Genomic DNA, 57,538 nt, shown 5'->3' with positions numbered 1-57,538 from the left:
GATTTATGGGTTCAGGGTGTTCAGAGAGCATGTGTTGTGTTTGGATTTAGACCATTCATATGTCTTAATATGAAAAATACATTTATCTTAGCTGAGCACAAAGCGGGAAAAGCAACAAACCTGACCGTGTATGAAGTAAAAAAAATGAGGAAAATTTACTAATTTGTATTCCAACTTCTGTTTGTGTATGATATTGTATTAATACATGGAGCAAAAAATATAAATGCAGCATGTAAATAGTCTTCTTCTCTCACTTAGGCACCAAGTTAAAAATCTAATTTCTCTGTTGTGGTTAGAAATTAACCAAATTAGCCAAATGTGCACAAAAAGTTTTTCAGCTGATCAACTGGCGATAAATTTCTGATCACTGATTTAACCCACAAGTTCATCAGGTGTAGCTTTAAAGGTCAAACATCACACATAGACGCTCATTTAACACTCCTGTTGTCCTCATTTATGGGCACCAAAATATATTGTTTCCTTGTCTGAAAAAAAATCCAAAAATTCCACAAAAAATTCCCCAAATATCTGAAAATTTGCAAAAAATTCAGGAAGACAATTCCAAAATTTCTTTAAAAGTTTGCCTTAAAAATTTATTCAAAAAAATATAAAAAAAAAATCTCCCAAATTTGGCAAGAAAATTCTTGGAAATATTTTTTAAAAAATGTGTAAAAATCTTCCAAAAATCCTGAAAATATCTAAATGGATTACATATGTATCAGTAGAACTTCTAATATTTTCTTTAAGAACATTCAGAAAAAATCAACCAAAATCCAGCGAAATTCATTGGATTTTGGTTGATTTTTTGGTGAATTTTCTTAAATCTTTTTTTTTTTAAACATGTCTTTTTTTCCACCAAAAAAATTTCAAAAATTCCCCAAAATGTTGAAAATGTGGAAATTTTCACTGTGAAAATATGTTTTTTTTCCACATTTTCACACTTCAAAATGGGTCAGTTTGACCCGCAGGACAACACGAGGGTTTAATCGTGACTTTAAAAGACCATCTTAAAATGCATCTTTGCATAAATGACATGACGCCACAGAAGACCAAAGACAAGAACGAGCTGTTGGTATGCTGGATGTTGGCGTGTCCACCATTTGTCTTTTCAGACAGCATCGTATGACAATCTGCCACATGACCGCTAACCACGTGTCACCACCTGAGCCCGGGATCTTCACATCCGGTTCGTTCATCTGTGAAATTGTGCGATCGGCTACAGCAGCTTCTGATGGAATTGTTGGTGTGAACAACCAGATATTATCTATTAAAACTGTGAGGAATCGCCAGAAGGAAGGTGGCTCATTACCCACACCAAGGCTTTAATCTGATAGTGGCGGGTGTCCACTCATGTTTGTTGGACTCTAGCAAGATGGAAGATGATTCTTTCCACTGATGAATTGCATTTCAGTCAGCTTTAGTATTGGACAAGTGTGGCTGTCAGGGTCTTAGTGGCCTGTGGATGGTGTTGGCAGGGATAAGCTGTGGACGAAGAACACTTCAATGGATTTCAGCGCCCATTTAGCCTAGCCACGCTATACCCATGTTTCTGACGGCACAAGGGTCTAGGGAAGCTCGACAGGGAGGGAGGCGGCCTAAAAGGTTGTCTATCAAATCCCTCTGCAGCAATTGGGTAGGTATACAACCAATCAACGCAACAAATAGGCTGACGTAGTTCCGAGAGCACCGGCGGATTGTGGCTAAGTCCCATTAGCTTCCCAACCAGCGGAGCCGCGGAGCCAACTGGAAAATTAAGGATTTGCCATATCCCGTCGGCATAAGTCCAAATACGTCTTTCTTCTCAATGAAACACTTAAGTGCCGTCCTTTGTTTATCTTTCAATTTAAATTTTAGCTTCAAATCTTTAAGGGCTGTGGTCAAAGCCGAGTCGAAAGATAACTGTTTATTGTGCGCCAGTTGTTTCTGTCAGAATCGTCACGCCTCTGTTGTCACTTCGTTACGCCCGCCTTCTGACTCTACACTTCATGGTGATTGGTCCGGCCAGTTTTAGGAGAATCCAGCCTCGAGCCTTATGGAGGGTAACTAGACCCACCCTGGCAGAGAATTAAATTCGTTGCCGTGGGTTGTCTAGCGCGGCTAGGCTAGCGCCCAACGATATCAAGGTGAAAACCTCACACCAGTGGCTAATCATTTGTTTCAACAAAACGTGTCCTGAAGATCTTCCAGTTCTACAAAATCTTCCGTAGTCTCAAAAAGGTCACTCATCAAGCATGTGGAGGATTTTCTGGATGTACGTATCCGACACCGTGATGCAGTCCTCCAAAAATGTCCTTCAACTTCAGCGAGCCCTTCAGGAAGAGTGGGACAACATTTCACAAGCAACATCGACAACCTCATTTGCTCTATGTGTCGTAGACGTGTGGCTCTACATGATGCAAATGTTGGACACACTCATAAAGTTGTGTTTTCTTGTCTATGGCCACATTATCGATCAACCTGCTGCCATTTCCAATATAGCTGACAATAATGCATAGAATTTAAGAAAATAATACGATTTGTGTTTATATTTTTGTTCAGTCTAGTTTTGATTTTTTTTTTTTTTTTTTTTTACAAAACTTTGCAGCTGTTTCCTACTCCTTGGGGTTTGATGCTAAAATCAAGTTGACTGACTGTTCATTCAAGCTTCACAGTTTTTGTACAGATAGAAACTGAATACTACTATATCTCAAAATGACAGATTAATCTTTCAAGCATAGAATTTATGGGAGAATTTGTCACGCAGTCCATCAAAGTGGAGTATATGGTGCACCCTGCAGTATATCACTGCCCTTTTCCTTCCTGCCTCAATGTCTCTCATTGCAGCAACACTTTCTTGCATGTACTTGCCTAATTTCATTCATTCATTCATTCTATTGAACTCAGACTATACTGATGTATGGAGGCTTCATTTACAATATATCCGAGTAAGAAAAACAGAAAGATGCTGGTACAGAAATAGGAAACTTAAAATATAAATATTAAAAAGGACAAATAAGTAAAGTGATAAAACCATTTAGATATCAGCTAAATCAGTTTTGAGAAAAGTGTTAGTTTTAAGCTGATATTGCAACAACTACAAACTAAAAGCTAGCTGTTTACCTGAGCCAGCTAGCTTTCTTACCTTGACTTGTTGTCTTCCTGTTCCTTTGAAGATCCATCAAAGGGAAATTGGAAATTACGCAAACGAAAGTTTTGGTTTGGTTCGTGGGGTTTTTAGATTTTGTTTTAGGTTGTTTTTAGTTTTGATCGCACTCATCCATCGCACACACTCACTAACCTCTGTTATCCAGTTGGAGCGTGAACCAGCATCATGCAGTTGAAAGGTGACGTCCATCTCCATTAGACCATCTTCAGCGCTGAGTAACAGCAACGATAACCAAAGAGAGAAACATTAGACTGAATCTGGGACAAATTCACCTGAAGATTCCCAGTTTTCAGTCCACAAGAAATCAAACTCCAACATGTTTACACTGAGATGCTAAAATGAAAGTGGAACCATGATTTTAATGTTTTGCTGAACCGATCAGAATTGAGGCTAAATTCTGGCAGAAAAAAACCCAGCAGTCTGTCCTTGTGATGTAGTGGACTAAGATATTCATCATGTAATCACAGCGTTCCTGGTTCAAGACTCTTTGTCTTTGCCAAATCCGCTTCTTTATTTCTGCTCTCAACTTTTAAAAAAGGAAACTTTAAACCAACAGTGAGTTTGCTCTTTCCTTGGCTGAATTCCTAATAAAGCCTTCAGTCTTTAAAAACCCCTTCTCAAAACTTTTGGCTCATTTTCAGAGAAAACAGACAAATACTGAAACTTTTAAATCCATCCTCTGACCTTCATTACCACATCTCTTCAACTACTTAATCACTGAATCTAGTGAAAAAGAGATGTGACGAAAAGCTGAAGAAACAGAAATTAGACCAATAAAGAAACTTATGGGCATCATGGTTCCAACACAACATGAACTTCTTTGCACTTTTACTAAACACTGCTTGTATAGCAGCGCTCTTGGTTAAGCAACAGGTTTGAGGTATGCTAAGTGTAAGTTAAAGTCCTCTCAGTACCTCTTTTTACGTGTCGCTTGACATTTGATTGTTGAGACTCAAACAACAGTCAAGTCAAGAAACAATAAAGCTTTAGAGGCAACATGTGACAAGAGGAGTTTTTGAAGTTTAGCATCGTATAAACTGATACTTGACAGAACACATCGAACTGATGCATGCACAATGCTTTCAGAAGACAAAGACCAATTTTAAGGCTAATGAACGTGCCATGGAAGGCCAGTGGTTTCAATCTCAAACTTCCAACCATGAGGTCTCAGGTTCAAATCCAGATGTTTCTCTTTCTTCATGTCCTCCTTCAAAAGACTTGTTTGACATTTAGTAATGAACATCCTCAAATGATCCAGTGTGTGAAATTCGACTGTTTTATTTGAAATCCAAAAGTAACACAAAACCACCACACGAAGATTTAAAACTACCATAAAGTCAAACAGAAGAACCACAAAAAGATGCAAGGAGACACAAAAAAAAATGTATTTTGTTTCACTTTGATAGACAAAAACTATTGTAGATGGTTGTAACCTCCCTTTTTTCCACTGTGCACACAATTGAATAAATGTCTTTTGTCACACCTCTGTTAACTTTGCTGTATTTAGGGTTTAGGAAGATAATAACGGACAGTTACAGTAATATTTAAGCTGCATCTATGCTGCTTAGGCCTTGGAACTAGACACCAGGCTGAAATGTTTTTGAAGCCTATGCATCAGGGCTGTAAATGTCCTGAAGCTGGGCTCACATGTTCTCCACCTCCATCACCTTGCTGGCCACCTTGACAACCTGTTTCTGTTCACACCAAGGCAACCAAACCAAGACACAACATAGTAAGGTAGAAAAGAATCCTTAAAATGCTGCTTGAACTATACTTTTCTGATGAAGAACGCTGTACATTTTTACCATCAGTATCCAAATTTAACTCAGAACGCAGCTTTTTATGAATGAGTATCCAAGTATTTACTCAGGTACAACATCACTGTTTGAAAATCATTGACTGTGTCTTCAGGTTGTTGCTCAGAAAAGTGAGACAAAAAAAAACCCAAAACATGTGCCTGTTTGCATATTCTCTCCAGAAGCTGATTAGACACAAAACTCAAAGAATAGAACAAAGAAGTTTTTTTTTCCTGTGGTTTCTCTATGAGAATTTATTCATTTATTCATATTACATTCAAACTACTTCACACCAGAAGACGATGTTCAATATGCATCGACTGTGAGCCACTAGAGAACGTACTTGGGAGGCCTGAATGAGATTGTTCGGCTTGTCGTGTGATTGTGTGCGTTATTATTTGTTTTATCATATGCTCGAGCTGCATATTTAGTCGTATTTTTATAGGGGCTGACGCACACTGTGATCAAGTTGTTGCATGTTTCCAGACGATCACAGTCATTTCTGTCGACACAAGGTGAAACACCACAACACACACACACACTCAGTGGAAACGTATAGCAAATGTGATTACACACCAGAGATGTCAGCGAAGCTCTTCTGTGTTTTTTTTTTCACTTCACTCTTACACACTACTGCAAATGCAGAAACACACACATTGAAGGGCAGCGACTTAAAGAGCCTGCAGCCCTGCTAATGTAGCATGACCAGGCTGTAAGTGACTGGATGCACTGACAGATGGGCCGAGCCGAAGACACACATGATGGAAACTGTTGATCACACCGGAACACAACATAACATTTCATATTTACTCTGTGTTTTAGGGTCTGACGCTGCATGGAAGCCGCAAAATCGGTCAAATCTTAACTACAATCCAGTCGAGATCAATCAAATCTTTAAACTATCATAATATTGACATTGTAAAAAATATCAAATTTAACTAAATACATTTTTTTTAAATCATTTTAAAAATTAAATAATCAGCAGCAAGGGGCAAAAACTCTTTTAATTATTGTATAATTAGCAAAGAATGGTCATTTAACATATTTTTCACAAATTATTATAGTGAAAAACCTGCAATAAATCAGAATCAGAAATATTTTATTGATCCCTGAGAGTAAATTGCATAATATAAATATCTATTTAAAAAAAAAGCCAATATCTGACATCCCTACATATTACACAATTGTTGATTTCGAAAACGCTCTAATTTATTTAGGTAAAAATTCACAATTTCAACCAATTACTTGCAAATTATTCTACAAAGACTGCCTGAATTTAAAACTATAAATGGCTATTCTCTGTGCTACGACAAAGCTCAGCGGCTGCAACAGTGGATATCGGCACCAGAGTTTACAAAAACAAGAGTGTTAAAGTTTTTAAAAATCCACAAAAGACGAACAAAGAATCAGCAGTAATGGTTTCCAAGTAAAAAAAACAAAAACAAAACACAAAAATAAAAAAAAACGCAGAAAAAAACAGATAGTTATTTCACATATTTGTAATGAAATATTCTGGTCATCAAACACCTTTAATAAACTGATCATTCTAAAATTTCTGCTGCGAAGTGCTTTTATTTTACAGATTTGGCCTAAACTGTTACAATCCTACACCTTCGACTGAGTTGCTCAAGATTGTTAAATAAGTGTTATTTTGGAGGATAAAGTACTTCACTTTTGATTTCAAATCACTTCTATTGAATTTATGGAGGCAAAATTAAAAACATCAACCAATTATTCACAAATGTTTCTGCAAAGCCTCCCAGGAGGAACCTAAGAACTAAAAATGCCCTTTCTCTGTTGTACGATAAAGCTCAGAGGCTGTAAAATAAAGTGGAGACCGGCTTCAGATGAAACAAAAATAAGGTTTTATTTCAGTAAATAAATGCCTGAAGGAAATATCTAGGGGACAAAGTGCAAAAATATTTAAGAGGCATGAGAGCTCCAGCAGCAAGAGTGAGGTGATAATCCAAATCTCACCAGATGTGATTTTTTTTATTCACACTGTCTGAGGTGTGGACATTTCAGACAATGAATCCAAACACCATCACTGCAGGGCCTGTGGGCGGACAAACGAGCAGAACATGTCTGAAAGATTCAGCTTTGAGCGGTGCTGCTTTCCACTCTTCATACAAAATGTCTATTCATTATATATATTATATATGGACATAATGGAAACAGGTTCACTTAATTAGTATCCAGGGTTTGAATGCAAAAGAACTCATGAATATAAAATAAATGAGATTTAAAGTATGAGGAAAAACATTAAATTGACAGTTTGAGTGGAAATCTTTGCATAAAGAGCAACATGTTTAAATGCAGATAATTACTGTCCTTTTACATACATTCATATGTAATTTAGGGAAACAGAAAAAACAATTCTGTAGAGTTTTTCATGTAAAAAACGTTTAGATAAACGTAATTTAACAGTTTTAGTGTAATACTTAAAATACCTGCCAGGCTGTTAAATTACAGATAATATCTTGTCATATAAATTTACAGACTTTTCTATATTATTTTTTTTAAACATTCTGTATTATTTACTTGAGTATACTCTATGTAAAGCCAAATTTAATGTATTTAACTCAAGTATTTTCCATTAACATATACATTGATACCTTTACTTATTAATTTAAAAAATTTTTTAAAGAAATAATGCAACTTTTTAAGGTTTTACTCTGCATTTTACTCAATGTTTTTGTACACAGCAACTGATATATATTACACTATACCTCACAGTATACAGCAGAAATAGTGTCCTTACTAGTAATAATCCCATAAAGTATGATTAAATAACATAAATATAAGCACATCTCATCCTGCAGACTGATGCTTTACGCTTTGCTTCTATTACATATTTCTTATTCAGTGACATTTTCAGCCCAGGATGTGTAATCGGTTATTTTTGCACTGCAGAATTTCTGCTTTTGCATCAGTAAAAGATCTGCTTCTTTCTTATAAATGCAGAAGAATCACATCTACATCTCTGTAAATGACACTCGTGCCACTGAGGCAAACCAGAATTTTTAGCCTGAGAGAAAATTCCATTCCCCTGACGGATGGAAACAACACTCACAACCTCCACTTATGCAAATCAAGTACCGGCTTCCACCTCTGCAGGGTGCCATGGTGCTTCAGGAAGGCCTCGGGTTAAACATCATGCAGGATGTGAGCTCTCCAAACAGGCACTGATTCCACCCAGACATCAGGATGTTCCAGCTGCTGGATGGATTTGTCCCATTCACAAAGACAGCCCAGTGACCAAGTAAAATATCAGTCAGTCGCACACTGATGGACAAAAGCATCAACAGCTGCAGAACCACAATCAGAGTAAGATGATTCATTTAACCTTTAAAGTGTTTTTAATTTAAGAGAACATCAACAAAACGTGTGAGTAGATGTCCCAGTGTAGTTGCTCAATTGATTATTTGATTGAGAAAGGCTTAATCAGCTAGCCTAGCCGCGCTAGACCCATGTTTCTGAAGGCACAAGGGTCTAGGGCCACTCGACAGGGAGGGAGGCAGGCTAAAAGGTCGTCTTTCAAATCACTCTGCAGCAATTGGGTAGGTATACAACCAATCAGTGCAACGAATAGACTGACGTAGTTCCTAGAGCGCCGGCGGATTGTGGCTAAGTCCCATTAGCTTCCCAACCAGCGGAGCCAACTGGTATATTAAGGATTTGCCATATCCCGTCGGCATAAGTCCAAATACGTCTTTCTTCTCAATGAAACACTTCAGTGCCGTCCTTTGTTTATCTTTCAAGTTGAATTTTAGCTTCAAATCTTTAAGGGCTGTGGCCAAAGCCGAGTCGAAAGATAACTGTTTATTGTGCGCCGGTTGTTTCTGTCAGAATCGTCACGCCTCTGTTGTCACTTCGTTACGCCCGCCTTCTGACTCTACACTTCATGGTGATTGGTCCGGCCAGTTTTAGGAGAATCCAGCCTCGAGCCTTATGGAGGGTAACTAGACCCACCCTGGCAGAGAATTAAATTCGTTGCCGTGGGTTGTCTAGCGCGGCTAAGCTATTAATCAGCAGCAAAAGCTACCAATTAAAATAGATTTTTTAAAATATTAATCACTGGTGGCAGCTTTTAAAACTCATTGAAACTATGACAACAAGTTTTAGACTTCACCTTGACCAACTAAAATGGAATTTTAAAATCATTTTCTGACATTTATTGACTATAAAATTACTTGAGAAAATAATAGGCAGCTTAATTACTCATCATAATTCGCTGAAAACAATCCAAGGCTACTTTAGGAACCTCAAAAACAAATTTAAAGAAGGACCAATGGCTAAAAGTGTTGCAGGATTTAGCAACATTTTTATTTAGAAAAATAAATAAAAACACAAAACATTTTGTACAAAGAAAAACAAAGTAAACATGAAACCATCACTTCATAAAATCAATCACATCATTAAAGCAAAATGGAACATATTCATAATATTTATATTTGTTCTGTCATAAAGCCATATTGTTCTAAATACATGGAAGTCATACATTCATCGATGAGTACTGCAGGACGAACGGGCAACAAATGGGAACGTGGCGACCTTTGTTGTCTCGAAAACTAAGATTTTAACTTAGTTGTTCATAATTTAACAAAAAAAACGTGTCAGAATTTACTTTGAGGTGCGAAGAAAAACAGTCATTACAATCATAGTCAATGACGCAGCATTGAGGAATCTCAAAGGGAACTGCAAAAGTGGACAGAGAGTTTAGAAACGTGACGCTGAGGTGACTGATGACAATCCTGAAACCACACATTTATAAAAACATTAACCTGTCACTTGTATATAGATATTAAAGAAAAGGTATGGCGTCGAGAGGAATGCAAATTTAAAAAAAAAAAAAAAAAAACAGAGTCCAGGACACTCACTGTGTTTGTGGGTCCATGTACTGTGGAGCTGTGACACATCTGTGTCCTGATGAGTCTGATCTATGTTAGCTGATGTCACCAGGAATGGAAAAATCAATCGCAGAGAGCCAGAGGGGACAACAAGCTGACTGTATCCTCTTCTGTCCTCTCACATGGGTGTTGGTATGTGTGCCTGATTGCCCAGTTTAGAAGTAAACACCTCACATTAAAGCTGCAAGTGTTGCTAAAAGGCTATTAAAAGGCAGGGAAACCGAAACAAGAGGCCAGTTTCTATGGGTTTCCTATGTGTGCATTTTAACGTAAAATCACTCATTTGTGGTGGTAAGTCTAATTCTGAAGGGCCTCTTTCCTTATTTTTCTGCATTTTTAACAAATAAGTTTTAATTAATCTGAACTTTCAGCAGATTTACACATATATTTTTCTAGAAACGTTGTGTAAGTGCAGTTAGCTTGTGCTAAACCCGTTTGCAACAAGCTTAAAGTGGCTTCAATTTCAGATAGCTGCAAAGTGTTGAAGGTACGTGTCCACCAGAGCCAGCAATTTCACGCTTACCATTCAATGTCTATGTGAAATGCACCGCGTTGCATGCTGGTCCGGTTGCGGTGCATTTTGAGCTGTGATCCGGTGCCTTTCCCTGGAGTGAGCAGCAGCTCATTTGCATAAAGTAGACTCGACTTCTACTTTATGCAAATTCCATGCTGCGTGCAGAGGTCCAACGCATCGTGAATCTTTCATCAATGCCTGAACTAGCCGTCGGTTAGCTAAAACGAGGACAGATTCAGCTAAAGCACAGCTTATTTCTTGCCTCAAATGCATTCAGAATTACTTTTCGCTGAAGTGTTTTCGAAATAAAAGAGAAAGTTTGCAGATGGGCCACCATGTTGGTGTGATGCATCTACCGGACCGAAAGTCTGAAGGGCCATCATGTGGCCACCTAGTGGTCTGCTGGTGAACCACCCACCAAGATGCCATACGTTTACATGTGGGTTGTTTCCAACGGATCTAGAGGACATGTAGCATTAATGCTCAGAGGGATCGGTTCTTACACATAATTAGTGTTTATAGTACAGTTGGAAAAGCAAAAGAACCTATTCTAAATTACTATGAGCCAGAGACTGGTTTGGAAACATTGTTTGCGATACCAAATCATCAAGTTTTAAATCTAAAATACGGAACTACTGCGATTCTGTCTGCATTGCTGGTTGAATTATATTGTTACAAATATGGCTCATAAACACTGTGCAAAAACAACCTTAACATCTCTGATTTCTCCTATCAAACTCATAACACGGCACAATAAAATAATGTACCAAACAAGGGAAAAAAAACAGTCTTATGAATGAACAAGATAAAGAAGACGTATAATTTACTTTGAAATAATCCAAAATGCATCGTTATTTAAAGCAAAACATTTTTTTTGTTTGTTTTTTGGTTTCTTTATCTCAAATACGAAGCTGAACCGATAATCAATAAAAGTCAAACTGAGTCACAGACCTTCACATTGTGTGTTTAAGGCTAATTTGTTGCTTCCAGCTCCGAGGTAAACCATCTCCAGCCCCCATGATATGTCAGAAAACGTGTGCAAACAGATACGCCAAAGTAAATCTACTGGGCATTCACGCTCACATACGTTTACAGTACGCTGCATGCAAAACAAACTGAACAAAATGCTCTGGAGTTACCATAACTGCATGCTGGAACAGAAGAGTCCCATGAAGAGAAACACCGAAGCACACATACACGACGAGGTTACACTCTGCTTTTGCACTTTTCGCTCATGGTAACGCTGTCGTCTCCAGCCTGCCGATGTCCAGCGGCTCCTTGGTGACCGAGCTGCAGGTTTTGGTCATTTTGAGGTTGCCATGGAAACCGGGGGGCTGTGCAGTATGGACGGGCTGGATATGGAGGTGACAATGACGGACGACTTGTTCTTGCTCGCCTTCCTTGGCGTCGACTCCCTCACGGCGTTGTCCAGCTGCGTGGGCAGAGACACAGAGAGGCGTTCAGGTGCTCAGGTGAGACTTTTCCACCTTTCCACTGCGGGCATGTGGGTGGTTTGTTTGTGAATAAAGCAGGTGGAGTTTAAGGAGGGAGAGGGTGAAGTTTTGTCAACTGTTAATCTGATTCGGATCGACACGCCTCTCGTCCACTTAACCTGCCAGCGCAAGAAACAGTCACAGCCGATCAAAGGCATTGATCGGCCGGATTGATGAATGGCTTCGTCGCAGAGGATCTGATGGAGTGGGACTGTGCAGCTGAGTTGACCTTCTCAGATCAATAGTTCTGCACTTCAGGGCCTCAGTGCCGTAGCTGAACATATGGAAGATAATGTTTTGATAATGATTTTGGATGTATCTTTTCATCATTGAACAAACTAAGCTGACAAACTCCAATCAGACATTTACCATCTGAACCCCAGGCAGTTTTGACGAGCTTTTTTTCTTTACTCCTGTTAGATTTTTACTCATTTTCACCGCAATGAAAAGTCCTGCACCTCTATGGAAACAGCACAGCCATGACTCCAAGTAAAGAGAACAAGAACACTAGTTTTGTGCAGTATAACATTAAAATGCCATAAATGATAAAGAGGAATCTAAAATTGATGATTATTTAACAAAAATGGTGTCTCTTTCACCATGTCGAATGTATCTTTGAACAACTTGCTCAGTATACTGCTTTTGATCAAGTATGTTTTTTAGTGTAACAAATTATAATTTATTTTTCTCACAGTGTAGCAAAATGTCATAAAAAAGAAAACAACTAATTACTTGTTGCACAAAAATTCAAAGAAGAAAAGATTTATTCTGTAAAATATTGTTACCACCTGCACAGAGAAGACTTTAAATGTCTTTTCTATTAAAATATAGGAAATATTTGTGAAATTATAAGCCATTTCATTTCATTTCATCTTTTTACACCAGCAAAATTTACATTTGATTTAAACAAAGGGAGATTTTATGATCATTTAAAAAAAAAGCTAATTTTTAATGTTATTTTGCATTAAACGTGTGAATTCACAGTCTATTTCTGTAATTTTGAAAATATTTTCAGGTAATTACAGAATGTACAATTTTAAAAAAGTGGCTCTATGCATACTTTACTGCTTGCATTTTTATCAATTCTACAAACTCAGTCTTTGTCACACAGTTCCAGACAGATTTTTTCATGAATGCATCTTTCAACAACTTGCTGATGTGTTTTTTTTTGCCGTGCTGCATTTGTTTTACTGATCAAGTACATTTTATTTAATTCTCAATCTGTCTAATTCATTTCCAGACTTATTGCCAATCTGTTCTGTATAAGCACTGCCTGCATTTAAACCAAAAAAAATTGTGAATGTTTTTTGTTACAGGACTCTTGGTGAGTCAGTCACGGCTTTGTAGTTGTGAGGAACGCTACATTCTTTTGTTTATTTATAGAATCTGGTGCAAAATGGTTTACTATTGGCAATTTTTTTGAATAAACTAGGAGAATATATTGGTTCTGATGAAAATAATTGGTTCATGATCAGTTAAGGCCCGTTGGAAAGTTGCAAATCCAATCATTCTTTCTTTTTTTTCCCCATATATTCTGGCTCATTTAGAGATAACGTGCCTTTCCAACCTGCTGGCAGGTGTTGAGGTTCAGAGGGTTAACTGTATTACAAGTAATAACCAGCTGATTTGTACTCAAGTGGCTCCTAACACAATATTGTTTTCAGTAGATGTTGTGGAGCCACTTCACACTTTCCCACTGGGCATTCAAAGCACTTTATTAAATCACTGCGCTTTGGTGTGAAAGAATCGGCAAAGGATGACAAGTGGTGGCTTCAGAGCCTTTGATTCTCCACGAGCTTTGATTAATATCGATGTCAGAGCAGCAGGAAATGAATGAAACCGGACTGGATGGAAAACACAGTTGATTGGATCAGCCAGAATGGGCAGGAGGAGGGGGGAAAAAGGACGACAGAGATATGGCAACCATTTCACATCACTTTACAGTCACTTTTAAAACAGCTTGTTCAGCTACTCTGCTGGAACTTCAGAGCTATTTTCAGCAAGCTGGTTTAAATGTCATTGAATCATGGAGGGGCGGTGAAGAATGGGTGACATGCCCCTTTAAATAGCAATGAAACACAAATGAGTGCAAACATCTGGAAGTAAAGGTTAAAGCTTGTGCAATTGAAGATTGTTGTCATAAATAATTCCCTTGAAAATCAAACAAGGAATTAATTTTACTGACAAGAGACCTTTTTTTCACAGCAAACATTTGGCTCATCAGAGCACAACAGGTTCAAGTAGAAATGCTGACATTAATGAGGTCTCTGATTTATTAGGTAGGTCATGAATTCTCTCCAGTTAACCAACATGAGCCAAGCTTTGGTCTTAGCTCACCCAAATGGAATATAGTCATCGTTAATTTCTGCAGTGAAAACAGGTCTATTATTGTCTGTGTAGTGAACCTGATGTAGCTTTGAATTCTACAGAACTCCACTGTTTCAGGACATCACACATTGTAAAAAACAAAGCAAAGCATTGACATGTTTTGACAGAAAAATACCAAAAAACATGAAAATACCGTCGTTTTTCACAGTTAAAATCCATTTTCTAGTCTTAAATTGATGTTGGCTTTTTGTTCTGTATGTTAAAAGTTGTATGTTATCTGATGGAAGAAAGTGCTAAAAAAAACCAACAACCTGTATTTACTCATGTTAAGGATATTCTACATCGATGAAAATGCACAAATTCAACATTTTTATTGGGAAAACTGGAATAATTTTACAAAAATATTGCTTATATGTCAACATACAGAACTAATGCTTGTTTTTCTGGTAATTGTCATCATTTTTGTCTAATTTTAGAAATTTACTTTCAGCATTAAACCTGAATTTAACTGTTTTATTTCTTAAATATTTTAAATTGCCATAAATTTGTGATTGAATTTTAAGTTTTTTTTAATTTCAACAAAATGCAAATCTTCTTTAAATAACCTAATCAGAATATAACTAAATTACAAAAATATTGTTGTTTTTCATAGTTAATTAAAATAAATTTTCTAGCCTTAAATTTACATGTTGACTTTTACTGTTTATTGAAGCTTCTACATGCATAAAAACAAGGGAAAAAAGCACATTTTGACTGATTACTAACACTTATAGGTATCATATACTGATGAAAATATATTTTATTTAACATGTTTGCTGTTAAAACGTCTGTAATTAAACAAAACTTCTCTCATTCACAATTAAAATGTAAATCTCTGTACATTTACAGACCCAATACTTGTTTTTCTGGTTAATGTTGTTGTTTATGTCTTATTGTAGAAACATATTTTTAGCATTGATAATATTTGTGAAAATATTTGTGAAATTGCCATTAACTGTAAATGCATTTTAACTGTTTTTTTTATGTCAACAAAATGTAAATTCTAAGGCCATTAAAAAGCTACAGATTCCACAATAAGCATGCAAATTCACGGTCTATTTTTGTAGTGGTATTATATTTTTAGGTATTTCGAAAATATGAGGAAACTTATTTTTAAAAAGCAGTACATTTTTTTGTGAGATTGTGTGGTTTTTTTTAACAGTACACCAGGGACATACCTAAAATATGTTTATTTTCTTTGATAAGTGCTTCAGCATGCCACATGCTAAACTCCACTAAATAAAGAACGGGATTTGAAAACATTTTGAAAACTTTTCAGCTTTTTCGCCTAAAACAGAAATAGATTTAATTTGACATCGTGCATTTCTTTTTAGACTCTTATGTTCTTGTATCACCAAAGATTTTCATTATAATACAACCACGCTGACATAAAGAAGAGGCCGCTCTTGTTATAAAAACATACGGACTGATCTAATGAAAGCATTAGACGTGTGTTTTTCCTGTTGAGTGTAACTGATCTAATCTGACATTAAAAACACACAATAATTATACTCGTACTCTGAAAAAGAGTACAAAAGCAGCCCAGAGCCATAAAAGACACAAACATCCTGAGTGGAGCTTGTTCTTGATATAATAACATACCAACTCATCAAGAGACTTTGTTGTAATGAAGCACATTGCCGTTGTTCAGTAACAACCATTTTAGGGCATAAGAGGATGAAATGATATGTTGTTATGACAGGAATAAAACTGTGGTAAAAGAAAATAATTCTGTGTATAGTCATAATAAGAAAAGTATGTCATTGTAACATGAAAAATGTTATGAAATAAGAAGAAAACCAGCATTTTGGCAGCAATGCAGTGTAATAAGATGTACTCTATATAGCAATATTTACTGCTTTACGCTAAAAATACACCATGAGTGGACTTGACAACAATGAAGAGAACACTTAAAACAATATTTAAAAGTCATGAATAGTGTAACAGTTGCAATGTGACGGTAGTTTTCTGTGCTACATCAGGCTTTTCTACACAGACAATATCCATGCGTAGGATAAATTTGCTGTTTGTTTCTTTTTTTAATGATTTTTTGTGGATTTTTTTGATTAAAAAAACAGAAACAGATGCCACATCTACTGCATAGATCAAAAGGCGGACAATCGGTGGGTCCTTACAGCAGCAGGCAGATGGCTGGTCGGCTGCCGACTGATGTCCGACATGGAGATGTCTTCAGGCTCTGTCAGAGTCTGAACAGTATGCACACAAACACAGCCATTTAGTGTTAGTTACACTCAAAAGATAGATATCAGACAACTATTTGGGCCTCTAGGTCACTCGCATTAAACACAGAGCGACTTTTAATTTGAACATTTCCCAAAGAGAAGCGTCTCTGTTGTAAAGTGTGTCAAGGTTTCTCTCACAGTTTCTGGCTTATTTCTGCAAACTGTACATGCAGGAGACACACTTTCATCGACGTGGAAGTTGTCGTTGCTCTCTGTGCCGGCAGGAAAAGTGGTGACAATGTGAATATTTGTGACAGTGGAGTTATGTCAGTATTGTAGAGCACATGAGCTGTTCTCCACTTGCTTTGATGCTCCTCTGGTCTTTTTAAAAAGGATTGGTTATCTGATTAGAAGGTCAGGAGTCTGTGGGTTCACCACAAATCAATAAGCCAGTCATCAACAAGATGATGTTTCCATAATCTGCCACAACAAGCCTGTAGCCCACTTAGCAATCACATGCTAATAGCAATAACAGTGGAATTCCTTGGACTTTCTCGTGGGGAATTAAAAGATTATATAATCCAAAGCTACAGTCAGCAGCCAGTCGGTTTAGCCTGACACAAGATGTTTTACACAAAGGAAATGTGTTAATTAGTGAACTTTGGAGGTGCTAATGAACAGATTTTGCTATATTTGGACAGAACCATGCCAGGTGTCCCAGTCTTTATGCTAAGCTATGCCAAATGTATTACAGTAAGAGCCATCCTGAGCTTTTCTTCTGAGCTTATTTCAAAAAAGGTCAACTATTCCTTTAATATTCATACTTCAAAGGACCCTAGAAGTTATTAGCTGCAAGAAAAGATTAATTAAACAAAAATCTACAGTCAGTAGCTGGTCAATTTAGCCTGACACAAGATGTTTTACACAAAGGAAATGTATTAATTTATGAACTTTGGAGGTGCTAATGAGCAGATTTTGCTATATTTGGACAGAACCATGCCAGGTTTCCCAGTCTTTATATGCTAAGCTATGCCAAATGTATTACAGTAAGAGCCATCCTGAGCTTTTCTTCCAAAAGGTCAACGATTCCTTTAATATTCATACTTCAAGGGACCCTAGAAGTTATTAGCTGCAAGAAAAGATTAATTGTAGTAGTATCTGCTTTTCCACTTGTTTCCAGTCTTCATGCTAAGCTAAGCCAAGTCAGAAGGTTGTACATTCAGAATTACCACACAAATACAGTAAAAGCGACATTTAGCTTCTCTTCTAAGTGGATTTCCCAAAATGTCAAACCAACCTTCAGTATTCGGACTACATGGCTACATAGAAGTACAAAATTAAAGAATGAATCAGTAATTTTGATGCTAAAATAAGTTGCAATGAAGACAATTTGTACAAAAAAAAAGAGAAAATTGCTCAAAATAAAGGGAAACACGCCAGTTAAAGCATACTTTCTGGCTTTTAATGCTGCTCATCGAAAATTAAGCTGTTCAACGTAGGCAAACTGATATTAATGATAAGTGAAACTGCATCATCTACTATGCAGAGATGGAAGCAGATGGAGGTCAGAGGCTCCTACAGAATGAGCCGTCTTCTTCCTGCCAACAAGTGCAGCACAGGTCCCATCATGCGAGCTGTGGATTAAGTCTGAAAGTCCCAGATTACTGGATTAGTGTTTGAACCCTCTGTAATGGAGTCTTCAGTGAACCTGACCTGCATGGCAGCGCGCCTGCATGTGTGTGCTCGCATATGTGCATACATGTGGGTTACTTGTGTTTTGCTTGTCAACTAAGATGATTACAGGGAGACGGAAATGCTCCATATTTTGGATGTCCCACATCGACCCGCTGCTTTCCAAAGGCCTGACAGCACGGCGGTTGTTGAAACATAAAACAATACAGCACACAAAAATGTTTAAATAACTCCAGGACTTTTTAGGAGAAAATGACAAGTTACTAGAGACGCTCACATACTATTTAAACTATGGATAGACTGATTATCGACCGATATTTGTCATTTTCCTGATTATCGTTATTTTTGTTGACAGATTATTGATGAATTATATGTGTTGCTTCAGGTTTTATGGAGCCTCTTCTCTCTGTCTGTCATCACTCTGTGGTCTCAAAAATGTCTCGAAAGCAGCAAAAACAGAACAAGAAACACAAACTGTTGGCATAAAACTGGGAAATTAGCTCCCACTGACAGTGGCTAATGCTATGCTGACGGCTAAAATAGAAGGCAGCCACAAATTACCTTGAAAGAGAATTTGGAAAACAATAATAAACAACATTTTAAGATATGGACCTTAGTGTACAATTAAAGTGATAGAAAAGTGAATTATTAAGAAGATAGAGAAGAAAATCACACATAACTGCAAGAGACAAACTAATGAATCTCAGTGAATCCCGCATAAACAGAGGAGAGCATCCGAATTAAATTACTCCTATTTTTATTTTAAATAATCAGTTCTAATCATTAATGACAAAGCCTAGTTATGAATGACAGATTCTCTGCTTTCACACGATTTGTTCTATATCGGTTCTGATTATCAGCCATCACTATCGGCCCCAAAAAGAACCCACATCCGTCGATCCCTAATACTAACGAATTTTTAGGTAGTAATAAGTTCATACATTGTTTCTGACGAGCTCTGAAGGAACAAATAAGTGGCATGAACTGGTAACCACTCATTCATTTCTAATTTTTTACTCATTCGTGTTTTTTTTTTTAATGTTCTGTTTAGTTTTTTATTGAGGAAGAAATTATAATCATGCAGTCCTCCTAACAATCACATATGTGAACAGCAATCAGAGCGGAAATTTTGGAAATGTGCTTTTTCTTTCTTGTCATGTGCTACATGAAACAGTTAATAAATCACAAAGCTAAAATCGGCAGCTGGTCAGCTTAGCCTTGCACAAGACATTTAAAAAGGAATGACGTGTTAATTTGTGAACTCTTGAGATGCTAATCAGCTGGACCGAACCATTTGTCTTTCCACTTGTCTTCAGTTTTTATGCTAAGCTAAGTTGTGCAACTGGTTAATTATTGAGGAAGAACTCAGTGTTTTTCTTCACTTTACCTCAAGGCCAGTCACTGCTAGATAACCCTAAAGTAGTAAAAAACTACTTAAAAACCATTCCGTGTGATGTGAACCTGCCAAGTCTGTTGGGAAATCAGCAAGCATCGAGCACCTACTGTCAGAGGTCAGGCCTCCTGCTGGCCGGAAGAAAAAGGTAAGGAGTGCTGCTGACGCTACGACCCTGGAAAACACTCCCTCACCAACTGCTCCACTTTCAGGCAGCTCTCAACAGCCCAGAAGCAGAGCTGGAGCAGAGATAATAACAGGTGTTGGTGCTGTGGGCGAGTCCACCGAGCAGCCGAGTGAAGATGATCTGCAACAACAGACACTCGCTTCGTCCTCCACAGCATCAACAACTGGGCTCAAGAGAAGGCAGACAAGGTCAAGACTGAGCCCTGCAGCCAGACCGATGTCTCCCGAGGAGGTGCTGTACGTGGGCTAAAGAGTAACTGATAAATTAGATCAATTTCTGTTTACTGCATTAAAAAAGTGACTTTGCTCACCATCCCTTCATATGCAAATATGTTAAAATAGCACAAATATGGAAGCTCTGCAGGCATATGAGCCTTTAAAATCACTTCTTAAACTTTTAGTAGCCTGATTCTATTTGTTCTAGTGTGTTGTATCGGTTATTGATTTTGATGCATGTGTATTTTTTTTAATTCTTTCATCTCACATACCATATATAGCTTTGATGCTTCATACTGTGTACTAAATAAATGGGGCAAAGCCATCACCACACATGTGATCAATCGTGTTTTCAGCGTATCGAACCACAAATGGAAGAGAAAACAAAGGTGATTGTTCACGTCACCCAGCAGCCGAATCGGACACGGATTACGAAGCATGAACGAACGGTTGATGCGAAAAAGACTTTCAGCTCTGCATGAAGTAACGCAGTGTTCTCTAGAAACCCAATATCAAAAAGTCAGTGAACCTATTTTAGATTACAGACGTCCTGATCAAGCTTTTGTGTTTTTGTAATACTGAGTCTCTACTGATGCAAAGCCCAATCTGATGTTTTTATTCAAATAAATAGTGATAAAATCTCTATGTCATAACTCAAAACTATGGCTGCGTTCAACTAAACAACAAGTTTGTCATCAGTTAGTCACAGAAATAGCATTAATAAGTGATTGTTATGGCTGTTGTTGCTTTCAAAAAACACAAGACGTCCAAAACAGTCCGATTCGTCTTTTGAGGAGGAGGTTTACGACTCACTAATTTAAAAAGCACACACGGAGATCTACTATGATTCAAAAAACAAGTTTGAGATTTATTTTCGTAAACACAAGTTAGGTATTCTCCGTTGTTGACTTTCTAGAAAAACAAAAATAACATGATTTAGTGGTTGATAAACTGTCTCACTCCTCACTCCTTCAACACAAAAAGCAGAGCCCTCCAAGCGACAGCTGATCGCTCTCCCTTAATCAAGGGAGTGGGATGGCTCAACAAGTAGGAGGCAGGTGAGCAGTTAATCATAATCACAATTAGCAAAATGATCAAAATAATTCAAATAATCAACATCATCTAAATAATCATAATTTGATATACCATCAATTAATAGAAATAGGCTCCAACAGTGATAATGTGATCGACTTTTGTCTTTTTTTTTTTGGTGAAACCATCAATTAGCCAAAGCTTAAAAGGAGAAGCTACTTCATGAATGTTCAGCTCACTGCAATATTGTTTGAAAACGGAAATAACAGCACACATTTTGAAAAAAATGGTCCACTTATTCACTTAAAAAACACCAAAACTAGAGAGTATGAACATCTGATTGTCCATAGAAACACCTTATCCAGTGTTGGAAAGAGAGCATCTGCAAGCACTTTAAACTGGGTATAGCTGCTTCCAAACTAGCAGTGGTAATGTTAGGTAGATAAGTGAGAGCATTTTTGGTGCAGTTTAATCCCACCTTGACCTATTTGACTCCAATGACGTGACAACCAGGTGAACTAACCCACATGTGACCTCCAGTCCTGTCCAGACATGAACAGGTCCACAGAGGTGAAACTGAAGAAGATGTCTGGGTAGAACACATGGCTGCCTTTGACTTGATCTAGATGACTTCACCGTCCATTAAATGTCCATTAGATGCTGCAGGGAAACTAGTTTGTTGAACTCTGAACTTCTTGTAGTCGTGCATGTACACAGCTTTCCAATTAAAAATGCTATTTTACGTGGGTTTGCATTCAGTTTCACTTCTAAATTAGCATAAAAAGTGATTTTATAGCTGCTGCGATCAAATTCCACCAATAAAGGCTTTGAGTTGGGATGGTAGCGGTTTAAAAATCTCATCTTTATAAGTCATGTAAAAGTCATAGTGATCTGATCTACTTATTCTTTATGAGTGAACCTTAATTTTTATGACTTAAAATGAAAAAAATGCGCATTTAAAGGTACAGATGGGGAGTTTAAGTGATACTGAAACGCTGGAATCACAAAGTATTTACAGGGAGGACTCAGCTAATTACACGCTAAGGAATCCTGGTTATAACGGCGAGGAGCTGGGATTTTAAAAGGCTTCCAACCAACATGATCTCATCGAGGCGCATGCTATGAAACACCAAACATAAACATGACGTCTATTGACTTTAACAGGACTCCAAAACAACATGAGCTCACTTCTCAGATCTAAAGGAGGAGGATTTAGATCGGCTTTGACGCAATGACAAAACAGAAGCAAAACCTCCCAAAAAACGTCATAAAACCACAGCGAGAAATGTTGAACTGACCTTTCATAACACCTATCTGACAGGTAAAGAAATAAAGTTAAGACTGTGCGACTTCAAAATCGCATAGATCAAGTGTTTAACCATCTGAACCCCAAATCAGTTCCTGGTCTTTATTTCCTTCTGTCACATTTTTACTCCATGTGGGCTCAATTTTTCACTGCAATATAAAGTCCTCTACCTCTTTAGTAACAGCACAACCATGGCTTTGAGCAGAGAAAACTCAGAATTTTATTTGGCACAGTGTGATATAGTTAGACTTCCAGAAATTATATATATGAAAAAGAACAGGCAAAAGTTGAATTGATTATTTTTGTTACAAAAATTGGGAAAAAATGGACCCACAGGTGTTACAAATGGCTCTTTCACAATTCTGAATGTATCTTCCAACAACTTGCTGCTCTGTATACTATTTTCGAGCCATGCTGCATTTATTTTATTGATCAAGCACATTCTTTTCCTTAGTTTTTTCTGCTTCTAATCTCTCTAATCTGTTTTCATGCAAGTCTTCTTTCGTCTCTACTTGAATACAACCTGTCATTTAAATGAAAAGTAAAAGAATTCTTTTTCTTTTTCTGTTGGTCGCAGCTGAGTCAATCATAGCTTCTTAGATGTAAAACGGAGCACAGATTTTTTTTAATTTTTATTTTTTACAAAATTTAGTTAGTGTTAATTTTTGGTAAATTTCCGAAAGATGGTGATTTTGATGAAATGACAGGATTTTAAGCTTAGATTTGGATAATTACTGGAATAGTTTGTCAGAGATAATTAGTTCAGGGACCACGAGAAAGTTGGAATCGAACAGTTTTGTTTTTATATCACATTTTTAAAAATAGCATGTCTTTCAAACTTTCCGGTGGGTTTTGGGGTTCAAAGGGCTAACCCTTGTGTCGTCCTGCAGGTCAAAATTGACCCATTTTAAAGATTAAAAAAAAAAAAAATTTTTCATAGTGAAACTTCTGATGTCTACATTTTCAATTTTTATGGTGGAAAAAAAGAAATGTTAAAAATGTTTCGAACGTTCCCCCCCAAAAAATCAACTGAAATCCAGCGAATTTCACTGGATTTTGGCTGATTTTTTTGTGAATGTTCTTAAAGAAACTATCAGAAGTTTTTCTAACATATATGTACCGGTAATCATTTTAGATATTTTTAGGATTTTTTGGAAGATTTTTACTCATTTTTAAAAAATATTTACCAGAATTTTCTTGCCAAATTTTTGGATTTAAAAAAAAAAAAATCCTTTAAGGGAAACTTTGAAGGAATTATTGGAATTTTCTTCCTGAAGGTTTTGCAAATTCTCAGCAATCTGGGGATTTTTTTTTTTTTTTGCAGATTTTTGGGATTTTTTTCAGACAAGGAAACAATATTTTTTAGTGCCCGTAAATGAGGACAACAGGAGGGTTAAAAAATCAGGGTGTATTAAAGTATATAACTAACCTTATGTTTGCCAAAGTCAGGTGTTTTTACTCACGGTGATCTGAGAAAGGTGGCATAAGACCGGGTCAGTTGGGTTGTGGGCAGCGGCTCTCTCAAACTCTCCTGTGGCGTGACCTCTGACCTTTGACCTCTGGCTGGTGTGGCGCACCTGTTTGACATCATTGGACACCTGACGGCTGACGGGCGTTTGAGACGAGCAGTCGTCCTCCGTGTCCGAGAAGTGGGCCTGAGACAGAACAAAACCCCCGACACACAAGGCTAAAGTCAACAACTCGTAGTTCAAAGCTCTTTGTCGAAGGAAGCGTAAGACAGACACATACCATATTAGATATGAGGTACACTCACTGATTCGCTCTCGGACTGGGAGGAGTTGCGGGGCTTGCTGGGGCCTTTGCATTCGGACTGGCTGGTGAGGGTTGATCGGCGGGTCGACTGGAAGCTGCTGCTGCTGAAGCGATCTCTGCCGGTCATGCAGAGCAGCACTCCGAGGTAGGGAATGTACCGATTGATGGCTGACCTGAGGGATGGAAACATTCAGATCCACAATCAAATCAGGTTTACAACACGATAATGAAGTGTAGAGCCACTTGAAACACCTGGCGGTCGACCTGATGTCCGCTCTTAATTAGGATGCAACAAAGAGCACACGAATTCTAATAAAACATGCAAGTCGGTGACCTCAGCTCCGACATGACAGCTCTGTGATGCCACGAGAAAAAAAACTAAGAAAAATCCCTTCAGCCAGATGGTCAAGAGATTCAGTTCCTAGAAAGTTGGATTTAAAGGATTGGAAGGGGTTATGTCGCATCTTGCCAATGTATATGCAACAACCAGTGGTGGAAAGCAGCTAACAAGGTTTATAAAGCACCGAACGGTTTAGGCCCAAAACACTTTATGAACCATCTCGACCTCTGAGGTCATCAGGTGCTGGTCTGCTTTCAGTCCCTAGAGTTAGAACTAAACACGGAGAAGCAGCGTTTACTCATTATGCTCCACACATCTGGAACAAACTCCCTGAAAGGTGGAGGTCCGCTCCAACTCTCACTTCTTTTAAATCAAAGCTCAAGACTTTTCTGTTTGCCACTGCTTTCTTATTACAGCTTATTTGAACTTGTTTTAAATGCAAATTGTAATTTTATTTTTGAATATATTTCTAATTTTCCTTTTCTTCTTGAATGTTTTATTATATTTGTCATTTTAATTGTGCTCTTTTATGCTTGTCTGAATAGTTTGAATGCTTTTAATGTTTTAATGTAAAGCACATTGAGTTGCCCTCGTGTATGAAATGTGCTATACGAATAAAGCTGCCTCGCCTAACATTTTATTAAATACTCTGACATTTTGGGGCAGTTGTACTTTGCTTGACTAATTCCACTTTTTACTATTTTATTATCAATATTTTGTTATTAATTTACTTCTATTGTTGCCTCAATTCAGAGGCAACTGGACGAGCCCTCAGTAGAGGGCAGAACCACGCCCTCTGCTGGCGAAAACCCTGTCCTCCCTATACAACTGATGCAATATGTATCAATTTTGATCATCGTACGTATCTCCCTCCCTACTTGATCTGCTGACCTGTAACTCCACGACTGAGCAGGGGACCTTAGACTGATCTTCAGTGCCAAGTTTGATTATCCTGACTTCAGCGGTTGCAGAGATATCGGACCGGACATAGCCACATACATACATACATACATACTTACATACATACTTACCCAGCCAGATACCGCACCGAATGCAATAACCCCACCGACGTACCCATCGGGCGTGGTTAAATATTGTCTTCCTGCTTCAGTAATTTATTTAAAAATTTTAGTTTCTTGTAACTTGTAGTCAACTACTAAATTATGTTTTATCATACAGTACATAAACCCTTTAAGTCTTGTATTCAGCATGATACAGTTATAAGGCCATGAATCCTAAAAATGAAAAAATAAAAGTTGAATTTCCTTTATTTGTTTGTTTGTAAAGTGAGCTCAGTCAGTAATGGTTTATTTTATTTATTATTTATTTATTTTTACCAAATTTGTTACAAACCATTTATTTTTGGCAATAGGAAATGGGACACGCAGAATAAAATGATTTTAAAGAAATATCATGAGCTTAAGTTTAGTTTTGGTTAAATTTACTCACAGTAAGGCACATCACAGAAGAGTAGTGTAATAAAAGTTCAAAATCAGATGATTCTTTTTGTCCTTACAGCCACTGGTGATGACAAAAGGTGTCATTCTGGCAAATTTTTGACAACAATATGTCTTTCAAACTCACTTGCTGACTTTGGGGTTCAGAGGATTAAGATAAGACATGACAACCAGACTTTACTTTACTGATCCCAGAGGTCAAATTCACAAATTAATAATCCGAATGTAAAGGTATTCTAATTAGTTCCATCTTTACCAAGTTCAGCATTAAAGTGAAATTAATTAATCAATAATTATATTTCCAGTAACTGATTATTAACAATATTACAGTAAATATTAAATGGGCTATTCTGCATTATATGTAATGGTGCTTTTGGTACATTCCATTCCACTGACAGAGTATTTATAATAAGAGTCATGTTTCTTTTCACTAAATAAAAAGATCTTGGCACTTCATTCACGAGAGAACTCAGCTGATTCGCACTTCATCAAAACAATGGGATTACCCAGGAGCTGCAGAGAGCTGAGCTGAAAAAAGAACCACTAATCTGCTGTGTTTCATTACATTCATCGCTGTCATGTGGAAAAAGTACATTTCATTATAATTGTTGACTTTTTCCAACACATTTGAACAAGCAAACACCGTATCTACAGATAAAGCTTATACACTCAAACAAGTGGCACACAAAGCTGACATTTTGTTGTCATTTTCATTATTTAAATCCATAAAAAAAACTATTCGGCACATGGAAAATACAATTATCACACCTTCAAATCCATTAAATAAGAATCCGAGGTTCCAGATGAGGTGTTTCGAATCTCTTTAGGTAGTGGCAGGTGGAGTCTGTCTTATTTAAAACTCTGACATCTGTAAGGTCTGAGGTTCTGTTTACTGTTGAAGTGTGTGGCGTCATCAGGCCGAGATCTAAAGAGCTTTCCGAAGCTTTCCGAAAAAAAGGTTGTGGATTTAAAAAGATAGAGTACCTGAGAGAAATCATTCCAGTGTAAGAAAAAGCATCTACGAGTGAAGTCATTTTCAAACAGCTGTCAGTTCGTCTGAGACTGCTTGTCCCAGCACATTCAGCCCTAGAGCAGACTGTCTGATGCGAAAAAAAGTCTTCAAACATTTTATTACAGCGTCTGCAGGTAAATTGCAGCTGTTGGTATCAAGAGGTCGCACAAGTTTGATCTGCAGGGGAGGCGAGCCAGGAAAAAAGTCTCTGCGATCCAAAAAGAACATTAGAACAAAACTCCAGTTTGCCAGCGAACATATAGGCAAAGAGCTGGCTTATTGGAACAATGTGCTCTGGACAGATGAAGCAGGAAAAGTGGACATGTGTGGAGCAAATGCAGCATTTTAGTTGAAGAAGCTCACACCAACTGTTAAGCATGACGGTGTTTCCACTCCATTAGTACACTTGATATGGTTTGAGGTTTCTCTGCTGCCTTGAGGTGTTTGCAGCTCGTAGCCACTATGAAGTTTGCATCATATGAAAGAGTGCTTGAAGATAATGTGATCATCTGTCTGAAAGTTGAATCGGAGCTGGAATTTTCAGCAGGAAAATAATCCCAAGCACCCGAGCAAATCCACTGAGGAATCATGGAGTTACCAAGGGTGATCTATTCGTAAGGGTTATGGAATGGCCTAGCCAAAGCTCAGATTTGAATCTCATTGAAATGTTGTGGGGTGGCTTGAAATGGGTGGTGCATTCAAGAAAACCTTCAAGAGTGGTCAAAAATGACAGTAAAGTTATGTCAGAGGCTGGTGGACTCTTTTGCAAAACACCTACAAAAAGATATTTCTGCTTACTACCTTCTGATGCAAAGGGGGTAGTTACTTTTTCCGCAAAACAATATTGCATCTTCTAATAAATGATTGAAAAAGCCCATTTTCCTCTTGTTGCTCTAGTATCTGCTTGGTCAAGAGTGGACAGTTTCACGTGCCGGAAAGGCTCTGCTCACCATGGGTGGCTTTCTAAATTGCAAAGGGAATAAAACAAGCACCAAAAAGGGAATTATTCTCCCCTTTTACCACTTCCGAACATAGCAAAATGAATGAAAGAATATACATCAATGTAGCTACAAGGGGATTATAATTAAAGCATAGTACATCCTCATCAAGAACAATCGGCCTTAAATAGTGGGGCTATAAATGGGCAAAATCAGGCACTGAATTATCAGTCAGAATCTGTGCTATAAGTATCTACAGCAGGGCGGTGATTAACCCCATATTCTTCTGAACAGCACAAAACCTCAGTACAGTCCTCAAACAACCTGCACCCATCAAGAGTAAAAGAAAAGTACATCAGCTATTAAGCAACCTTATTTTAAAAAAAATAAATAAATCTGAATAATCTTCAGTTATCTTTAGCGCTGATCAGAAATATTGATTGGTAGATTGTTTCCTAGTAGAAAATTAACCACAGATTTAATGTTTTGGCTGGAAATTACATAAACAAGTGATGATAGATGTAAGGTTGGTAACCATCTTGATTTTTAGATGTCTTACTGAAAACACATTGTGCTGATACAAATTGTCCTGATTTCTGTCGTTTTCTAGAGTGTTGTAATACACTATAAGCTGATACATTAGGTCTCCTGTCAGTAACTGGTTAACTGCAACTCATGGCTGAAACCAAAGCTGCTGTTGGGCTCTATTAATGAGTCGAGGAAAGGCTCAATAAGCCATATCGAAGTGGTTTCAAGTGCCATTGGCCACAGTGCAAAGCATGACATAAAAGTGCAAGGATCTCAAAGGGCTGATAGGAAGATGAGGTGATCCCTGCAATGGCAAGAATGGTAATGTGTTAGCGGTTGAGACGCAGAATAGTCAAGAAGCTGGATCACCATCGAGGCCATTGGGACGAATCTGAGCGGTTCTGATACCAACATCTCAAGACAGATGCTCCAGCAGATACTAAAAGAGGCCAGTTTACATGGATGCAGACCAAAATGGACACTAGTTCTCCAAGACAACTAACAAAAGCTTACCTAGACCAAAAAGGAAGCTATTGGTCATCACTTCTGAGGTTGGATGACACGAAAATGGAGTTCTTTTGACACGTAGACATGGTATTCATTTTAACAAAGAAAGTGGAAGCATTCGACCCAAGAACACCATGAACACAGTCACGTATGGAGTTTTTCAGCTGATAGGCAACCAAATGGCATCATGAGAAAACAGGACGGAAAGATTCAAGAGGAAAACATCTGTCAGTCTGCTTGTCATTGAGAAATATTAGACTTTCCAAACAGACAATGATCTAGGACATACAACCAAAGTGGACAAGAAATGGCTCCAAGAAACAACATTTTGGAAAAGCCCAGCCAAAATCCTGAATCCCATTCAGAATCTCAGTGATGATCAGGACATTTTCCAGCCTGAATGACTTATTGTCACTAAAGAGAAATGGACCAAAATCCCAAAGGAGACATTCAGAAAGCTTGTGGTCAGTTATAAGAACCATTTCATTTCTGTGGTGACAAATAAATGTTTTCCCTTAGAAAGGTATGATTAACTTTAAATAGGGGATTTAAAGTAAATGCAAATATCATCATTAACATCTCTATCTCAGCGTCTTACAACCTTTAGTCTCTTATCTCATTTCCAGTCAGAAGAAACCTTTTGTTATAAATTAATATAATAAATAAACCAGGATGTTGCACTGGTGTGAATAATTTGGGGTTTGACAAACCTGGCAACCCACAGAGACCAAGTTTCAGTTCTGCCCCCAAACAGAGAAAGTGTAAATTTGACTCGCTCTCGGACCGAAATAGAACTCAGTGTTTACTTTGGGGAGATAACTGACATTTCCATGGAAGCAACAAAATTTGTGAGTCAGGAAAAGTAACAGAACAACACATGAAAGTTCACTGGGGAACTTCAACCACTCTCAAAACTTGAAATCCCCCCCCCCCTAATTTATTCTCACTGTTACCAACATACTTGGCTGTCAGATCTCTTGAATGAATAGTTAATGCATCATGGGCATTTTTGTGTCATTATGATATACTATGTGACAACAACAGTAGATAAAAGACAGCAACAAACCGAATGATTGCAGATGACACTTCACTACATTGTACTGTGAGAACACAACCAAACACCATTACTTTAAGCTGCTGTTCATGAGCTGCATCCTTTACACCCCCTACCTGTATTTGGGGTGTGTTATGGCGTATATGATGGGGTTGTGGATAGCAGACGCTTTGGCGATCACAGCAGGAACAGAGTTCATGTAAGGAGTCAACAAGTCAGCGTATCTGAAAAAGAGACAGACGAGATACAGATGTTGGGAAGACAAAAAACACATTTGTGTGACAAAAGCATTGGTTGGTGTGCTCAATACTGCAGGATTAGTGTAGAATCATGAGTGGGACACAAGATCATACTTCTACTGAATGCTGGATTCATATTCTTGTTTAAAGATCACATAAAATGAGCACTTGACATTTATGGAAAGCATCTTCAGCGGTGAGTTCTGCTGCGGCAGGAGGTCTAACGAGCAATAAAGTCATTACAAATTCTGTCAGCAGTCATATTTTTCTGCACATCCTGTCAAGTCTCTCCATAAATTACAGCCCATTATTCAACATTTAACATCAGCTGATATGCCAACACCTACACTCTCTTTGTATGAGACTGTATAGGATCTTGGGTGGCAGCAATCACTTCAGAGTGTCGGTCAGGACACTTTACGTGCAGGTGAGTGCAGAAGGAAACAGAGAGTCCAAGAATAAAGTTTCAGCTCTTTATGCAGTCTGATTTGTACAGGCACACGTGTGTGTGTGTGTGTGTGTGTGTGTGTGTCTGTGTGTGTGTGTGTGTGGTTACTGTAATATAAACACAATACAGATTGATCATCAATAATAAGGATATTCTTAAACACAAATATAGTGAGCTGGATATGTATCTCTGAACAGATATCAACTGAAATTACAGTTCCAAATGTATTATAAAGTAAAAGTCAGCACTGATCAATAAACACATGGTGAGCATTGAGATACACCATGTTAATAAAACTGACAGTGTCACTAATCTAATCGCGTTCGGTATGCAGCATGTAATAACAGAGATTAGCAAACGGTAAATTAACATCTCAGACTATTGCCTGTTCACGCCTAACTCTCATACCATGACATACAAAGCACTAAAGCCAAGGCAGAACCCTACTAAGTTATCAACTGCATCAAAGATAAACAGAATCAACGTGTAACACATGTGAAACAGCATAACTAACAGTTCTATGGACGCACACACTGCGGAGAATGAACTGACATTCTCGCCGTGCCGACAGATACGTCTATGATGCATTCAAGGACCTACAGACTGTGGGAATTCTCATGTGCGACCGATCTTTAGTACAGTTTTTTTGTTGTTGTTGTTTAATTTGTCTGATTCACATAAAATGAATATACTGATCTTTAGTGGACTTGTATGTATGGTTTCTAAAAAAATAAAATTTAAAAAAATAACTGTGGACATGGCAGGACCTGAAAAACATCAGCCAATCAACGCGCTCGGACCGAGGCGTTTGGTTTGCTCCCTTTCCTGTCAATCAAAAATCTTCCGGCTCAGGCCTAGTTACGTAGATTACGTACTGTATGTGTTGCTTTGGTATAGCTTCGTAGTTAGGTGGCGACTTGTTTTGCTCATCTTTTTTACATAATGGCAGATAAATATCCAGGGGGACCCAGCCGTAAAGAAAGCTTCACGAGTGCTACACAAGTTTCTGGAGGGGGGCGTTTCTTCGTAAATGTTAAAAGGGGGAGGTTAGAGGGGGGTGAGGGAGAGGTTGTATGTGCACATGCGCTGCTACGTTCAAAGTCGTAGGAAATTAAATCTCCTCTAATGCCTTTAAATATACATGATCCACAAATACGGCTGCCAACAGGTATATATATATATATATATATATATATATATATATATATATATATATATATATATATATATATATAATACAGGCTAAAAGCAACACAGCTGCAGCAGCCACAACCAGGAGAAGCTGGCAAAAATGCAGACTGTAAGGATGTAAGCTAATAGACTTATCAATAACACCAGCACATGTAAGGATCTAATTACGATTGTGTAGAAGTTGCTTACATGTAGTTTCTTATGAAAGATTCAGTTTAATCACCATTTTGCAACACAAGTTTGCATAATGAAATTCCAAATGTAGTCCCTTTAAGCTACTCACACTCACACAAAAGATGATTATTTAAAGAATAAATGTTAAAGTAGCCTAAAAAGTTCATTGTAATGTGGAGGTTCAATTCACTAATCTCACATCATCGTCATTCTTTTGGCGTGTAAGACAGTTTTAGCCTTTTTCTTTCAACCCTGGCAGTGCTGGGAGCAAGTAGAGAACAAATATTAAACATCATTCAAACTAGTAAGTAGGCTTACTGCAAATCTAACAAGATCAACAAGTACAAGGCTTTAGTGCTGTAATCGGTCTCTGTTTTCGGGTTATGTTGCTGTACACAAATGCCTGTGGAACAATGAATGATTCTGAAATTGCTTGCAGCTCTACAAACTCTCTAAGCTCTCACCTCAGAGACCCTCTAAACTGCCCGATCTGCTACAAGTAGTCATAAATTTTCCAAGAGAATTAATGCTCAGTAGGTGTGATTTTAGATGTGTTTATTCTGTTATCTGGAACACAACCTAAAGTTAACTCAAATACTGCTTCACAGCACAGGCCGTAACCAATATTAGCAATTTTTTAGGGTTTTTTGGTCTCCACCAACTCCTGTGGGAAGTATCTTGATTTTCAGTTTGCAAAGGCTCCACTCCACTCACCAGGTACTAACTCACGGTGCTGTTCTGCTTTATTGTGTTGAACAGGTAGCATTTAAAGTGGGTTTCTTCATATTTTCCCCTAAAACCAGCTACCTAATGCTGTAACCAATGCTATAAGGCTAGTGAGATCCAACCAAAACAACAAATGTCTGGATGTACACCCAAAAGAGACTGAACTGTGGGTTAATGTGAAAATTTCCTGTTTATTTGTAGCTACGAGTGGCCCTTTTTACATAAAATCAGCCATGCGATTTGAGGATGAAATAAGCTCGGAAAGGACAGTGGCTTAATGCATTTTTAGCTCATTAATGCTGTGAGCTGCACAAACAGAATTCTGTTTCCCAGACAGGATAGCTCAGACCCAGGGCGACCTGTATTACATGATTAGATACTACCAGAGATAACGCGAGACTGTGCTTTTGTGAATCAGGTGAACTGATGCATGCAGCATAAATCTCACAGAATTGCCTCCGACCATTCTCGGAGAATGCTGTAAAATGCAAGATTAATTTCTCACTACAGCCAGAGGTGTCAAGGCTTGAGCTTTGAGGTTTTCTACAGATATTCTCCAGTCCTGGACTTTACTCCTGTAGGAATTTCTATTTCCAGACATTCTAAAACTGCCACTACAACCCCACCCAGCTTAGCAAGGAGTGATGAATGAATGACCTGTGGCTGAGGCGGCTTTAATTACGTCTGCAATCCTAAACTGAGCTCAGAATTGCTTTTTATGACACAAACTCACTCAAAATATGGCGCTTTGCCAGCTTTCTGTTCTTATGGCGAGTTTAAGGCATCATTAGAGTGTCAAAAAATGTCTCTTAAGCAGCTGTTGACATAGTACACTCATAAATATATATGCACTTACCCAGCAAATGCAGTGAGGGCTGCACAGGAGTAAGGGGCCCAGGAGATGACAAATAGCAGGATGACGATGAGTGCGATTTTGGCCATCTTCCATTCACTCTTCATTTTATGGAACCTCTTTGCTGAGTCTCTGTTCCCCTCAGAGGTGATCTTTGCTATCGCTCTGTCATGCACAGACACATAGGTATGAAAGTTGAGGTGTTTGTAATATAATTTTTAATTGTACTGTAAGACGAGGTTTTTTTCATCCGTGAAAGTTTGTTGTGTCAGTTTTACTGCTATTGTAATATACTGTACTCTTCACCCACATTGTCAGAGATGGCTGAACAGGCAGTGTTCAGTTTGAGCGAAACATTAGTGGAAATCAATAAAAGAGCCCAGACACATCGTTAATCAGCATGACATCGTATCAGCACACACATCGCTCTGACACTCTGACAAGCCCTGCGGGAGAAACCACAAGTGGTGTGGCATGTACCTACCGCGTTGTGTGTCGGATGGCTCTGAAGATGCAGCAGTAGCAGAAGATGATGATGGAGAGAGGGATGAAGAAGACAAAGGTAAAGAGCAGCATGGTGTAGGAGCGGACCGAAGGGGTGAACGTCATGTAGTCCCAGGAACAAGACGTCATCAGCCCTCCGGGACGTAGGCGCCTGTGGGAGAACAACACCCTTAAGTGGTCGCTTCCCACACAGTGACGCCTGATAATTTCCTGTTCCCTATTGTGCAGCACCCTGCCTTTCAGAGGAGCCTTGAACTACTTGCATTTCCATTCTGAAGACTGCTACTACTACTTACTAGCTTATCTGAAACTACAGGAATATGATTTGAAATGAAAGAGGTAAAGACACTTTATGAGTCATAATGGTCTCTGATGGTTGCCAGGAGTCCTGTTGCTGACCAAAAAAAGCCCTGCATGTACAGTAAGATGTACATTAAAACTACATTAAAAAAAAAAACCCATTTGATTGCAGTGCTCATTAAATAGATAGCAGTAATCTATAAAATCTTAATTAGTGAGCGTTGGAGAGCTGGGGGCTGATGTTTTACCCAGTCTTATGCTAAGCTAAGCTAATCGGCTGCTGACTGGAGCTTCATTTCTTGAATTCAGGCATGAAAGTGGTATTGATCCTCTTAATCTAGCACTAACCAGTCACTGAATGAGCAATTATTTAAAACATTATGTGACACAATTTGCATTTTTACTCTGACACTGATTTCGACTTGTCCAGGGTGTCCCCTGCCTTCATCTTGAAGGATAGGCTCCAGCGCCCCCGCAACCCTAATGAGGATTAAGCGTGCATAGATAATGGTTGGATGGACTTGACACTGATTGGTGCTGTAGTCCCGCACTGAAAAGGTTTAATATGAGTCCAAGAAAACAAAACTGCTAGTTTCCTTAAATTGGGGGGAAAAACACATTGCTATTTATAGTACAATTCACAATAACATGTTTTTTCCTCACTTGATACTGATAATTGCTGATTAATTCTTAACTACCTGTTTATAATAAAGTGTAGTGACCACTAGAAAAAAATAACTAATTTACACACATATAGTCTGCAGGACTGTACATGGGTGACAAGAGACGGCTCCAGACTAGCAGGCCTCAGACAACCTGCATGGAGGTCAACAGAGAGAGAAACGGAGGGTGATGGAGCTGTACTGTCAAAGGATATGATGCCGGTTTCTGACCCAGGGAGACAGCACGCATGGAGTCTGCATTTAGTGCATGTACGTGAAACTTTAAATGCTAATGATTAAAAAACAGTTCTGCGTAAATGTCACTAATGTTTTATTGACCAGGCCTAATTTGTGTATACTAAGATGCTAGCATTAATCAAAAGGCTGAGATGACAGCTGACTGCAAGTCTTTAATTAGCTCTCTGTCATGAAGTGAACTGTTGGACATGTTGTGAAATTGTTCACTTTATGATTCTGCATGGAAAGTAAGGCTTTCTCTTTTGGGATGTCTATATCACATTTTAAGGCCTTGCATTCAGTAGTTCTAATAAAATTTAAATCTGGTGCCGAACACATAGACGATGTGTCCGGCACCAAAATGCCGGACACATAGACTATATAGAAAAGATGGATGTAGCAACCCAATAATTTGTGGACTATCCTTGTGAAGCCTTGAGTTTGGAATTTGACATTCAGAATTTTGGTCTTTTAAAACTGGATGTTACAAGCAAGCATTGAATCTGACTGGTGAACTCATGAACAGTTGCAACCAGGGTGTCACAAGGTAGTCCAGGCCTTAAAACAGACCTCGCTTTACCGCTCTATTTTACTCTACACCGAGTTATAATTTACAAAATTAACATCATGCTAAATTCTGGACGTCTTGAAACTTGCAATTGAAACCATCAACCTGTTAAGAACATGTTTACTGAAGCAACAGATTAAGAGAGAAGTTGGGCAGTTATCTTCTTTTTTTAGCAGCCAGAGGAGCCGCCTCCTGCTGGTGCTAGAAAGAATGCAGGTTTAAGTCATTTCTGTTTTGGCTTCACTTTTTTCTCATGCTGTGGTTGGAGCATTAGACCAATCAACTGACATTGCTATCCTAGATCAATACCAACAAACACTGCTAATACGGACCCATTGATTGCATACAAATGCATGCGGTGTTCTTCTATAAACAGCATCATGCCTGTACACATTTACACATTACAATGGGATCTGAATAATCTAAGTGCAAAAATCCATAAGAGGAGGCGGCTGATGGTTTCTCTTGTGGCGTTTGGTATCCCAGGACTGTAGGCTTATTCTATATGGGACGCAATCTTCATTGCACACAAAGTCCACAACAAAACACAAACATGCACGCTACAGCATCTTCACTTACACATCAGAACACCAGTAACGACACACATGCACACAATGATTGCCAAACATCATACAGCTCTGAAAACTCTATCTCACGTTCTCTCCAGATGTGGAAGGAAACCATCAGTCACTTTTATTAGCCTGCATGTTGTGTTAAGTTGTTATGTCATTGGGGGCACTGAACCCCAAGAGGATTTTATTTTTATTTTTGTGGGAAACAGCCACTGCAAGAGACTAGATGCGGGGAGACAGAAATCCACACGAGCTGTGTCTGAAAGATGCATGTATGAGTATTTTGTATGACTAAATATGCAATAATGGTCGACCTTCTTACTTGGTGATTCAGTCTGTTTATTCAGTGGGGACGGAAGTGGAAGAACACCTCCTTTCATGTGAGATCTGTGAATGGAAATCCGCAGTATAATTACTAAACACAACTCTGTAATTATTTTGTGTGCAAGAATGCTGTGTATTGTGCAAACACAGCCTGTCCCGTGGCTAAATATGACTCACAAAAAGTCATATTAGTTCATGCATTTTTGAAAACAATGGCAACAAAACATTTGCATACAGTTTGGCTGCATTACTTGTACAGTTGTGTTAGTCTTTATGGAGTCTACTGTGACTGTAGAAGCATCTTGAAATAAGTTTTAAAGTGGTTGCTGGATGTTGTTAGTTGTAGTTTCTCCTGATTGTCACAATTTGCAGCTTGACAGCATACATGAGTCTCTAAATTAAAAAGCATTTTTGCCCCACAGCACTATTAATTACTGTGACAGTTACTGACTATGTTCTGTTGTGCTCATCGTTCTCCCGTCATTCCTGGACAGGCACTTTGTAGCTTAGGTGTTTGAGGGTTTAAGGATGAAGCGTTGTGCTTCCTGAGTTTGCCACAGCTCAGTTTGAATTATGTGTTGTGGAAGACATAGAAAACGAACCTAACAGCACCAACACTGAATCCCATTGGGAACGCACGCAGGAAAGGAAACGCCAAAAACTCGTATGAAAGCGAGACTCTGCAACCTCATCAAACATTGTTGGGCTGTTGCAACGTCAGTTACAGGAAAACGTAAAATGAGCTGCCTCCTGATATCTGACCTTGTATGAAATGTATTTTCATGTTGACAAAAGGCAACATGACATAGAGTGCTGCTTTCACAAGGAATTTGACATGCTGACACGGGCAACAACGGTGCGAGAGAAGTACTAAGACAGAGCTCAGCAAACTAAATTCCTCCGAGGAATCAAACTGATAAACAAAGACTCGACTTCCAGGTCTCTGAATGTACTCACTCCAGCCAAAGAAGGGGGGCAGGCTCCAGCCCATCGAGTAGACCCAGGCAACCGCCACAATGCTGAGAGCTTTCTTGTGAGACATCACCCCGAGGGAGGCGAGAGGCCTGGTGATCACCACGTATCGGTCCACTGCAATCACCATCAGTGTCATCATGCTGCAATACCGAACAGCGCTCCACAGAAGGCGTACAGCTCACAACCTGGGGGAGGACAGGTGAGAGAGGGAGGAAGATGCAGCGGAGAGGAAAGATAAATATGTTTACTTGTGTTGTTACAGAGCAGAGCGGACAGAATGAATACATTTTCAGGTAGAACTCCCTCCAGCTCTCGCACAAAAGCTATAAATACTTTAACTGTACTGGGTTTTTAAATTTTAAATGGAGAGGTTTTGTGCTGTTTTGCTGCATGAGACCTACTGTATGCTGCTATCATCAAATTAACCAGGGAACATCTGTTACACATTTTATTAAGGACGCCCCCGGTGAAAGTCCAGTATTTTACCTTGTTAACATGAGCATGGCCATATGTTGTTCTTTTAATATGCTGGAAGATGCAACATGAGTGAAATACGCACAGCGCCGTGGCTGAGCAGTTCTGCCTTGAAAATGCAGAGTACCGATGACAAAAACGTGGATTTACCATTCCAGGTTTTCATTTACAACAAGCCCAAGGAACCAATCTTTGCAGCGTGGAATTGGTTTCTGGCTCATACATGTATGACTAAATGACTCCAGTATTACAACTTGTCATTGTCGAGCATAGAGTAGCTTTACAATGAGCAGAGTGGTCGGTGAGCTGGTGTGTTTGAGCTGCAGGAAACAATGGTACAGAGCTACATCTAAGTCATTTCACAGCAGAAAAAAACTTATATTTACGCAAGTTAAATACAGAGATTAGTGTTTAGGGAAGGGACTTCCATTCCCTTGAAAAATTAGCATAACGTTGCTTATTTAGCTAGCTAATAAAGTTACCAACATGTATGTTTTCACTCCTACAGTCTGACTTTAAGTGCTTCAGACTGAAACACGCCAAAGACGGTGTCGATATGCTTGTATGTATCCTCAACGGCAGTGGCAAAAGCTGATTAATTCTTGAGTTTCCGACATGCAACATGCTTTCTAATTATGCTTTGGCTAAGAGAGTAGCAATAGTAAAATACAAGATAGGCGGATGGAAAATTAGAAAACATATACATTTAGTTGTAACACCATTAAATGCTACCATATTTGGCAAAATCAATATGTGTTTCATGGGAATTTCCAACATATGTCTGAAAAAAAATTATGAAAACACGAGAAATAATGTAAATATGTTGAGATGGAAAAGTTGCAACGTCTGTAAAGACAAACTGCAACAATGTAAACTGACTCGTCAATCTAAAAGACAACTAAGTCATGATGTACCGCACATGAAGCATGTGATGGAAATCTTGCAGTTTTCCTTTTCAGATTTATGCTTTGCTTCAACTCAACTTCAGCTTTGTTGCCATTCAGCAATGTGTGTGGTTCACAGTTGCATAAAATGACGCTCCTCTCACCCATTTCACAGTGCTAATACTATATTCCAATTGTAACTAACAATAACTAAAGTTTGATGGATTTCTGTAGACATTTTGATCCAGAGCCAGACCATTACTGCATTTTAAGGCACAGAAAACAAACAAGGAGCTCAAGGTGACGAATGAGTTGGGATGGCAGAAGGCAAATAGTGGATTTAAAGATACATGGATGGAAAATTTGAGAAAAATGTGAACGAAAACAGGAGGAAGGTTATGGAAAGTGTAGAATCTATAAACAGACTGCATTATGGTGTTCAGATATTTGATATACATTGAGCATACAGCAACAAACCTGTTACATGTCGACATACTGAGTTTCATGCCACAGCGCTGACATGACTTCTGGCACATCTCTTTTCATTCCATTACGTACAGTTTCCACTGTCAGTCATTTTGCTATAAGTATTCACAATGTATGCAAGAAATCTGATACACACATTTGCGCAAATATAGGCTCCAGCACCCCCCGCGACCCTAATGAGGATAAAGCGGTATATAGAGAATGGATGGATGGATGGACATTTGCGTAAATGATTTCTCACGCACACACATGCGCACAAAATACAAACAGTCAGTCATCTCTTTATCAGCTGCCCTCCCTCCACGCTCAGAGTGTGTGATCACGGCTGACATGTCGCACATCATCGCAGCGCCAAGTCATCAAATCAAAACAAGACAAAATCTGAAGTGTGTCGCCTTGTTGAAGAAACTCAAACAAATACTGCTCAGGATATTAAATATAGTGTAAATCACAACGTCTGCATGTCTGCATGTGTTTGACAGCCATTGTTAAGTAACTGAAGTGAATAAAATCCAGGCTCCTCAGGAACAGCAGATGTTCCCCGGGAAGAACAATATTTTAAAGTCGTGAGGCGTTTTGTTATAACAGCAAAGTTCATGCCATTGTCGAGTCGAGATATTTAGTGTATATAAAATATTGTTTAATGAGTCCCTGTAATGAGTTAATTATGAGTAAATGCTTTCCAGGAGGCAATCATGAGTATTTCCAGCCACATGTTCTTTTTTGCGGAATTTTAATATGTGCCCAAAATAAGTGGAAAGACCAGAAATATTTTTTAAAAAGTAGAAATACTGACCAAAAAAAAAGTCTAAGTTATGGTGGAAAAGTTGCTATGTAGAAACACAATGCTGTGCAATGGACAATTGTAAATCTAAAGGACTAATAGATCGTTGTTCGCAGAAAGCATGAGATGTAAACTTCTTCAACACTAAGAGATGGGAACATTGCAGCAGGGTAAAATGTCAGATTTGCAGATTTATTGTATGAGACAAACACAAATACTGTATTTCACATTTTCCATGGTTTTTCCGTGTTTGATTTTGGCTGCTTCTTTTTCACTTAAAGCATCTTGTTGCACCTTCTTCCTCTAAAATGTTGTAGCGGTACCTGAATTTGTCCCACTTATGGCCTAATACATCCATACTTAGTAGATGAAAATATGCATTAATTAGTGTCATTTATAGTCATTAAGGGTTATAATTAGAGATGGCAAAAGAAATGACTCTAAAATGTCTGTGTTACAATGATTCATAAGCCCATGAATCCATGTCAGATACTTGTTACCAAAGTAAAATAGCTTTCCTATGACCTTTGTCAAGCTTGGCTTAATTTTTTTTTAAATCAATTTAAGCTGCATTTTGTCAGCTTCACTTGAGCTGCTCCACAGCCTAAACCACAGCTACAGCTTCAGCACTCAGTTAGCATGTTAAATATATATACATTTGGCAAGCTAAGTGCATTAGGTTGATGCTTAACTTGAAACATTTATGTTATCGCGCTGGTTAAAGCAACTGTAAGTCAAGGCAAGTCAAGTCGCCCTTCAATATTTAGCACATTAAAGACAACAGCTGTGCAGGAGTGCATGTTCCAATAAAAAAGATTAGGACTGACATCACAAAATGAACCTAACAAGACTTAAGGCTGAGGTTGAGAGCCTATAGGGTTTTTATGGTGGGATTTTTCCTGAGAAAATGGCATTATAGGAATTAAAACTCTTTAAACATGAAATACTGTTCTGCAGACTATAATATATATCAATCCTGAGACCCTACAGTGGATTTAATTTAATAATAAAGCTAAGACACTGAGATTTAGAACTTAACATAAGTCATATAAATATTAAGGCTAAGGCCCTACAGTATTATTAATTATGGAGATTTCCATGGCTAATTTTGAGCTTATACTTCTTTATGTTTTGCTTTCTTACAAGAATATACAGAAAATGAAAACCAATTAATCCAAGTAATCCCTGGATTCTTCCCTTATTTCTTAGCTTGTTAAAGTATGCATCATTCGGTTTTAGTAGCCTGTTATCAATTCAAACTTACTCGAGTTGTCACAGTGTGTATTCTGAACAGTATATATACATCTGTCCAGTCAAAATGTTTTTGGTGACCAGCAAATCCTTCAGTTATATTAAATTGCATTTGATGTCATTCGATTTTGGATTAGTGGAGCAATATGGGTCAGAGCTGTGTGTTTGGGAATGAGTTGGGGTTAGAATTGTTTACTTTTACTATAGTCTGACTTGCTGGATGTATACTATGAGTATAAGTCTGTCATTGGCCATGTGATTACCTACATGTACCTATATGTTACTGTTTTAAAATCCTCTTTGGCATGAGAAACAACAGTTGCGCTGAATGTTTGGACCCCGTAAATAGGCAGACCTGGTACTTTTTTTGTGAATTAGCAATTTTCATAGCAGTGCTCACCTCCTTGCATGCAAATTTTTACACAATTCTCCTGTCAATAATTAGAGGGTACACTGCTGCTGCATCCTGGGCTCAGCACCAACTAATATGACTGTGATTGGTTTAAAAAAACAAACTGGAGGACCTCTCTCTGAGCCCTTCTCTCATTATCTATGTATGTATTATACCAGTATCTCATTGCATTCACTCTGTGTCCCGCTGCTGTGTCCCCCTGTGTCTTTTCTCAGAGTGTCCCTGGCCCCAGAGCTGGATCCTGCTGATCTGTGGTTGCTGTCCCACCAACTATCCTAGACTCCATTATGTCCACTGTGGGATTCTGATACTGTCTTTCCTCCACCCCACTGCTTCCAGCTCTTCATTTTCACCAATCCACTCCCTCACTATACCTGATATGTTCATCTACACACTGTTTGCATCTTACAAACAGCTATATATGTTGTATATTTAATGCCAGAACCTTACACCATACCAGTAAACTATGAATGAGTTTCAATGTTGGCTTGTTCTGTATATTCCCAGACACTTTGCATTCATTATGCATCACTTTGTATGTATCATCTATGCTTCTCTATGCATCTATGCCAATGTGTGTTGTGTGTTTCCTTGTCCCCTACTCCATCCTCTTCTCCCGTCTCTCTCCCTCTACCTCTTCTGACTTGGGGGTTCAGCCCATATTGGTTCTGTAAAGCATCTTCAGACAATCTGAATTGTAATTGGCGCTGTATAAATATAACCGAATTGAATTGCTGCGGCTGAGAATGGTCTGTCTATGCAAAACTACTTTTATTACAACTGGCTTAGTGCTCTGGTACATCACATTAAGGCTATTTTGTATTAATTGACATTTCACAACCTAAAAGTACTATGGAGAGTGATTTCTATCTCTGCAGATTATCCTTTTGGGACAATTCACTGCTTCAACAAACTGTCCAGCAGACCCACTGACAGATCATCCAGCTTACCTCTGAACACCGCAACCTCAAGAGCCCTGATGTTATTGAAAAGCCCATCATTAAACAGCGCTCAGGGAATGTTGATAGCTTTGAAATCTGGTAAATAAGAATAGATAAGCACAAATAAAAGGCAACGCTCTGCCGGTTTTTTCGCTCTGTGATTACCATTTACCTATTTGATGTTTTGACCTCTGTTACTGTCTGCATCTCTCTGTGTCTTTTGAAAAGGAGAGTTGGTTGAGAAGGGGGGGTGTTGGCGGTGGTCGGGAAAAAAAGAAACGAATATCCTCCTGCTGTAACCACCACAGAGACTTGAGCTGTAGATCTGACAGCGATTGGCTGTCTTCATCAAGGTCATGAGAACTCCTGAAGGAAAACACAGCGCTCTGACGATCAGTGTTTGATCAGTGGAGTGTGGAGCCTCTTTTACCACCTCTCTATGTCGACTCCTGCTAGGCTTCATTCTGATGTATGGTACACACCGTTCTACGCCGTCCCCCTCTTCCAAATGCGCTCACGTAAAACACGCTATCAACATGCATTCCTGCTGGCGCTTCATGATCGATGGAGTTTGGACTCTGCACAGTGGAGCCGTTTTTTTTACATTGTGGCAGGAAGGGATGATAGAGGACGGTAATTGTATTTCTGTGTGTGTGTGTGTGTGTGTGTGTGTGTGTGTGTGTGTGTGTGTGTGTGTGTGTGTGTGTGTGTGTGTGTGTGTGTGTGTGTGTGTGTGGACAGAATCTTTATTGAGCTGTCACACTCCAAAGGGTAGGTTAACAATACAGGTCCCTGTGGAATCCAAAGTGTGTGTAACACATGCAAAAGAGTGCAGAAAACATCATAAACCTCTGTTTAGTCTTATATACTGTTAACTCTTGGGTGTTTTAGACATGATTAAGGTGTGAAATGTCACATAAAACAGTTAGAATCTCAGATGTGTTACCTTTCTTTCCAAAGATCCAGTGTTTGTGCATGCTGGTGATGAAAAAGATGGGTGTCTGGGTGAGACACATGAAGAAGTCTGTGAATGCCAGATTAATAATGAAAATGTTGGATGGCGTCCGCAAGCTCCGGCTCCTGCACACAAACACACACAAGTAGCTGATGAAACACCGTCATTAATATTGGACTATGAATAAATCATTAACACATATATAAATATATTAATATTGCAATTACAGAGAAAAAAAAAGCGGTGTTAAACTGATTTATACAAGGAAAATTGTTCAAAATTGGACGCCTGAGTGAAAATACCTGCAGAAAGCGTATATGACCAAGAAGTTTCCCAGCATTCCTGTGATTCCCACGGCCAGGATGACAACGCCAATGGTGTAGTGAGCGTGGTCTGGGACGTCTACTGTTGGAAATATGTGGTTTGGAACCACAGAACCCTAAAAAAGCAGGGAAAGAGGAGGCAACTGGTTCATTTGTGGTCAAAGAATAAGAACAGGACAGAAAAGTAATTCAGAAATAATGCTCTTGAGTCCATGATTGCTGTGAAGGCAATTTGGTTGGTGGGAGAGAAAATGACACCGAAAAAATCCTGGTTCTTGGAAATGCAGAGGGTAATTTCACCAAGGAAAATGAGGAATTAAAAAAGAAGGGGACAAATAAATTTTTATTATTATTATCGTACTCAGGATAATTCAGGGATAATTAAATGTTAAAGGGGAATAGAAGCTTTTACTAAATGGAAAAGAGCAAATGTCCTTATCATAAACAGTGACATTTTAAGCAATAAAACTGCTCAAGATTATAGTGCCTCGGGATGTGGCTATCACTTGGTGCATAGACACTCAAATGCTGTAATTAAATGTGTCCTCTGGTACAAGATAAAGCTTTGGCCTTAGAGTAAATCCACTTTATCCGAAGCTCCTATTGAATCAACTCTATTCACCCCAAAACATTTGATTTAAATAATAAATAATAATAAACAATGATAACTGCTATTATTAGTGACTGTAAGTGACCTGTGTGACACAGTGCAGGAACCTCCTTTAAATAACTCATCTTACAGAGAAAGCATCTATAGATGTTTTCTGGCTCAGTAGCTAATTATAGTAACTCCACAAGGTACATTAGGTTACATATGTGTAATTGACAGAGCTTGAAATGTCACATTTACGTAGCAGAATGAGTAAAATTATAAGCAGACTTAACCCATCCAGTAGTGGCAAAAGACACATTTTTATCTTATCATAAGCAAAAAAAAAGCATGTTTTTATAAATTTAAGTGCTACATTTGATGAACTGTTCCCATTAGATTGTGGAATACTTTGTTTAACTCATTTTGATGTTGCTTATTCTGTAATGGTAAAAACATAAGCTGCCAGAAAAAAAGAACACAAGTAATCTGGGTATATTTGCTTTTTTGTTTCAAATTCTGTGCTAATTTGAACATAGTTAAAGCTCAGATTTTAATAATCATGGGCATGCCTGTGCCAAATGTCGCTGTACAGTCAGTTTTCTAGGTTTCTTCTGGCTAATTATGACATGAACAAGAGGTAAAAGATGGTAGGACTTTGTGTTCAAGGTGTTGACGTTGAAGTTTCCCTTGCCATCCTTCTGGTCTTTATTTTACTCTATAAATCCCTGATGGGATTCAGGTCAAGACTTTGCTTGGACAGCTCCAAGACGTCGGCATTGTTTTCTGTTGACCATTTCTCCACCGCTTTGGCTGTATTTTTCAGATTGTTATTCTGCTGGAAGGTCCATTGCTGTTCAAGGTTAGCTTTTCTGCAGGCTAAATTATTTTTCTTCCACTTTGACAAGGTTGTCAATCAACTGGAAAACGTCTTCGAACCATCACATTCCCGGCCTTATGTTTGACTGTAGGGATGATTTTCTTGGGGCTGAAAAGCTTTGATTTTTCTCAAGGTGAGCTTTTGTGAAATGAGTCTTCCTTGTTCGGTTTCCATAAAGACCGTTTTTTTCAGTGTCTGCTGAAGTATCTGCCATGAGAACCGCTTCGATACATCAGGACGTCAATCCTCGGTTTCTTCTTGACTTCTTTTACTGCCACCCTTAAAGCTGAGGGTCACTTTGACTTCCTTCCACGTCCATTGAGATTTTTCATAGTATGGAACTCCTTGTACTTTCTGATTCTGCTTTGTACTGCTACCATTAGTACTTGAAAACATGCGGATATGGTTTTATAGTCATTTCCTCTTTTTTCATAATCTGCAGCTCTCTCTCAGTGATGAATTCTAATGGAAACCTACTGAGCTTTTTGGTTTTAGCCATGACTTGCAATTGACTAGTAACTCTCAAAAGAGCCTCTGCATCAGTCATTTCCAATTGATGTAAAATGAAAATGCCCTAGAACAAGGTAGAAAATGCCAGGATGATTTAAAATGGTATATAGGTTGCGTTTTCTCAAAAGCTGGTGACAATTTCATCATACATAAATAGTTTTAGGTGAGGTATTTTTGGGAAAAAGTAAAAACAAAAACAAAACATAAACAAAAAATCACAGACATAATTAAGACTCATAGGCAATTTTAAGAGTAATTTGATTTTGATGACAAATAAATGTTTTACTTGTAACCACTTACTTTAAGTGTGAATAATTTTATAAATGCATGGAGAGAGTTGTGTGTCATCAGCTGTTGGGTGAGCCTGAAGGCAAACTGGAGTGGATCCAGTTTGCCTGCAAAACAAAACGAGGTACCGATGATGCAAGTCTCATTCTTTTAAAACAACTCCACACATCCACACACAAGGGTTTTATTCACGGACTTTGCATCAGCTTTTAACACTGTAAGTGACAGCACCGTGCTACACCGCCTCTCTGACCTCCAGGTTCACACACACTGATTTTACGGATAAAGGACCTTTTAATGAATAGACCACAGCATGTGTTTTAAAAAGATTCTAAGTCCAATTCAACGGTTTTAAAAACAGAGCTCTCCCACATTTCACCGACACCCAGGCCCTGACTCAGTACCAGCAGGAGGTTCACACCCTGATCCAAACCTTTGCTGGAAATTCACTAGAACTCAACATTTTAAAAACTGGCCAAGACATGGACTCTGTCTGCAAAAAGGCACAGCAGCATCTCCACCTGCTCTGGAAGTTCAGTTCTTTAACATCAGCAAAGACATTTTAACTTTTGTTTATAAATCACTCATCAAATCCATCCTCACCGACAAAACATCTCAACCTCTCACCATCAAACACAAAACAAAATTCTCCCAAATAATAAATCGGGCCCAGTAAAATCACTCAAACAACCCATTTAAAGTCAATGTAAATATCCTTGTTAACATCTCTAACCCTGTGTCTTACAATCTGTTGTCACTTGTGTCACTTCCAGTCAGAATAAACCCATAAGTCAATACAAAATTCACTATAACTCAAAATTTGGGGATTAAGAATATACGCTTTGCTGTTTCTTTGTTTTTGTTTTTTGGATTGTCGACATGTTTATACTGGAGATTTCTCTTCTCAGTGAATGACTTGTATGAATTATATCGACTAAAAAAAATCATCAATCCACAGGATAAAAAGTAAAAATGCTACATTTGGCATATGAGTGCATGCATTCTTCTGTTCCAGGGGTAAATTATGCCAATGTGGTCTTTGAGAGATGCTACCAAAGGTGGGGGAAATATTCCTGATTGGGAAAAGTCAAAGAAGCAACCCTGCTATATAAAGTCGACCACTGAAAAGGTCACTCGCGCTCCATATCTGACTTTTTTCCCTCTATCTTTTTTAGCTACTTGGTAGGGCACGTTACCACATTGACCCATTTTCACCGTTTAAGTTATTGTGCTGAACATGCAAACATTTTTGAAGATTTGATGATCACATTCCATCAAACACAAATCCTATATATAGGTCCATTTATATATATTTTTGTTTGTTTTTCACCACTTCCTGAAAGAAACATGCCACTCTTCAGCTAGCTTTTGAGCACTTTTGCTGGAAATAGCTGAGGGTGAACAAAGAAATTTAAAGGTTGCAGGCTAAAAAAAAAATGGACTGAAAGAAGCTTCGGTGCTGCACAGGAGAGAAGGGAACAGCAGAATTCATGCATTCACATGTAAGTAGCAATTTACTCGTGCAGTTGGCGAAAGTCTGGCTAATTTTAAATGCATTATACTGAGCTGAGGAGAGAGCAGAATAGAAAATGGCATGCTCAAGAAAAACGCGACCCCTCAGCGTACATAGCTACATCCCAACACTGCACTTTAGTAATAAAGCTTTAGACAAATCAAGGTTGTTTTTTCCCCTCAAAGCATAAAAGCAGATTTTGATGACAATGAATGCTTTTCATTTGACAGCAGCGTGTTTCTTCTGAGAAGCTGCTGCACCTGAGAGCACACAGCTTCCCCTTCAGAATTCATATCAGAAATTCTCACACACTCGCTTGAACACTTTGACTCTCTCTCCGAGTCTCTTTCAAGCCGATGAAAAAACCCAGCCACACACACACACACATCCAGCCACCAGGACTTCCTTCACTGGGCTAAATCGTCCGTCAGCTGCCCCAGCCTTCAACTGGAACACACACATCTCCTTTCATTAATCCTGGATTCTGCATGCATGCATGCATGCGTGTGTGTGTGTGTGTGTGTGTGTGTGTGTGTGTGTGTGTGTGTGTGTGTGTGTGTGTGTGTGTGTGTGTGTGTTGTTTCCCTGCAAAGTTTGCCCCACATCTGTTGCAGCAGTCCTACTTTTCTGCAGAGTCACAGAAGCTGAGGGCATTTCGATACCACAATGAAAAGCGATGGAGCGGTTATGCAAGCGAGTGAGTGAAAAGGTCAGCGGGATGCATTACCCAAAGAGGGGAGAAGTTGGTATGCAGATGTGGCTTGCGGCCTATAGAAGTGTGTGGAATGTAAACACACTTAGATCCAATCTGACGCCATCACCAATCATGTGGTGGATCACTTCCAAGTTCTGCTAAATTTCTTCCCCCTCAATCCTGTGTCTCCTCTTTTTTCCCCTCCCCTCCACTCTCCCTGCTGGATCTTCTTCTCCTCCACTCTCGCTGTTTATTCCCAGCCCTCATTAATTCCCTTCCTCACGTCGTCCCTCCGCTCGCGAAACCTCCCGATCACTCCTTCACTTCCTCCTGCTCCCTCTGATGTCGCCTGTCTCCCGGTTTCGAGCAACTCAGGACCAGATTAATGCCGATCACACGGGGAGGAGGAAGGAACGGAGCAGCGGAAGTCTCCTCTATGTGGGATTTAAAGATGCTAACAGTGGGTGGTAATATACGGCTACACACTTCACGTCTGGGAGCACGTACTGAAGCCAGGGTGCCGGCGTTTCTGGGGTTTTCCTCATCAGTGGAGAGCAAGTAATATAAATGTAAATAGTCTGGCGGCTGCCTAATGCACAGTGACATAGAACAGGCAAAGACAAATAAATGGAGTGAGACAGAAAATGGAGATTAAGGATGGGGGAGATGGTGAGAGACAGTGCAAAGCAGAAGAAGACCAGAGAACACCCATTGTGCTAATTAAATCTGAACATGTTAACATAAAGAGCCATGCCAACCTTCGTGTACATTATCTGAATGAACATACGTGTTGGTACTGCAAAGACTGTTTTTAGTCAGCATGTTTAGGCACACACAGATGGATTTGTGTGTAACAAAATCTAGGGAACTGTATCTCTCTGGACCAGCTGTGACTAATTTAATAAACATAGCCAAGGGGGGTTACCTCTAAATAAAAAGTAACTCTGTTGACAGCATTACTATAAACAGTGTGACAGTTCATTTGTGGCAGACAGTCGGATTTTCATTAGAAACATATTCTTCATTATCTGTAGTCATGCAGATATCAAACTGCCTCAAAGAGCCGTGGCAGTAAATGAGTGATTTCTCTTTCACATTAATAAACGGGAGCAAACAGGATGATTCTATACTATAATGTAGTTTAGCAAGTGACTGACTCTTATTGTCTGGAAGGTGGCCGTTAATTTCCAGTAACTAGAACTACCTGTAATGTAGGATAAAAGCTCATCAGGTGGTTCTTTGCTTTTACATCATCCGTTCACCTCTTAGGACATGGCGTCCATATTTGTGGACATCTTTTTTAGTTTTTATTTTTCTCAAAAAGAGCATAATGTTCATAATATTGATAATAATAAAATAATAACACTAATAATAATTAGAATGAAAACAACAATATAAATATAATATGCATGCAATATAAATATTAAAAAATATAATAAACATAATAATCACATATTAGATTTTATCCGGTTCTTATGTTTATCAGTTACGCCTTCTATCAAATAACTGGAAGAAATCTAAAATGTAAGCCCAACCGAAGCTCAGGTCTGAAGAGGTTTACATAGTTTAACATGTATTTTAGAATCCTGAAATTATACATCATTCCATTTAATAAAGGTAATAGATGGATGTCTAAGATAAGAAGAGGTGAGCCATTTTTCAAGGGGAAAGTGCAAATATAGATAAAATATGTATATCTATATCTACACACACACACACACACACACACACACACACACACACACACACACACACACACACACACACACACACACACACACACACACACACACACACACACACACACAGACACACACACACACAGACACACACACACACACACACAAAAAAAAATCCTATATTTGCTTATATTGTGACACAAAGCACAATTCAGGAATCATTGTCAGTAAAAAACAACATTTATTATTCTGGAGTTATTCTATGCTGTATTACATGAACAGGTTCTTCTGTTGTGATGGACAGTCGTGGCATCGAGGATTATTACACTGATATTTTGCTCATTGTATATGTTATTTATATACATTTCTCATATTTGTGAAACACTGTTCTGCTGATCTCAGTCATATTTATTCAGCTCACATTGATAGATCACTTTTGACAAGATACTAAAAGTTGACAAGTGACAAATAAACAACAGCCTGAGTGACTGAAAATGTTGCTTTTCTTTAATTCATTTAATACTCCTTCTTTTTCCAATTAAAACATCAAGTGGCTGCCTTACTTCAGAACTTGACTGACTCAACTTTATTAAAGTTTCTGTCACTTTTTCACCCACTGAATGCTGATGTAGCTCAGTAACTGCTACCCAGTATTCTGTTTCCTTTGGATGCTAATGGCCCATTCTCCTCAGCTGTTCAGACACTAAACAGCGCTGATGAATGCCGCAGCCACTGCACAGCTGATTATCTGCTCACTGAATCTACCACACCTCACAAACAAGCCTCCAATCAGACCATCACAGGAATCATTGTCTGCAACTTTAGAGGAAAAACTCCCACGGCATCACACAGGGCCACCCACTGACACACATTCTCTCGCTTTATCCCCTTTAAATCATACCAGCACTCACAGACAGATGATTTCCAAAAACACCACTGCTGTATCCTTAAATTGTAGCCATATTTTTAGAACTGAGCAGAGATTACAGATTAGATTTGCATCGAGAGAAAAGCCAACAAACAGTGATACGAGGAACACAGAGCTCTGGAGAGAAACAGAGAAAACCTCGAGAGTTCTTAAATGAAAACCACACTTATTCCTGACTGTAAGATCCCATCTGTCTCTGCAGAAGCTGCCCTCGGGCTCCGTTCCAGTATCAGTTTTCCCAGCACTCCCACCACAAACGCCAGACCACAAAAGCTACAGGGACTGAAGCCTGCAGGTCGGAGCTTCAAAGTCCAAAATCAAACCGAACCATTCACACTTGTTGATCTACGTTTACCGTATCAGTGCTCCTCATGTGGTTCTCAGTTTGTCTTCAAAACAGCTGCTTCTCCCTGGAATCATTCAGACTTAAGGTCAGTCTGGGCTCCGGTGGGGCAAAGTATTTTCTTTTTTGTGTGCTTTGGATTGTACGTACAGTACAGAGATGAACACGCCGCTGCACATCTGTGTATAGAGATTTCCCTGAAGGCTGTGTGGTAAACTAATCCCACTGTCAGACAGAGAGGGAGACAGAGAGAGATGGAGTCTGATTTATCAGTGAGACTTGGTAGCACAAATATTAACCACACAAAACAGTCCTCTAGGAGTGAACAATGAGGCAGCAGAAGGATGTGGGTAATGGATGATTACATGCTTTTAATTAAAAAATCTGAGGCAAACAATCTGAATTATTTCTGGAAGACAAGCCAGCTGTTTTACGTGTTTGTGCTGCAAACAGAATTTCCTCTAGAGGGTTAAGAGGATCTGAACTGAGCTGCAGATCAGCTAAGATCAGGAACAAAACTGGACTATTAAGGGGTTCCTTTCAGGTTGTTGGGGCACAATTTGCAGGTACAGACGAACAGATCGATGCTGTTTGGTGCAAGAATGGATCACAAACGTCAGGATTAATATTACTAGGAAATGATGTCTCTAAACTCACCACAAATTATCATCATAACAAGTAACATAAGGAAATGTAAGGAAAAATACATGAATGAATGGCTAATCATGACGCACAGAAATGGCACAAAAGAGTACTTTCATCACAGAAGTGACACATAACTATACACCCACAACAGCTTTTTATGATCACAATAGCACAAGGACCTTTAGAGAAAAACGGGATTTGCGCTGCCTTCATTCAGGTCAGGTGCTGAATGAACGGAGCGCAGATGCGCAGGCGAGGATGCTGCGATTCATTCATTCATTCATCCATTCATTTTACATCTCTCTCTCTCTCATACACTCACAGCTCCCCTTCTCTGTGACATTTTTGCAACATTTTATGAATGATCAAGTGGAGGACTGAAAACTAACAACTGAAACCAGAATCCAGTGAGTTTCTGCGCCTTTCCCCCTCAGCTGTGGTGAGTTTGGCTGCGCTGGATGCTGCCGTTACGCATCGCCGCAGCGCACAGAAGCTCTCCAGGTACGCCGAAAGGAGCGACCCAAAGCAAAACAAACCAACGAAATGAAAGAGTTGGGGCGGGTTACTTACAGCTGTAGCCACCGGGGCGAGCTCCATGAGCCGGTGCGGGTTGATGGAGCTGATGTTCCAGGGTGCGCGGGCGGTGGGGTCCGGTGTCGGGATCCCGGGTCCAATCTGGAGCCGAGAATCCATTCAGGATCCACAGTGGGTGATGAAAGAAAACTGGCAAAAAAAAAAAAGTGGAATTGGGAGGTTGCTGGGTCTGTGTGAGGTGGTTTAAGACTCCGAGTGGCCGGTCATGATCGCCGCCCTGCTCTCATATCCGTCTCTGCTGGTTGTACAGCAGCTGTGGGGGGTGGGGGGTGGGGGGGAAAGACGTGCGCTTTCTCCTCTCTCTCTCTTTCGGTTTCTCGTCCAATCCCTGCTCCGGGGATGCCCGAGACTGTGTCAGTAGGTCTGTGCGTGTGTGCACAGAGCGAGCTGCCCTTTGTTATGGTTATTTAACCTGAAGGGGAATCAGTGGAGCAGTTCTTCCTCATTATCAATAACCCCCTTTTTCCTTCCTTTCCCTGCTGTAAGTTCTTGTGCTCTTTCTTCTGCAAAAAAACAGGGTAAAATGAACAACACGTTATGCAACTTGACATGAAAACATACAGTTGACATAAAATGATTGAACTCAGTCACTCCTGTCTCCTCATGCTTTGTAAAGTTCTTCTTTGTGCACCTTCAAGTACAGTTTTCGTGCTTCTCACATCTTCCCTTTCCTAATGAGAGATCAAATTTATGTTTTTATTGCTGTGACATTATAACATTATGAGAGAAGCTGTGGATGTGAGTGCATTTGTGAGGAAAGGACACGGTCACAGCTGTAAAGACCAAGGAAGGGCAGGAGAAATGGATGGATAATGGAAGGATTAAAATGCATTGTTAGTGAACTCATGAAGGAGTGTCTTCATTTCACCACTCCTGGAAGCCCATTTCATGCGTTTGCATTAATGACTTTTACTCTCTTTTATGGCATTTGTTGTCCCTTTTATTAAGTTATTTGCATCAACTGGTGTTTGTTCTATTAATTTATTCATATTGAAATTCAGTATTTTGCATTTTGTATCGCTAATTTGGCATTTTTGCCTTCTCTGGTCTTTTTGCTATCCTTTTTTTTTTGTGGCTTGTCTGTCAAATCACTTTTTAAAATGCTGCTTTTAGAAGGTGCTATATTTTTTTTAAGAAGTCATTATTACTATTCATAATGTTTCAGTCCTCAAGACAGGAAAATAATATGGACAGAAGATGTGTGACCATGTAAAAATAAAGACAAAAGAATGAATAAATTAAAGAAAAAAGTTTTTTTTTATGTTTCCTTATTGTGTCTAGTCTGCAGTATTGTTCATGTGTATGCAGTCCGGTCGGCTCAGTGGTTCTGTTTATGCAGATTCCCAGTTGGAGAATGATTCTTCTTCACAACTAAAAATCATTGTTTTACTTAGTTTTATTAGGTTTACCTTCTTTGGCTTCTCTGCTGTCTATATGTTCCTTTTCCTGTTGAATATAAGTCAGTTAAAAATTCATATTTGCTCTGGTTTTGGTCTGCCCCAGCTCCTGATGGATATAGCCGGCTTTTGTGCGCCACTTTTCTCGCCTGCTGTCAGTAGAATTTGTGCGTCTGCTGTTTGTTGCTGGGAAGATGATGTGGAGTGAGAGTTTTCTCACTGAAAACAGCAGATGACTACAGCAGGAAAGAATTTTTTTTCTCTCTTTTTACAGAGAAGTATTTTCGTGACCCACTTTGTAGAAGGGTCAACAACTCTAGATTTTTTTTTAATGACTTTTATTTACTGAAAAAATGCTCTCTCCTTTGCTGAGATAATCCATCCCACCTCACAGGTGTGCCATATCAAGATGCTGATTAGACACCATGATTAGTGCACAGGTGTGCCTTAGACTGCCCACAATAAAAGAACATCTCAGCAAAGGAGAAGTGCTCACTATCACAGATTTAGACAGATCTGTGAACAATATTTGAGAGAAATGGTGATATTGTGTATGTGGAAAAAGTTTTAGATCTTTGAGTTCATGTCATAAAAAATGGGAGCAAAAACAAAAGTGTTGTTTATATTTTGGTTGAGTGTATTTTTTTTTTTACAAAAGCACAAAATTGTCACCACCAGTTACTACTTTTTATTTGTTGTTTTTACTGATTTCATTTATCATCTCATACTGATGGATTTTCAAGTTTAGTATTTTTTTATGCTGTGTATTTATTGCTTTGTGGTTGATTTCTTTTTTTTTCCCTGCAGAGAGACAACAGATGTAAATTAGCTGCTAGCTAACTCGAGTGCAATTACTGTCTTTGTGTGCTGTCCCTACAGAAATAAATGAAATAAACTCAAAGAAAAACAGAAAGTTTTGACAGCTAATTAAAAACCAGAGTCAAATTCTTTTTAGGTTGTTCACATACTTGGTCATTTATCTTAAAATATCGACTGTACTTGCCTTAAATCGAAATTTAAATTCATTTTGCTGCTCAAATGTCCTTCATTCTTCTTGCACAGCCTGTAGAGGTTGCTCGGCAATAAAATGAAACTGTGGCTTGTAAAAATGAGAGAACAGACACTGGCGGAGATCAGAGGTGGACTGATTTCTCTGTCTCATGATTTCTGAGGACATATAATAGGTCAGCTGAGTTACTACAGAAGGAAGACGGAGACCCTTAACACGAACAAGTTGGGTTGTGGCTCTAAACTGCTCCCGGGCGAACAATAAAGCGTTCCTTTCACCTCTACACATCAGAGATGACATTTAGCTGAGAGCGCTCCACACTGGAGATGGAGAAAAGGCTGGAGACGCTGGGTGATAGATTGGGAATAATGGCTGATTGTCAACAGCAGAAGAAGGATGTTGAGGAATTCAAGCATGACCACCTTCCAGTTTTTGTCCATTCTACAGGGAAGCTCTGAAGATGCCTCCCTTGGTTTTGGTGAAACACCCTTGCTTCCCTAACCTTCTCTTGTTCTCCTCACTCCATCGCTGTTTGTCTTTGGGGCTTGTATTTGATTTTTGCACATTAAGGCACACTAACCCCTGCTCCCATAACCCATTTTATGGTTTATATAACCTCCTATCTGGTACACCTTTGTTTTCAACAATAATATGATGCTATTGCTCTCTAAAGTAGTTTAATGCTCCGTAATGCAGCATAACTACCTCCTAAACTCCCTTAAACTCAGCCAGGTTAACCCGCCTCTGGAATGTTCAGAGATGCAGTGAGGAATATTCTGGAAGACAGCGGCTCACATTTAACCCTGTGGGAATTTTGTTTTTATTGCCCTCTTTCAAGATGTGATTGGATCATGAAAACGTGGCTGACAGGATCTTATGCATGAAGACCAACTACCACCTCTTTTAGGCTTGACCCTTTTGCACTTGAGGTCGCGATGCCTCATGCACTCTCTCAGCACCGCACTAAATCACTCACATTCAACAATTTGTTTGCCAAATATCCACACACACACACACACAAAGGGCATGTGAGTTTAGGGTTGCGACATGTTTATGCATTTAACTTCTATCCTCTTCCCTTCTCACTGAACTCTCAGACAAATAAACACGTCCTTCCTGCATGGGTGTTGTGTGTTTTGATTTTATGTGTACCGAGTGTGTGTCTATGCGAGTGTATCTGGCAGCTGTAAGAGCCACAAAATAACCGGTCCCATGATGGAGGAGTTCTGGCCGATATTAAGAGGATCAAAATCTGGGCCTGGACTTACGCAACAGTAGAGTTATACAAACAGAAAGGCCAAAACAATACCACTCTGTGCGGCGTGCTCCCCCCTTTGTCCTTCCTCCTTACTCCATTCCTTACTCCTGTGCAGGTTTTTTCATGGTTTTGTTTCTCCTGAGGTCCAGTGTCGCTTGTGGAGCAAGGAGTCATCATTGGCTTTAAATCCGAAGATCTGATTTCAGGATGTTGTACGTTTGCTTGTTATTGCGCATGTCAATAAATAAAGTATCTAATTAAGCAGCCAAATGAGTCTATTAAGCAACATTTAGTGAAAGTAAATGCTAACACCGAACTGTTTCCACAGTACAAATACACACAAAACTTCTTAAATTAAATAAAGAGCATTTTCTTTACATTGGCATCAGTGTTGAGAGTTTTCTGCACACAGTTATCCTAAGATCCAGAACATACAAAACCAGTCTCTACAACATGCATTAATATCATTGAAAAAATCTCCATAGTTTAATACCAAAAAAGGCTATAAACTGAGGTAATTCCTGAGCAGAGTTTCTGCTTTGTCTTCCACCCTGGTCTCAGCAGAAAACCGATAGCTTCTGTGAATTATGTAAATATAAAGATATTTAAAATGGTTTTATAATGAACCAAGATAAAGCATTACAATATGGTCATCAGTGTTCTAATTCCCTGCAGTGATTATTATGCAGGGATTTTTTAATCATGTGTCAAGCAAAAATATTTGATGGACTTCAGTTAGAGAGTTTTACACGATGTGAGATCTTCAGCTTTATGTTTTAAAGACTAATAGCTGGTACTGCACAGTTCTTTCTAACAGAACATGAAAAACTTTTCTGTGTTAAAATATTGCAATGTGCACAGTTACATTTAACAAGATTCCTCCAGGAACTCCTTTAGAGTTATTAGAGGCTCCCTTGGCAAGCAAACAAAGCTCCTAGAAGATCCTAGAGCTCCTTGAGGCTGTCGTGATGCAAATAGTGGAAATATTTGTTACTGACTTGTGATTTATGGCCTTGACCCAATTCTTGATTTGCAAATTTGGTCAGCTTATGTCATCCATTCTGCTGTAGAAATGTTGTGTTGGAA

General features: G+C 38.8%; 1 protein-coding gene across 1 annotated transcript; it reads right to left on the bottom strand.

Moving 5' to 3' along the window:
• Nucleotides 1-9,237: 9,237 nt before the first annotated feature.
• LOC110948374 (melanopsin-A-like) lies at nt 9,238-53,585 on the bottom strand. Its single transcript, XM_051939762.1, is given in 13 exon segments — nt 9,238-11,701; nt 11,704-11,797; nt 16,361-16,432; nt 23,697-23,888; nt 24,008-24,179; nt 29,959-30,066; nt 33,477-33,638; nt 33,958-34,119; nt 37,588-37,762; nt 37,765-37,800; nt 43,794-43,927; nt 44,105-44,241; nt 52,765-53,585. Coding segments are annotated over 13 exon segments (1,671 nt in total). The 5' UTR covers nt 52,888-53,585; the 3' UTR covers nt 9,238-11,597.
• Nucleotides 53,586-57,538: the final 3,953 nt, after the last annotated feature.

This window comes from Acanthochromis polyacanthus, chromosome 19, assembly GCF_021347895.1.
Source record: "Acanthochromis polyacanthus isolate Apoly-LR-REF ecotype Palm Island chromosome 19, KAUST_Apoly_ChrSc, whole genome shotgun sequence".
Taxonomy (NCBI): domain Eukaryota; kingdom Metazoa; phylum Chordata; class Actinopteri; family Pomacentridae; genus Acanthochromis; species Acanthochromis polyacanthus.
Note: the sequence above shows the minus strand (reverse complement) of the source record. Positions and strands in the feature narration are given on the sequence as shown.